Source organism: Pleurodeles waltl, chromosome 4_2, assembly GCF_031143425.1.
Source record: "Pleurodeles waltl isolate 20211129_DDA chromosome 4_2, aPleWal1.hap1.20221129, whole genome shotgun sequence".
Taxonomy (NCBI): domain Eukaryota; kingdom Metazoa; phylum Chordata; class Amphibia; order Caudata; family Salamandridae; genus Pleurodeles; species Pleurodeles waltl.
The window spans coordinates 339,711,333-339,783,421 of record NC_090443.1 but is presented as its reverse complement, the minus strand read 5'-3'; the positions used below and the strand labels follow the sequence as shown (position 1 = coordinate 339,783,421).

At 44.8% G+C, this 72,089-nt stretch overlaps 1 protein-coding gene across 1 annotated transcript; it reads right to left on the bottom strand.

Moving 5' to 3' along the window:
* Nucleotides 1-48,054: 48,054 nt before the first annotated feature.
* Nucleotides 48,055-70,833, bottom strand: NOL12 (nucleolar protein 12). Its single transcript, XM_069231381.1, has 6 exons — nt 70,687-70,833; nt 56,684-56,789; nt 56,382-56,430; nt 53,798-53,940; nt 53,021-53,127; nt 48,055-48,875 (listed from the first exon to the last, which is right to left on the bottom strand). The coding sequence occupies exons 1-6, from the start codon at nt 70,749-70,751 to the stop codon at nt 48,704-48,706; spliced, it is 642 nt and encodes a 213-aa protein (XP_069087482.1). The 5' UTR covers nt 70,752-70,833; the 3' UTR covers nt 48,055-48,703.
* Nucleotides 70,834-72,089: the final 1,256 nt, after the last annotated feature.

The window sequence follows — 72,089 nt, the reverse complement described above, 5'->3', positions numbered from 1 at the left end:
TCATTCTCACATATGATTGCACCTTCAAATATGTGAGCTCAGCATTTCTGCAGTCCAAAAAACTATTTTGTTTGATTAAGTAGACTAAAGTTTGCTACATGTATCACAAGAATCCATCCCACATTTAGAGAACACATGACCCATGACTTGCTTTTAGTTTTCTAACAGCATTGCCATTAGGGCAGGATTTTTTTTATCAGTTCATGTTTAAACACTCACTTTAAAAAAAATATATTACTAAACCATGACGTGGTAGCATATTGTCATCTAAACACAGTCAGTTTCCAAGAAATGTACAAAAATCTTTCCACTAACTTGCAGCTTTACTGATAAAACTATATATAGTGTATTAGCAATGTGTGAAAAGTGGGTTCCAGAAAACATATCCTTTGCACACCAACATCTAAATTATTCTGATTTGTTTTCATCCTATTAAAATATTTTTTATCACACAGAAATACAACAAAAATGGGCTTTCGCTACTACTGAAATATATTTTGAAATGTTTGTACAATTGACTTAGTCAATTAAATATCTATGTTGGGAAAAACTGGACACCCTACATGCTTTTATTTTACATTATAAACAGCAGGTCACACAGTTCACCTTACAAAGTCCTGGAACTCTGCATTCAGAAGGGAAATTAATTGTAAGACAAACTGACTTTTGACCTCTGTCTGTCAACACAAAGCAAATAGCTCGACCTGTAGTGGAGGGGTCCAGTAGATGTTTCGAGCCCTGACCATCTAATTTTTGCCCTCCTCCATGCAAAATGCCTATGGAAATCATTACTTTTGATTGAATAGTTCTTAAGGCACTGCACAAAGTTGAGCACATAAACAAATATACAAAATTTCACATCCCCAAACAAGAAAACTGGCTCTCCGATGCTTAAAATAAGACAATCAAAGCATAATTAAACCAGTAAATAAAAGAGGCGCTATTGCGATCCACAATAGATCCGAATATGAGGAAGAGATCAAGCGGTAACTAAATAATACTGAACACTATAGGAAGTTAGACCGTGACCCTATAAACGAAACTCAAGCTGAGATAAAGTCCTTGATTGAGTTAGGTAAAAAAGAAGGATGGTGACTAAAAAAGCAGCAACAATTTTGGATAGTGTAAATGCTAGAACACCTGTCCTATACACACTCCCTAAAATACATTAAGATCCTATAAAACCACCTGTGAGACCAATAATTTCTGGAGTAAACGCCATTCTATAATCAATAGTAAAGTACGTTGATGTTTTCCTCAAACCTTCCATCGCAGGGATTCCATCAAATGTAGGAGACACCATGGACGTGATTAATCACATAGAAGATACAAATTTGAACATCCAAGAGGAAATCTTGGTCACCATGGATGTTGAAAACCTCTACACATATATTCCGCAAGAGGCAGCACTAGAAGCAGCAGAATGGTATTTTGAGAGCCAACCACATTCACATCTGGTACCCACTGAATTCACAACACACGTTGCAAAAATATGTATACCCAAGAATTTCTTCAAGTTTAATTGTGAATGTTACATCCCGGTCAAAGGAACCGAAAGGGGATGTCCCTTTGCCCCAGAATTGGCAGTCCTGTACATGGCTAAATAAAAGGAAAGGTGGCTATAGGAGAAAAATTCCTTTAAGGAGCAGGTTGTACTATCACATCAATGATGTATTAATGTTATGGAGAGACAACGTCAATGAACTAATTACATTTCATGAGTGACTTAACTCTAGGTCACCAGATATTACCTTTACCTTAAGATACTATTTTTTTCAAATATTTCTTTATTGGCATTTTCATCGTAAAACACCAATGATCAAAACATCACCAGTTAGGATCTCTTACATTGACAGATAGTTGAGGAGCTGCAGCAAGAGCAATAGTACCTTCATAGTAGGACAGTATATCACAGAGAATAACGGAGCATCTCAATGGTCGAGTGCCACACAGATTGCTGTTTTCAAAGGGCAGTGTCCAACAGAGGGAAGTGGGTCAGGACAGCTTGGCCCTCCAGTGTACACTTCAAAAACTATACATAATTAACGACCTGTCCAACCATGAAAGCAGCACCACTGCAGATAGAAAGCAGGTCTGTGTGACTTTATTACATCGTCATACAAAGAGCAACAAGATGGAATAATTTCAGCAAAACTCGGTAACTGCGCCTTGAATTCGCCTACTAAGGTTTTTAAATGTGCTTTAATGTGTGTTTGGCTGCAGCAACCCACCAAGGCAGAAATGCTTGACTACTAAAGATGTAATATAAATGTGCAGGACTACCACTACCAGGATGCATTGTGTAACTCACCATAGCATTTAATCAAGTAATCAGGTGCCTGCAATCATTTGCTCAACCCAAGCATTTGGCCTTTGACCAATGACAAGATGTCTGAAACACGTAAGGCCTGGAAAATGTGTAAAGAATTCTTTGAATGTTACTGGCTTTGCTGCTTTCCAAAATAAACTGCAACCTGTTGAGAGTGCGCTTTTGTCCAGAGGACAACTTTGTTTTGCACTTCAAAAACTATGTCTACTGCAGGGGATGATCAGAGACGAAAAGCACAACTGAAACCATAAGAACAAACTCTGGGAAACTAGAGACCTGGGGCGGCCAACGAGGCCCGTTATCTTGAGCTAGACATTAGTAGCACTTTCATCAAAGAAAATGGAGGGTCAAATTTCCCAATGGCAAATTCCGGAGGATGTGATGTAACTGCAAAAGGAAAAATGACTATTTCTCAAAAAACTCCTAAAAAAACTATAACTTCATGGATATCAAAAGAAAATGCTACGATGATCCAACAAAATGGCTAGGTACACTCAGAGAGATTGTTTAGTACTACCATAAGAGAAACACCATAAGGATCAATTGGTATGTGTCACCACATTTAGGCCCATATTTATACTTTTTTAGCACTGCATTTGTGTCATTTTTTTACGTAAAAGCAGCGCAAACTTGCAAAATACAATTGTATTTTGTAAGTTTGTGCCTTTTTTGCGGCGAAAAGTGGCGCAAATGCGGCGCTAAAAAAGTATAAATATGGGCCTTAATACACACACTACCCAAAAAATGAATAACAGAAAGAACTGAGATATAGGCCCGAATTTAAGAAAAGTAGTGTTGCATCTAATGCATTACCACTTTTCTTGCACCCCTTTGCGTCCCCTCCCACCACCATGTGGGTGCCATATTTAATATACGGTACACCATGGCGCAGGGTAGGGGCAATAACATCAACCTTTTTTACACTATCAATATACTGTGCAGGATTAGTGCCAAAATGTTATTGCTAATACTGCAGAGTACATAGGGGCCATTGAAAACAATGGTATGTCCCCTTTTAACACCTGCTCTGTGCCGGTGTTAAAAATAGCTGCTAAAATGGTGCAGTGGAATCTTTTAGATTCCACTGCACCATTTTTGTGGTCCCCCTAACGGGGTAATGCCCCCTTTCCATACACTATGCCTGGCGCAGGCATAATGTGGCACAAGGGGTTACAAAGTAGCGCAATGGAGGCATTACGCCACTTTGTAAATATGGCGCTGTGAATTTGGCCTTGTTGGGCCACAATAGCGTCATAAAAAATTATGCTAATGTGGTGCAAGGAGGCACTAGGCCCTCTTAATTCTGGGCCATAGTCAATAAAATGAATCCATCACTTGAGACACCTATGTTTGCACTGAGGTGAAGTAGGAGCATAAAGGATAATCTTGTGAGCTCTAATAGCGAACAAACAAAACCAACTGCTTCCCGCAGATCAACGATTGGGCTTCCAGGGACACAATAAATGATGCAAGTGTTCGGTATGTGAAATGACCATTGAAGGCACTGAAATAACCTACAATAACACCATCATCAAGCACAATGAATTCAGTAACTGAAGCACAAAGAGGTGGTCTACATAATTCTATGTCCCTGCAACAAGGCTTATAAATGCAAATCTTCACACAAAATCAAGAAATGAAATGGCCAGCATAAATCATGAAAAATATGTAAATTCACGGATGCACCGCATCTACAACTCTATATTGAACATAAACACTCTGAATTCCAGGTGAGATGGAGTATTTTGAAGCATATTAAACCAAGGTGTGGCAATAGCGAAACAATGTTGTTACACTTTGAGGCTAAATTATTCTTGAAATTTCAGGCCGGCTGAAAATGGTTTGAATGAACTATTGTAAATAAACAATATCATTTAGAAAAAAAAGTCCTGTATACTAAAGTGTTTTGCCGCATTGCAGGAGACATACCAACAATAATGGACATCTATAATTATGGAATTCCGTTCAGGAAATCCAATGCACTTTCAATGGATACATTAGGTATAGATGCCATAACCTTCCACAGGGAAACTATAAGATACAATAATGGGTATAAAAGATTAAATCTCAAACTACTGATGACACCATGTGAAGCCTCAGCACTAGAGATCATAATGAGTATTCCATGGAAACATATGAGGAAGCTACTTTGAAATAATTTGTCTCTATTAACTCCCTGGAAATCTTGAAAATCATGAGTAATTTAGCTTTGAGCTGAATTTAACAACTGCATCACTTGTGGCCCCAGTTTCTGAGGTCTCCCATGCAACATATGAACTATCTGGACATGGTTATTGCAGTTTGTGCATAATTTGACCACCATTCAAGACTTCAATTTCCAAAAAGAATGTAGTCCAAAAGACGTAACATTGCGTTTTCACACTACAACGTACATTAGATTGTAGTGGTTCATATGATGAGCGACATTAACGCGGCAAAATACAGTGTGCAAGAAGAAAGAACTACACATCCCATCAGGATTGGAGTTTTATGCCGCATTGTCATCAGCCCCAGCTGCGTGGCATGCTGCATATTAACACAGGCGTCTGATTGGACACTTCATTGTCAGTTGCAGACAGCGGTACACCAGGATGGAACAGAGACGAGTACAGTCGGCCTCCCTGAAAAATTAACAGTGGAAGACTGATGAATGGCGTGCAGGCCCCCGGCATCCTTTTTGGAATCTAGGAATATGCCCACCTGGCCCTCCCACTAATAACAGGAGTAAGAGAGGAGAACTAGTAAGGATTATAAATGATTGTACTAGCAAACCTAAAGAAACTAGGATTTCAAGACTTTCTTATAACTAGAAATGTAAATAATGATGAGCCAAAGTGTTCTGTCTTAAACAGCACCCATGACAACAAAAGCCTTGATCCAATAAGGTGAGATCACAGTGGGAAATGACACGGGGTGCAGGTGAAGGCACCAGTGCTCAATCCTATATGGATCACCAATGTTGTACTCGTTTTCTCTTCACAGAAACGCGACAGACCAATAGGAAGGCCGCTATATAATCTGCTCATAAAGATAAAGGATGGAAAATTGAACCAGGCACATTCATTTATGTATGCATTTTTCTTCTTCAGCCAACCCGGGCTTATTTTTTGAAATATCCATTTGGCCCTCAGGAAGATCTCAATGAACTTTTCTGTCCCTCCAAAAGACTGAAACGCATAGGCCTGCCTTAGAAGTATTAATAAGTCCTCAGTTAAACTCTGTGTAAATCTTTACACTTGTGATGAGAATTGATATCCGCTTGCTGGTGATTAGAGCATTCTCTCAGATAGGACTACATAGATTAAGATGATGGACTCAATACCAAACAGTGATTGATTTAAAAATTGGTACAAAGGTCAGACATCTGCATTTTTTCTCTTTATGTTCAAATTTAGTGATTACCCGCTGTGCATTATTTGTGTTGTAACTCTATCTTTATTAACTTTTTTCATGTTTATTGTTATTAAGCTTTCCATTTACGAGTGTCTCAACTGATAAACAAGTCTAATTGGAATTATAATGAATGTTGTCTTTCTAAAAAAAATATAGTCAAAACGACATGATGAACACATTCTGCATATCGCATATTACGAGTGAATGCACAATCTATGGTTAGCAGGAGTACCTATGGTATAAGAAACACTATTGTGTGACAGCTGGCACATTCAGGGGCATATTTATACTTATTTTGCGCCGAATGTGTGTTATTTTTTTGACACAAATTCGTGCAAAACGAGCTCCATACTTATACTTTGGCGATAGACCCGTCTAGCACCAAATGTATGAAGTTAAGGTCATTTTTGGGACATGGAAACCTACTTTGCGTCAATGAGATGCAAAGTAGGCATTCCAGTGCAAAAAATGACTCTATGGCCTTAGCACCATATTTATCCCCCTGTGCTAAAATCAAGCATGGGGGGAGGAGGGGTCAAATAATGGTGCAAAGCTTGCTCTGCACCATTATTTAACACCTGGGTCAGGGCAGGCGTTAGGGAACCTGTGGGCCTAGTTCCATGGTGAAACACCATGGAATAAGCCAACAGGTGCCCTCCCCAGGCCTCAGGGACACCCCCACCCACACCAGAAGAACAGCGGAGGATGGCAGACCATATCCCAGGTAAGTATTTTTTTTAAGTGCTATTGCGGGCCCTGAAATGGGCCCCCCTACATGGCAGTTGGTACAATGGCCATGCCCTGGTCCCCTGTGCTGGCCATTGGGGTGGTGAGCATGACTCCTGTGTCTTCTAAGACAGGATCCATGTGGTATGGATGGTTTTGCATCAGAAAATGATGCTAGGCTGGTTAGAGCCATTTTTTTTACTCTAACCTGCCTAACGTCATTTTTTGGTGCAAAACCCCCTTCTTCCATACCGCCAGCCCCACCTGGCTAACGTCATTTTTTTATGCTAGCCTGCCCTTTGCACCAGCTTGCACCATTCCATAAATATGGTGCCTGGCTGGTGCTCAGAAATGGTGCAAGCCGGTGCTAAACTTTTTGGTGCAAAACTGCGTTAGTGCAGTTTTTCAACAAAAAGTATAAATCAGGACCTCAGAATCTATCACACAGGGGACCCTATGGTCTCTCATCCTGCTTCTCTGGCCATCTTCCAATCCTGCTAGTCCTGGCACACTAGTTTGTGTATATATTTTTTATTTCTTTACCCCTCCCCAACTTATGTTTTGAAATATCCATTTGGCAATGAGAAAGACCTCAAGTTCTGTCCCACCAAGGGTTCAAATCGTGTAGGCATACATAAGAAGTACTGTTGTGCCATTAGAGTTCAACTCTGTGGGGCATATTTATACTCTGTTTGCGCCGGAATTGCGTCGTTTTTTTTTACGCAATTCCGACGCAAAACGAACTCCATATTTATACTTTGGCGTTAGACGCGTCTAGCGCCAAAGTCCATGGAGTTTGTGTCATTTTTTAGTGTGGACACCTACTTTGCGTTAATGATATGCAAGGTAAGCGTTCCCTTCTAAAAAAGTGACTCCGAGGCATGTGCGCCGTATTTACACTCCCAGGCAAAAATGTCGCCCGGGAGTGGGCGGGTCCAAAAAAATGACGTCCAGCCGCTTTTGCGTCGTTTTTTAGCGCCTGGTCAGGGCAGGCATTAAGGGACCTGTGGGCTCGGAAGGAGCCCAGAGGTGCCCTCCCATGCCCCCAGGGACCCCCCCTGTCACCCTTGCCCACCCCAGGAGGACGCCTAAGGATGGAGGGACCCATCCCAGGGAACATAAGGTATGTTCAGGTAAGTGTTAATTTTTTTTTTTTTTTTGTGGCATAGGGGGGCCTGATTTGTGCCCCCCTACATGCCACTATGCCCAATGACCATGCCCAGGGGACAGAAGCCATTGGGCAAGGGGGCATGACTCCTGTCTTTGCTAAGACAGGAGTCATTTCAATGGGGGTTGGGAGTCGGAAAAAATGGCGCAAATCGGGTTGAGGCGATAATTTTGCCTCAGCCTGACTTGCCCTATTTTTTGGCGCCCAAGCTCCATATTCCCCTACGCCGGCGCTGCCTGGTGTACGTCATTTTTTTTGACGCACACCAGGCAGCGCCGCCGGCTAACGTCATTGAATAAATACGGCGCCCGCATGGCGCTTCAGAATGGCGTTAGCCGGCGTTAGATTTTTTGACGCACAACTGCGTTGGCGCAGTTGTGCGTCGAAAAGTATAAATATGGCCCTGTAAATCTTTGTGCCTGTAGCCCACACTTATATCCCGTAATTGTAAGCAATACTTCAGATTGGGGTCCATAGATTAAGATGATGATCTCGTATCCAAACAATGATTATTAATTTTTTAGCTCGAGTGCAAAAGTCAGGCATCTGTATTTTTCAATTCATATTAAATTCTAGTGAAAACAGACTGTGCATTATTTTTTTTATAACTGTATCAATATTAGTTTTCATGTTTACTGCTGTTAAATTTTCCATATACAAGTGTCAACCAGTAAATAAGTGTAAGTGAAATCATAATGAATGTTTTTTTTTTTTAAATACGGGCAAAATGCCATGATGAACAAAGTCCACATGTCGCAAATTTATGATTGAATGCATAATCTATAATTAGCAGAGGTACCTATGATTTGAAAAACACTATTGTATGACAGCTGGCACATTCAGGCCCATTTTTATACTTTTTGACACAAACCAGAGCCGGTGCTGATTTGCATCAAAACATTTACTGCTGGCTATCGCCATTCCTATGCGCCATGCGGGCGCCTTATTTAAGGATTGACATTAGCCGGTGCTGCGGGCTGGTCAGAGTAAAAAAAAGACTCAAACCAGGCAGCACCAACGTAAGGGAAAATAGGGGTTGTGCGCCAAAAAATGGTGCAAGTCAGGTTTGAGTCCAAAATCATGTCTCAAAGCGGACTTGCTCCATTTTTTGACGCACAACCCCCATTGAAATGACTGCTGTCTTAGCAAAGACAGGAGTCATGCCCCCTTGCCCAATGGCCATGCCCAGGGGACTCCTGTCCCCTGGGCATGGCCATTGGGCACAGTGGCATGTAGGGATGCCCAAATGAGGCCCCCCTATGCCACTTAAAAAAAAAAAAAAAAAAATACTTACCTCAACTTACCTGTACTTACCTGGGATGGGTCCCCCCATCAATGGGTGTCCTCCCGGGGTGGGCGAGGGTGGCAGGGGGTGTCCATTGGGGCAGGGAAGGGCACCTCTGGACTGCTTCCATGGTCTGAGACCATGGAAGTGAGCCCACAGGTCCCTTAACGCCTGCCCTCACTCAGGAGTTAAAAAACGGCGCACATCAGGCTGTGCGCCGTTTTTTAAGGCCCGCCCCCTTCTGTGCGTCAAAATGACGCAAGTGTATAAATAAGGCACACAGGCCTTACAGTCATTTTTGGGACTGGAACGCCTACGTTGCATGTCATTAACGCAAGGCAGTTTCCCGCATCCAAAAAATGACGCACAGAGAGGTTTTTTGACATCCACGGGGTCTGCCGTCATAGTTTAAATATGGGGCAAGGTTTGCGTCGAATGTGCGTCAACATTTTTTACGCACATTCGGCGCAAACAGAGTATAAATATGCCCCCCAGAGTCTACCACACTGAGGACCCCTTGGCCTCTCATCCTGCTTATCTGGCCATCTTCCAATCCTGCTAGACCTGACAATGACTCCCCTTCTACAAAGGGTTAAAACGCCACCGCCCTGTGCCCCATGAGCCAACTCTTCGCTAATTTAGAAACATATGAATAGAGGCATAGTAGGATTTTCCTTCACTAGTGTATTTTGTGGCCAATTTGGTCTTCTTTTTGTGCACTTTATGTAATGCACCACATTTAAGGACCGAACACTTTTTGCAACCAACGACATACTTGTGCCTTCATTTTGTAATTGCTTAATTATGGTCCTCTGTTGATTAAACAATATCAGCAATATCACAGCTTGTAGTTTACCTACCTCCTGATGGATTCCTCTTGATGTATTACTGTAAAAAGCTTTCAAAAATTAATTTTGGGAAGTATTTATCACAGGAACCATTGCTGTCTTTACATATATTGCTCGTCCCATGTTCCTGGTTATCCCTGAGTATGCCCTTATGGGTATAACAGGAACCAGTAATAAAGTACAATTAATTACAGAAAAGCTTTGTGAATTGGATCCAGAATAAGTACAAATATGCCATTTGTAGACATACAGATTTCTCACTTACATATTTTTTGTGACCCAAGGCTTTAAAATGGATAAATGAGAGGCAAAAAGCAAGTTGCCCACAAAACTTACCATAATAAAAGGTTTGCACCAACTGGATATTCACGGTTTTTTTAAAGAAAATTCTGCAGGAATTGCATATCAGCCCACAGAGCAAAAGGGAAGCACATCAAGATGGTCTCTCCATACTTCTGGAATTTTGAGTTCATCAATCACTTGGTAAATAAAACAAAAAATTAGAAGCAACTGATTATTATTGGTATTGGTAATGATTTACAACAAGGAAAATCGATCTTAAATCTGTCTGAAGTGAGGGGAAATTCGTCATAAGTGTCCCAGTGTTGAACATGTCTAAAGGTACAGCAAAACTTTTTAAACAGGATCACTTTTGCTGGGTTAAGATATTGATGAGAATGTCTTAAGCCAGGAACAATTCTTGCAAGTTTCCAACGACTTGTAAGGTATCAAGAAATTGAAATGTATGATCATTCTCTTTATTTAGGTCTTGCATACCAAACAGCTTTTAGCTGTCCATAGGTGAAAGGCTATTGTGGAACATATCTAACACTTAGAGTGGGCTTAGAGCCTGCCCACTGCTCACGTTTGATTGACTTTACTGTCCTTCTCATGTGCTTGCTTCTTATATGACAGCCTGCCTTCAGATTCTTGTGTTTGTCCTTCTCCTAGAGTAAAGCCTCTTTACCATCCTTTGGACTGTCTGACTTTTATTCTTCCACTACTCGCACTTAGGGAACTATTTTTTCTATAAAACACTCCAAGAGAGTACATGTGTTTCTTTCCCTTCTCTTTCGTGTGCTGCTTACCACCCCATTACCCACACGACTCCATTCCTTCCACTTTTAGACCCCTTCCATATTCCCCTATTGCTCCCCTACTCGTGGTCATTTGATTATTTATTTATTTTTTATTTTTTTGGAGGGCTTTGCAGCTGCCATTTGCTGCTCGGCCACTCTGCAATCCAAATAGCACATGTAGGCATCTCCTTTGTTCCCTCGCTCTGTCCACCCCTTCGTTGATCCCCCACCCATCGCAGTATTTATTTATTTTAATTTTCATTTTTGGAGGGGCTCAGCAGCAGCCACTGCCTGGCGGGCCGCTCAACTAGCCGGAACTTACTTTTTTATTTAACAATTTAAGTGGCATCTGTCAAATTGTTATTTAAGGGGAAAGAAAATGGTGCCACTTTATTCCGTAGGCGCAAGCATACACAGTGATGCACACGCGGCATATGTCATCACTCATGCAAGCCTACAGGGTGAAGCAGTTGACAGCAGTGGCTGCGCCTTCGCACTTCTTTTTCCTTTTTTTTTGCTGGTGCTGCACAATTCCTCATGCTTTGTCAATGCTTGTTTGTTTTGGATGCAAGAAGAAACAAAATCCCTTTTTTTTACTCATTAAGAATGTTTTGCATGAAGGGGTACCATGCAAGGGAACTTCATTGTAGTGGTCAGTCATCTCCTGTTTTCCATCTTAATTTTTACAACATATCTCCGTATCTGTCTTTTTACTGTAGAAATACATTCATACATACTTACAACTTCAGTTACTGGATAGGTACATGCTTAGGCACTGGTCAGGTGGAAGAATGTAGTAAAAATAATTGAAACCCCCGTCCTAATTGGGTAGGGGATGTGAGAATTACTCAAAAGAGAAGTACGCAGGGTGAAACCCAACATTCAGAGCGTTCTAATGCACTAGTGTGCAGACCGCAACAAGGATGGCTTCTGGCTCTCTGATTTCAGATTTACCACATCTCCAACCTACAAACCATTTACGGAAAGTCTGGTCAAAAGAGAGACCGGGATGTAGAAGGAGGGGAGTGTCGCTGGGTTACTCAAGAAGTAGGAATAGAGCACATCAAAAGAGAGAGAGAGCGTGCCTTCCCCACCACAGTGACCAGGGAAAGTTGTGCCATGTGTTGCACTATGATATTAGTGAGTCCAGGTGAGTCCAAGTGAAATACCATGATGATGTCTGCGAGGCCATGTAAGATATCTGCAGGAAGCCTGTGAGCTCAGGTGGTGCACCTGCAGGATGTCTGTGAGCACAGGTGGCATAACTGCATGATGTCTGTGAGTTCAGGTGGTACACCTGCAGGATGTCTGTGAGCACAGGTGGCACTCCTTCAGGATGTCTGTGAGCACAGGTGCTACACCTGCAGGATTTCTGTGAGCACTGCAAGATGTCTGTGAGCACAGGTGGCATACCTACAAGATGTCTACGAGCCCAGGTGGTACATCTACAGGATGTCTGTGAGCGCAGGTGGCACTCCTTCAGGATGTCTGTGAGCACAGGTGCTACATCTACAGGATGTCTGTGAGCACAGGTGCTACACCTGCAGGATGTCTGTGAGCACTGCAAGATGTCTGTGAGCACAGGTGGCATACCTACAGGATGTCTCGAGCCCAGGTGGTACACCTACAGGATTTCTACAAGCCCAGGTAGTACACCTGCAGGATGTCTGTGAGCACAGGTGGCGTACCTACAGGAAGCCTGTGAGCTCAGGTGGTGTACCTGCAGGATGTCTGTGAGCACAACCGGCATGACTGCATGATGTCTGTGAGTCCAGGTGGCACTCCTTCAGGATGTCTGTGAGCACAGGTGGTACATCTACAGAATGTCTGTGAGCACAGGTGCTACACCTGCAGGATGTCTGTGAGCACAGGTGGCACTCCTGCAGGATGTCTGTGAGCACAGGTGGTAGACCTACAGGATGTCTGTGAGCACAGGTGGTATACCTACAGGATGTCTATGAGTCCAGGTGATACACCTGCAGGATATCTGCGAGCACGGGTGGTATTAACTACAAAAGGACAATGTGACCAGACTTGAGATGGAAAGAGATACACTGTGTTCTATCCTTGCAAGTTAAATGATTACTCAAGGTGGCAACTCTTATTAAGAGCAAAAAAATTATTGGATCAGATGGTCCCGCCCACTTAATGTGGCATGCTTCATCGTCGGCCACCTCATCTCACCCTAGTAAGATAATACTACCAGGATGGACTCAACCTCAAGATCTTGATTGAGTGAGTTCCTGGAATATAATTCTTCTGGATAACATACCAATGATCCAGTTAAAAATGCCTTAAAGTAAACCACAAAGAATTACTTTGTTTAGTGGTACATTAGGCATAGATAAAAAAATCCTGAAATGTAAACTTAGGGGATGCTGTTGGGTATAATGACCCAGGTGTCCTCTTGTTTTGCCAACATGTTTCTGCCTCTTGGTAGCCTTACCTGGTCTTGGGCATTCATCAGCGCTCTATCGGCGTTCTAAATGGATCCCTGCACTATACTATTCTGAAGGTAATGGAGTAAGTAAATAAGAAGATAGGAGGGAGGACCTACCTCCTTTCTGGGCCCTGAAATGTATTCTTAAATATACGTCCCAATATGGGATGTCCCTGCGCTTCCTAGTCTGAGCAGGGGCAGCGCCTCCTGTAGTCATACATTGATCAAGGAAAATCAGAAGGTAACGAACTAACTATCCTCTGTCATCAGCCGAGCTGCACAGGTGATATGCCTGCATGATGCCAATGAGCCCAGGTGATATACCTGCAGGATGTCTGTGAGCACAGATGGTATACCTGCAGGACATCTGTAAACCCGGGTGATGCACCTGCGGGATGTCTGTGAGCACGAACGGTATACCTGCAGGACATCTGTGAGCCCAGGCGATGCACCTGGAGGATGTCTATGAGCCCAGATTAGATATCTGCAGTATATCTGTGAGCCCGGGTGACACACCTGCAGGATATCTGTGAGAACAGGTGGCATACCTGCAGGACATCTGTGAGCCCAGGTGATGCACATGCAGGATGTCTGTGAGCCCAGATTAGGTACCTGCAGAACGTCTGTGAGCCCGGGTGATACACCTGCAGGATGTCTGTGAGCACAGATGGTGTACCTGCAGGACATCTGTAAACCCGGGTGATGCACCTGCAGGATGTCTGTGAGCCCAGATATTTTACCTGCAGGACATCTGTGAGCCCGGGGGATGCACCTGCAGAATGTCTGTGAGCCCAGATTAGATACCTGCAGCCCGGGTGACACACCTGCGAGAGGTCTGTGAGCACAGGTGGTATACCTGCAGGACATCTGTGAGCCGGGGTGATACATCTGTGGGATGTCTGTGAGCCCAGGTGATATACCTGCAGGATGTCTGTGAGCGCAGATAGTATACCTGCAGGACATCTGTGAGCCCGGGTGATGCACCTGCGGGATGTCTGTGAGCACGAACGGTATACCTGCAGGACATCTGTGAGCCCAGGTGATGCACCTGCAGGATGTCTATGAGTCCAGATTAGATACCTGCAGTATATCTGTGAGCCCAGGTGACACACCTGCATGATATCTGTGAGAGCAGGTGGCATACCTTCAGAACATCTGTGAGCCCAGGTGATGCACCTGCAGGATGTCTATGAGCCCAGATTAGATATCTGCAGTATATCTGTGAGCCCGGGTGACACACCTGCAGGATATCTGTGAGAACAGGTGGCATACCTTCAGGGCATCTGTGAGGCCATTGATGCACATGCAGGATGTCTGTGAGCCCAGATTATATTCCTGTAGGATATCTGTGAGCCTGGGTGATACACCTGCAGGATATCTATGAGAACAAATGGTATACCTGCAGGACATCTGTGAGCCCGGGTGACACACCTGCGAGAGGTCTGTGGGCACAGGTGGTATACCTGCAGGACATCTGTGAGCCGGGGTGATACATCTGTGGGATGTCTGTGAGCCCAGATTAGATACCTGCAGTATATCTGTGAGCCCAGGTGACACACATGCAGGATATCTGTGAGAACAGGTGGCATACCTTCAGGACATCTGCAAGCCCAGGTGATGCACCTGCAGGATGTCTGTGAGCCCAGATTAGATATCTGCAGTATATCTGTGAGCCCGAGTGACACACCTGCAGGATATCTGTGAGAACAGGTGGCATACCTTCAGGACATCTGTGAGCCCATTGATGCACATGCAGGATGTCTGTGAACCCAGATTAGATTCCTGTAGGATATCTGTGAGCCTGGGTGATACACCTGCAGGATATCTATGAGAACAAATGGTATATCTGCAGGACATCTGTGAGCCCGGGTGACACACCTGCGAGAGGTCTGTGAGCACAGGTGGTATACCTGCAGGACATCTGTGAGCCGGGGTGATACATCTGTGGGATGTCTGTGAGCCCAGGTGATATACCTGTAGGATGTCTGTGAGCACAGGTGGTATATCTGCAGGACATCTGTAAACCTGGGTGATGCACCTGCAAGACGTCTGCGAGCCCAGATTAGATACCAGCATATCTGTGAGCCTGGGTGACGCACCTGCAGGATGTCTGTGAGCGCAGATAGTATACCTGCAGTATATCTGTGAGCCCGGGTGACACACCTGCATGATATCTGTGAGAGCAGGTGGCATACCTTCAGAACATCTGCGAGCCCAGGTGATGCACCTGCAGGATGTCTATGAGCCCAGATTAGATATCTGCAGTATATCTGTGAGCCCGAGTGACACACCTGCAGGATATCTGTGAGAACAGGTGGTATACCTTCAGGACATCTGTGAGCCCATTGATGCACATGCAGGATGTCTGTGAGCCCAGATTAGATTCCTGTAGGATATCTGTGAGCCTGGGTGATACACCTGCAGGATATCTATGAGAACAAATGGTATACCTGCAGGACATCTGTGAGCCCGGGTGACACACCTGCGAGAGGTCTGTGAGCACAGGTGGTATACCTGCAGGACATCTGTGAGCCGGGGTGATACATCTGTGGGATGTCTGTGAGCCCAGGTGATATACCTGTAGGATGTCTGTGAGCACAGGTGGTATATCTGCAGGACATCTGTAAACCTGGGTGATGCACCTGCAAGATGTCTGTGAGCCCAGATTAGATACCAGCATATCTGTGAGCCTGGGTGACGCACCTGCAGGATGTCTGTGAGCGCAGATAGTATACCTGCAGTATATCTGTGAGCCCGGGTGATACACCTATGGGATGTCTGTGAGCACGAACAGTATACCTGCAGGACATCTGTGAGCCCGGGTGATGCACCTGCGGAATGTCTATGAGTCCAGATTATATACCTGCAGTATATCTGTGAGCCCAGGTGACACACCTGCATGATATCTGTGAGAGCAGGTGGCATACCTTCAGAACATCTGTGAGCCCAGGTGATGCACCTGCAGGATGTCTATGAGCCCAGATTAGAAATCTGCAGTATATCTGTGAGCCCGGGTGACACACCTGCAGGATATCTGTGAGAACAGGTGGCATACCTGCAGGACATCTGTGAGCCCAGGTGATGCACATGCAGGATGTCTGTGAGCCCAGATTAGATTTCTGTAGGATATCTGTGAGCCTGGTGATACACCTGCAGGATATCTATGAGAACAAATGGTATACCTGCAGGACATCTGTGAGCCCGGGTGACACACCTGCGAGAGGTCTGTGAGTACAGGTGGTATACCTGCAGGACCTCTGTGAGAGGGGGTGATACATCTGTAGGAAGTCTGTGAGCCCAGGTTAGATACCTGCAGGACATCTGTGAGCACGGGTGACACACCTGCGAGAGGTCTGTGAGCACAGGTGGTATACCTGCAGGACATCTGTGAGTCAGGGTGATACACCTGCAGGATATCTATGAGAACAAATGGTATACCTGCAGGACATCTGTGAGCCCAGGCGACACACCTGCGAGAGGTCTGTGAGCACAGGTGGTATACCTGCAGGACATCTGTGAGCCGGGGGGATACATCTGTGGGATGTCTGTGAGCCCAGGTGATATACCTGTAGGATGTCTGTGAGCACATGTGGTATATCTGCAGGACATCTGTAAACCCGGGTGATGCACCTGCAGGATGTCTGTGAGCCCAGATTAAATACCAGCATATCTGTGAGCCTGGGTGACGCACCTGCGGGACGTCTGTCAGCAGAAATGGTATACCTGCAGGACATCTATCAGCCCGGGTGATGCACCTGCGGAATGTCTGTGAGCCCAGATTAAATACCAGCATATCTGTGAGTCTGGGTGATGCATCTGCAGGATGTCTGTGAGCCCAGATTAGATAGCAGCATATCTGTGAGCCTGGGTGATGCACCTGCAGGATGTCTGTGAGCGCAGATAGTATACCTGCAGGATATCTGTGAGCCCGGGTGACACACCTGCAGGATATCTGTGAGAGCAGGTGGCATACCTTCAGAACATCTGTGAGCCCAGGTGATGCACCTGCAGGATGTCTGTGAGCCCAGATTAGATACTTGCAGTATATCTGTGAGCCCGGGTGACACACCTGCATGATATCTGTGAGAGCAGATGGCATACCTTCAGAACATCTGTGAGCCCAGGTGATGCACCTGTAGGATGTCTATGAGCCCAGATTAGATATCTGCAGTATATCTGTGAGCCCGGGTGACACACCTGCAGGATATCTGTGAGAACAGGTGGCATACCTGCAGGACATCTGTGAGCCCAGGTGATGCACATGCAGGATGTCTGTGAGCCCAGATTAGATTCCTGTAGGATATCTGTGAGCCTGGTGATACACCTGCAGGATATCTATGAGAACAAATGGTAGACCTGCAGGACATCTGTGAGCCCGGGTGACACACCTGCGAGAGGTCTGTGAGTACAGGTGGTATACCTGCAGGACCTCTGTGAGAGGGGGTGATACATCTGTAGGAAGTCTGTGAGCCCAGGTTAGATACCTGCAGGACATCTGTGAGCACGGGTGACACACCTGCGAGAGGTCTGTGAGCACAGGTGGTATACCTGCAGGACATCTGTGAGTCGGGGTGATACACCTGCAGGATATCTATGAGAACAAATGGTATACCTTCAGGACATCTGTGAGCCCGGGCGACACACCTGCGAGAGGTCTGTGAGCACAGGTGGTATACCTGCAGGACATCTGTGAGCCGGGGGGATACATCTGTGGGAAGTCTGTGAGCCCAGGTGATATACCTGTAGGATGTCTGTGAGCACAGGTGGTATATCTGCAGGACATCTGTAAACCCGGGTGATGCACCTGCAGGATGTCTGTGAGCCCAGATTAAATACCAGCATATCTGTGAGCCTGGGTGACGCACCTGCGGGACGTCTGTCAGCAGAAATGGTATACCTGCGGGACATCTATCAGCCCGGGTGATGCACCTGCGGAATGTCTGTGAGCCCAGATTAAATACCAGCATATCTGTGAGTCTGGGTGATGCATCTGCAGGATGTCTGTGAGCCCAGATTAGATAGCAGCATATCTGTGAGCCTGGGTGATGCACCTGCAGGATGTCTGTGAGCGCAGATAGTATACCTGCAGGATATCTGTGAGCCCGGGTGACACACCTGCAGGATATCTGTGAGAGCAGGTGGCATACCTTCAGAACATCTGTGAGCCCAGGTGATGCACCTGCAGGATGTCTGTGAGCCCAGATTAGATACTTGCAGTATATCTGTGAGCCCGGGTGACACACCTGCATGATATCTGTGAGAGCAGGTGGCATACCTTCAGAACATCTGTGAGCCCAGGTGATGCACCTGTAGGATGTCTATGAGCCCAGATTAGATATCTGCAGTATATCTGTGAGCCCGGGTGACACACCTGCAGGATATCTGTGAGAACAGGTAGCATACCTGCAGGACATCTGTGAGCCCAGGTGATGCACATGCAGGATGTCTGTGAGCCCAGATTAGATTCCTGTAGGATATCTGTGAGCCTGGTGATACACCTGCAGGATATCTATGAGAACAAATGGTAGACCTGCAGGACATCTGTGAGCCCGGGTGACACACCTGCAAGAGGTCTGTGAGTACAGGTGGTATACCTGCAGGACCTCTGTGAGAGGGGGTGATACATCTGTAGGAAGTCTGTGAGCCCAGGTTAGATACCTGCAGGACATCTGTGAGCACGGGTGACACACCTGCGAGAGGTCTGTGAGCACAGGTGGTATACCTGCAGGACATCTGTGAGTCGGGGTGATACACCTGCAGGATATCTATGAGAACAAATGGTACACCTGCAGGACATCGGTGAGCCCGGGCGACACACCTGCGAGAGGTCTGTGAGCACAGGTGGTATACCTGCAGGACATCTGTGAGCCAGGGTGATACATCTGTGGGATGTCTGTGAGCCCAGGTGATATACCTGTAGGATGTCTGTGAGCACAGGTGGTATATCTGCAGGACATCTGTAAGCCCGGGTGATGCACCTGCAGGATGTCTGTGAGCCCAGAATTAATACCAGCATATCTGTGAGCCTGGGTGACGCACCTGCGGGACGTCTGTCAGCAGAAATGGTATACCTGCAGGACATCTGTGAGTCGGGGTGATACACCTGCAGGATATCTATGAGAACAAATGGTATACCTGCAGGACATCTGTGAGCCCGGGCGACACACCTGCGGAGGTTTGTGAGCACAGGTGGTATACCTGCAGGACATCTGTGAGCCAGGGTGATACATCTGTGGGATGTCTGTGAGCCCAGGTGATATACCTGTAGGATGTCTGTGAGCACAGGTGGTATATCTGCAGGACATCTATCAGCCCGGGTGATGCACCTGCGGAATGTCTGTGAGCCCAGATTAAATACCAGCATATCTGTGAGTCTGGGTGATGCACCTGCAGGATGTCTGTGAGAGCAGGTGGCATACCTTCAGAACATCTGTGAGCCCAGGTGATGCACCTGCAGGATGTCTGTGAGTACAGGTGGTATACCTGCAGGACCTCTGTGAGAGGGGGTGATACATCTGTAGGAAGTCTGTGAGCCCAGGTTAGATACCTGCAGGACATCTGTGAGCACGGGTGACACACCTGCGAGAGGTCTGTGAGCACAGGTGGTATACCTGCAGGACATCTGTGAGTCAGGGTGATACACCTGCAGGATATCTATGAGAACAAATGGTATACCTGCAGGACATCTGTGAGCCCAGGCGACACACCTGCGAGAGGTCTGTGAGCACAGGTGGTATACCTGCAGGACATCTGTGAGCCGGGGGGATACATCTGTGGGATGTCTGTGAGCCCAGGTGATATACCTGTAGGATGTCTGTGAGCACAGGTGGTATATCTGCAGGACATCTGTAAACCCGGGTGATGCACCTGCAGGATGTCTGTGAGCCCAGATTAAATACCAGCATATCTGTGAGCCTGGGTGACGCACCTGCGGGACGTCTGTCAGCAGAAATGGTATACCTGCGGGACATCTATCAGCCCGGGTGATGCACCTGCGGAATGTCTGTGAGCCCAGATTAAATACCAGCATATCTGTGAGTCTGGGTGATGCATCTGCAGGATGTCTGTGAGCCCAGATTAGATAGCAGCATATCTGTGAGCCTGGGTGATGCACCTGCAGGATGTCTGTGAGCGCAGATAGTATACCTGCAGGATATCTGTGAGCCCGGGTGACACACCTGCAGGATATCTGTGAGAGCAGGTGGCATACCTTCAGAACATCTGTGAGCCCAGGTGATGCACCTGCAGGATGTCTGTGAGCCCAGATTAGATACTTGCAGTATATCTGTGAGCCCGGGTGACACACCTGCATGATATCTGTGAGAGCAGGTGGCATACCTTCAGAACATCTGTGAGCCCAGGTGATGCACCTGTAGGATGTCTATGAGCCCAGATTAGATATCTGCAGTATATCTGTGAGCCCGGGTGACACACCTGCAGGATATCTGTGAGAACAGGTAGCATACCTGCAGGACATCTGTGAGCCCAGGTGATGCACATGCAGGATGTCTGTGAGCCCAGATTAGATTCCTGTAGGATATCTGTGAGCCTGGTGATACACCTGCAGGATATCTATGAGAACAAATGGTAGACCTGCAGGACATCTGTGAGCCCGGGTGACACACCTGCAAGAGGTCTGTGAGTACAGGTGGTATACCTGCAGGACCTCTGTGAGAGGGGGTGATACATCTGTAGGAAGTCTGTGAGCCCAGGTTAGATACCTGCAGGACATCTGTGAGCACGGGTGACACACCTGCGAGAGGTCTGTGAGCACAGGTGGTATACCTGCAGGACATCTGTGAGTCGGGGTGATACACCTGCAGGATATCTATGAGAACAAATGGTACACCTGCAGGACATCGGTGAGCCCGGGCGACACACCTGCGAGAGGTCTGTGAGCACAGGTGGTATACCTGCAGGACATCTGTGAGCCAGGGTGATACATCTGTGGGATGTCTGTGAGCCCAGGTGATATACCTGTAGGATGTCTGTGAGCACAGGTGGTATATCTGCAGGACATCTGTAAGCCCGGGTGATGCACCTGCAGGATGTCTGTGAGCCCAGAATTAATACCAGCATATCTGTGAGCCTGGGTGACGCACCTGCGGGACGTCTGTCAGCAGAAATGGTATACCTGCAGGACATCTGTGAGTCGGGGTGATACACCTGCAGGATATCTATGAGAACAAATGGTATACCTGCAGGATATCTGTGAGCCCGGGCGACACACCTGCGGAGGTTTGTGAGCACAGGTGGTATACCTGCAGGACATCTGTGAGCCAGGGTGATACATCTGTGGGATGTCTGTGAGCCCAGGTGATATACCTGTAGGATGTCTGTGAGCACAGGTGGTATATCTGCAGGACATCTATCAGCCCGGGTGATGCACCTGCGGAATGTCTGTGAGCCCAGATTAAATACCAGCATATCTGTGAGTCTGGGTGATGCACCTGCAGGATGTCTGTGAGTGCAGATAGTATACCTGCAGGATATCTGTGAGCCCGGGTGACACACCTGCAGGATATCTGTGAGAGCAGGTGGCATACCTTCAGAACATCTGTGAGCCCAGGTGATGCACCTGCAGGATGTCTGTGAGCCCAGATCAGATACTTGCAGTATATCTGTGAGCCCGGGTGACACACCTGCAAGATATCTGTGAGAACAGGTGGCATACCTTCAGGACATCAGGATGTCTGTGAGCCCAGATTAGATACCTGCAGTATATCTGTGAGCCTGGGTGATACACCTGCAGGATATCTATGAGAACAAATGGTATACCTGCAGGATATCTGTAAGCCCGGGTGACACACCTGCAGGATGTCTGTGAGCACAGGTGGTATACCTGCAGGACCTCTGTGAGACGGAGTGATACATCTGTGGGAAGTCTGTGAGCCCAGATTAGATACCTGCAGGCTGTCTGTGAGACCAGGTGATGCACCTGTGGGAGGTCTGTGAGCCCAGATTAGATACTTGGAGGATATGTGTAAGCCCGGGTGATACACCTGAGGATGTCAGTGAGCCCAGGTGATACACCTGCAGGACATTTGTGAGCACAGGTTGTATATCTGCAGGACATTTGTAAGTCTGCGTGATGCACCTGTGGGAGGTCTATGAGCCCAGATTAAATACCTGCAGGAGGTCTGTGAGCCCGGATGATACACCTGTGGGATGTCTGTGAGCACAGGTGATACACCTGCGGTACATCTTGAGCACAGATGATACACATGAGGGACGTCTGTGAGCACAGGTGGCATACCTGCATAACGTCTGCGAGCACAGGTGGTACACTAGCATGATGTCTGCGGGCCAGAGTGAGATACCTGAAGGATGTCTGCGAGTCTTAGAGCGATTCCTGCAGGATCTGTGAGTCCATGTGAGAGAACTACTGGATTTCTGTCAGTCCAAGTGAAATACTTGCAGGATCTATGTGAGTCTAGGAGACACATCTCCATGACGTTTGTGAGCTCAGGGGAGTTATATGCTGGATGTATGTGAGGCCAGGTGAACACCTGTAGGGTGTCTCATGAGTCCATGTGAGATATCTGCAGGATGTATGTGAACCCAGGTGATATACCTGCAGGGTCTATGAGTTCATGAGAGATACCTTCTGGGTGTCTGTGAGTCTAGGGGAGATGTCTGTCAGTCCAGGTGAAACAATTGCAGGATGTCTCGTGAGACCAGGTGAGATGCCTGCAGGATGTCTGCGTCCAGGTCAAATAACTATTGGATGTCTGTCTGTGAATCCAAGTAAGATACGAGCAGGATGTCTGTGAGCTGCCGTGACGTGCCTGCAGCATGTCTCTGAGCACAGGTGGGAAACCTGGAGGAAGCCTGTGAGGCAAGTAGCTATACCTGTAAGCCCAAGTGATTTACCCATGGGCAGTCTTGTGCGTACATGTGAGAAACCTCCAGGATGTCTCGAAAGCCAAGGCCAGACGCCTCCAGGATGTGTTGTGAGTCAAGGTGAGACGCCTCAAGGAGGTTTAATGAGTCCAGGTGGGACGCCTCCAGGATGTCTTGTGAGTCCAGGTGAGACGCATCCAGGATGTCTTGTGAGTCCAGGTGAGACACCTTCAGGCCGTCTCGTGAGTCAAAGTGAGACACCTCCAGGATGTCTGTGAGCCCATGTGAGACACCTGCAGAATGTCTCACGAGTCAAGGTGAAACACCTTCAGGATGTCTCACGAGTCAAGGTAATACGCCTCTATGACACCTGTCAACCCATGTGAGACACCTGCAGGATGTCTCGTAAGCCCATGGCATTACATTACTTGCAATGAACACGTTGAGCCCGATGGGTGCACTGAGAGTAGTCGCGCTGCTCAGGAGAGTTACCTGCAGGGAGGTCTGAGCCAGTAGCTTAAGTCGCTGCATAAGTGCCCGTGATCCCAGTGAAATCACCTGCATGGAGGTCTGCGATCCCATTCAGTGTAACTGCGGGATGTCTGTTGGCACAACGGGGCGAGCCTCGAGGTCTGCGAGCTGAAGTGAAATACCCGGATGATGGCCATCAGCCAAAACCACAGTCCAGTAAATTGTCTGTGCCCGAGGTGAGATGCTTGCAGGATTGTCTGTGGGGAACAGAACTTGCAGAAAGATCGGTCAGCCCAAGTGAGATGCCTGCCGGCAGTGTTTAAATGTAAATATAGAAGTGCAGGTACTCACTAAGTAGAGTACCTGTTTCGCTCCTGAGGCGCGTCGGTACTCTCCCATTAAATGTATTGCAGCAGCGCAGGTACTCTCCCTTTCAAATGAAAGAAGTGCAGGTACTAAGTACCGGGTAGTACCTGCCCATTTAAAGCACTGCGTGCAGGGCAGTGTGGTCTGTGTGCTCAGGCGAAATGCAGTACCTGCATGGAAGTCTCTGGTCCGATGTTTCATACATCCAGGGCTGGACAGCATCTCTTCTTCCCCTGTCCGCCTAAGGCCTCTCCTGCTTCCCTCATTAGTCTCCCCGTGCAGCCTGCTTTTTGCACCCTCCCCTCAGCCGTCAATCACCTCGCCCAGGCCACGCCTCCTAGGTACACCCCGCTGTCTCTGATCGGAAACAATCCCGATTCTGTACCGATGGCTAAAGCCGATGGCAACATCACGATTTAAGGCTTCATCTCACGATGGATCGAGTCCATCCTGCGGGGAGGAGGGGTTTATTCCCACTTATGCAAAGTCTGTTATAAAAAAAATCAATGGCCTTAAAAGTTATGATCTCCGCATTTTTTAGCAGTTTTAGCGCACACTCGACCCGAAGGTATTGGAGCGCTTTACATATGAGCACCGGTTACCTTACACAAAGACACGTTAATGTTTTATAGGGAGAGTAACTGATTTACCTAGAATCACAGAACATCGAGGAGACGCCAAGACTCAAACCAGATTCCCCAGTGCCAAAGTTCCGGCCGTCACGACACATCCTCTCCTTCAAGTAGTGTAGTACACAATGTAGAGTTTTTTTAGGCGCGGGGGAGTTCATCATTTGGTTTGATTTTGGAGAGCAGAAAAATACCATAAAGACGTTATTGTTATATGAAATTAGAAAGACACATACAGGCCAGTTGGAGTCACCAAATCTACCTCAATACACTCCAACTTCATGTCCCTCGACATTAGAATCTGACAGCTGTCAGAACTGGAGCAAGGATTTTAGTCACCTCCAGAAAAAACATACAATAAAATGTGGCAGTCTGACCTTTCCCACTCCTTTAGCAACATAATCTTTTTTGTAATTTGTTGAACTTTGGCGCCCTCTTGTGGTGCCTAGGAGGGACCTAGTATAACAGTCAATTTGAAGGCTAGCAGCATCCAGTTAACCATAATGCAGTGCAATTTTTTTTTGTGACTGCTGTTTTTGTTATCCAGATCCCTTGAATTTGCGTTTTGTGTTATAAACCATTGTTATATTTGTGAGCCATGAAATCGGAATGGCGAAACTGCCTAAATTGATGGAAATAATTGAGTGCCACTTACTAACTCTCAAAGGACTCAAGCGTTGGTTCTTTAACTGGGCCTCACAGCTTTTCTAATCTAGCACTGTTTTGCCGGCTTGTTTATTGGTAACAATGGAATTTCCAACCTCTGGGGCGGGTAGTCTTCCCGCCGAAGTTGAGGTGTTCATTTTACTTTTATTTTTTTATTTTATACAACAGATTTGGCCCAAAAACATTTAGAGCGCTTTACAAGAAAAAGTAAGTTCTTGTTGACAAACATGATAAAAACAACCTTTTAGCACTAGAAACAAACAGTCCATACCAGCAAGGACATTACAGGATCAGAAGTAGTTAGCTAATCATCATATAAAATCAGCAACTAGTAATCAAAAGAGTATAGAGAACAGAACTTTCGTAGCAGGAAAGACAACATAGGAGATTTGAACGGCGATCCCCAGTTTTATCAATGTGCTTCTCAAGAGGATTTTGAGTTCCCTTTTGTCTGTGAACCGGCAAAAGGTTGTAGGAAGCGCTGGTGGGAAGGAGTTTCAAAGCCTTGTATCACTACCGGCATGGCCGACTCTTGCAGTGCTCTTGCCTGAAGGTCAAAGGTTCAAGCAAGAGGGACGTTGTGGTTCCTGTTCCTCCTTGCTCCAGAGAATGTCAGTTATTTAACCAGGTAAGAGGGAGTAAAGTGGAGGAGGTCTTTATGACTAATGCATGCATCAATGGGGCGCCATCGCAGGATGTCAAGAATAGGAGAGATGTGGTTGAATGCTAAAACTCATAGCTTTCGTAAAGGAAAGTTTCAATTCTATGAAGGGGAGGACTATGCTGAAGTTTCTATCCTTTATTTATCTCCAGGAGACTTCAACATGTATACAAAACTACCTTTCCTAGCAAACCATGGGAAAGGAACTACAAAAACTTTGAGCCAATCACAGTCTCTCTAGTCCATTATAACGAGCCACTCTTCCTCTTTTGTTCCTGCGGCATGCAGCATTTCCTGTAAGTTTCTTATTCTCCTTTAGTGGTATGGCAACCTGAAATACAAAACACGTACTGAGATAGGTATCCTAAATACACGGAAAACCAGGTAAGATACATGAAAGATATGACAAGAATATAATTCTCCACATCATCATTTGAAAAGGAAAACCCAAGCATAGAAACACAGGCAAAACTCCAGCCTCCAGAATCAACAGAAAACACTGTATACTTATACCTTAAGATGAAAAAATAAATGTTTATGAACTGAAAGAATAGTGATTTGAGTATGTTTATAGAAGGGTGGGCAGTATCTCCAGAAACTATGGGTGGGAATAATCCTCGCCTCCATGTCCCTAATAGAATTGAAACTTTCCTTCACAGATGCTAGTAAATTTTTCATTATATGTCAGGGCAGAAACAAGGATTATGCTTGTTCAAAGCTTGTCAATCACCAAAGATGCCATATCCAAGACTGGTTTAAAGTAAAACTGTTTGGACATTAAGGCCCATATTTATACTTTTTGACACAAACCATCGCCTGCGCTGGTTTGCGTCAAAAATTTTACCGCCGGCTAACGCCATTCCTACGCGCCATGCGGGCACCTTATTTAAGGAATGACAGCCAGCGCTGCGGACTGGTCAGAGTAAAAAAAAAAAATGACACAAACCAGGCAGTGCCGGCGTAGGGGAAAATTGGGGTTGTGCGTCAAAAAATGGTGCAAGTCAGGTTTGAGGCAAAAATCATGCCTCAAACCGGACTTGCACCATTTTCTGTGACACACAACCGCCATTGAAATGACTCCTGTCTTAGCAAAGACAGGAGTCATGCCCCCGTGCCCAATGGCCAAGCCCTGGGGACTTCTGTCCCATGGGCATGGTCATTGGGCACAGTGGCATGTAGGGCGGCACAAATTAGGCCCCCCTATGCCACTTAAAAAAAAAAAAAAAATACTTACCTCAACTTACCTGGGATGGGTCCCCCATCCATGGGTGTCTTCCAGGGGTGGGCGAGGGGGCCAGGGGGTGTCCCTGGTGGCAAGGAAGGGCACCTCTGGACTCCTTCCATGGTCCGAGACCATGGAAGTGAGCACACAGGTCCCTTAACGCCTGCCCTCACCCAGGCATTAAAAAACGGCGCACAACAGGCTGTGTGCCGTTTTTTAAGGCCCGCCCCCTCCTGTGCGTCAAAATGCACAGGAGTATAAATAAGGCGCAAGCGCCTTAGAGCAGAGGTCTTCAAACTGGGGGGCGGGCCTCCCTTGGGGGGGCCTCAAGTGATCCCAGGGGGGGCGCCAAACTCTGGCCAAAAGAAATATTATACAGATAACATGCCTTTGTTTCAAGCAGAAGCATGTTACTGCAGTTTTAAAAAGGTAACGGTACCTAACTGCAATGTTTAAATAGGTTTAGACCTATTTAAACATTGCCATCTTTCTAAAATAATTGTGAAAAATTCTGAGGGGGGCCCAATGATTTTTATTTTTCAACTGGGGGGGTGCGGCATTAAAAAGTTTAAAGACCACTGCCTTAGAGTCATTTTTTACACGGGAACGCCTACCTTGTATGTCATTAGCGCAAGGTAAGTTTTCACATACAAAAAATGGCGCACACTCCATGACTTTGATGCTAGACGGGTCTAAAGGCATTTTGTTGGTGGGAACGCCTACCTTGCATGTCATTAACGCAAGGCTGTTTCCCGCATCCAAAAAATGACGCACACTGAGGAATTTTGACGTCCGGGGGCTCGGGCGTCAAAGTATAAATATGGTGCACAGTTTGCGACAAATGTGCGCCAACATTTTTGACGCACATTCAGCGCAAAAAGAGTATAACTATGCCCCTAAGTCTGAAGACCAAAAGCTGCATTAAGAACATCTTCCAAGCGGGCACCGAAATTGAATGCCTTGAAAGCAACGGCACCTCTCACAGAGTGAGCGCCAAATTGAGACACATTAATGCCAGCTCCTTGCATGAACCATCGGATCCATCTTACAATTGTTGGAAAAGACACCGCTTTGAAAGGTTTCTTGAGGGATATCAACAACTGTCTCTCTCCCAAAGGTCTAAACTCCTCCCTCATGCTGTCATAGGCTTTCAAACACCCTCCACCCACAACTAAGGTAACCCATCAAAAGCAGTGTAGGAGATCACCTGTGAATTGGGAGTTTGTCCATCAGGAAATATGAAATGTAACGCCTTCTGAGGTGAACACTCTTCCTGTCAAATCAAAAGTCCGTACATCTGAAACTCTGCGATAGGCAATAAGGCATAATAGCATAGCCATTTTACCAGAAATTTGCTTACGAGGAAGAAAATAATTTCATGGCTAGGATTTAAAGAGGTGTAAGACCTGTTTAACACCCTATAAAGTGAAATACCTTTGTTCTGGTGGCAAGGAAAGGTGGACAACCCTCACCAATTTACATACCAATTGATGCTTACCGACCGATAACCGTGAATCGAGATATGACCTAACAGGATAACTAACCAAAAGGTGTTCACCTTTCTATATATGCCGGGTCTTGCAAAGCCAGGGAGGCAAAAAATTCAAGATCTGGAGAATGTCGTACCCCAGACGATCACAACCTTTTTGTACACACCAACGAACCCCTATGACCATGATGACTTACATTGTTTGGTGGTACTGTCAGCCCATGCTGTGGCCAACATCCTTTCAGCCTCTCCTGAAAGTCCAGTGACTTTCCATCTTTCCCCGTAATCCTCCATTCCAGGAGTGGTAGCCAACATTGAAGGACTAACAGGTGAGGATTCCCTGGAAGATCCCGAAGAGTATCTGGAGTGTGGGGTAGACGGATTGTAAAGTCCCAAGAAACTTCTAGAAGAACTGGAAAGCATACTTGCAACCTCCAATATGGCTTGATGAGGACTGCTTGTGCCTGTTGATGCCGCACCTGAGTTGACAGTCTCATGATCATCGCAAAGGGGGGAGGGGGCTCCCCTGACCAATCCTGTAAGAAGGTGTCCGTCGTCAGAGGATCTGGCTTCCAAGTGAAGAATTAGTCCACATGGTGGCCTAGGTGTGATGCAAAATGGACCCCATCAATTGTTGATCTGGCTGAATGCTTGCGTATCCAGCCGCCACAGGCTCATATCTGACCATTCTCTCGAGCATTGGTCCGCTACGTCGTTGGAGACCTCCAGAAAGTTGTTGGATAGGCAAAACGTCCAGAACTCCCTGGCCAAGTCTGCCTGAAGCTTTGATCGGGGTCTCACAGATGATCGATATTTTACCACCAGTATATTGTCCATCTTCAGGAGAACACACCATTTTGGCCTTTCATTGGTCTAGCATCGGACTGTAAAGGAATCTGCCATTAATTCCAGGCAGTTGATGTGGAGATGCTGCTCTGCCATGGATAACTTTCCTCCAGTGAAGAAATTCCCCCTATCCAGCCCCATCTGGATTTGCTGGTGTCTGACTCTATAATGATTTTTGGATTGGAACCAAAAATGGCTCCACAATTCCACATTTCATGTGAGCTAGCCAGCAATGCATCTCTTCCTGGAATTCCTCCATCAGAGGAACTTGCTCTGAAAATTCATGCCCCCTGCATAGGTGAAAGGTCTTGCATCTCAGTAGGGCCCTGTAATGCAGTGGGCCTGGGAAGATCACTTGATTGGAAGATGAGAGGAGTCCTACCACCCGAACAACCTGGCACAGTGACATCAATAGATGAGACATGGTGCGTTTTAACTTTCTTACAATTTTTGCCATTTTGTGAGTGGGTAGACTGTGGGTTTTGTCTGTGGAACTGTTGTCTGCAGTTGGTCCTGCAGTCTGACCGGACATTGGTTCATTAGAAGAAGGTCTAAATAGGTAATCAAACAGAAACCCTGAGCTCAAAAGGACACCATTGCTAGCTTGAGCACCTTGCTTGAGCACCCTTGTGCCGACAAGAGGTTGAAAGGCAGAGTTTGGAACTCAAATACCTGACTGCACCAAAAGCATTGCAGAAGTCTGCAATGAGGTGTGAAAATGGGAACCATCATATACACATCTTGAGGTTGAGGCGAACAATCCAGTCTTCTGGTTGCAACAGGGTGTGCAGCAGATGGATGCCCTCCATCTTGAAATGACAGTAAACCAACTACCCAGAGAACTCCCGGAGATTGATCACCAGATGCTATCCTCTGTCCTGTTTTCCCTCCAAAAAGAGGTTGCTTAGAAAACCCCTTGGGTGGAAAGAAGACTGGCAATAGCTCCTTTGTGTAACAAGTTCCCAACTTCCCGGTCTACCAATGTGCACTGGGCCTCGGAAAAAAACTAGTGGATGTGGGCGGTTATGCTGCACATAGGAACTGTACAACTGGTCGTGGAATCCCTGAACAGTCTGTAGGACCCACGAGTCTGAGGTCATACTAATCCTAATTGGGGAGGAACGCTAACTGACCTCCCACCTTTTGTTGGGAAGAGGGACAAACACTCACCTGACTGATTGCCATGAGACTGACCTCTGCAGGAGCCTTGTCCGCGAACTCTCTGGCCTCTCCTGGATGGAAAGAATTCCCCTTGTTGGGACTGGCCTTGTCTTTGGTTCTTGCGGTAGCCTTGGCCTCGGGGGGGCTTTTGTGTAGAAGCGGTCAGTCGAGCACTCCCTACCACAACTGACCTTGACAAAGAATTGGGGGTGGAAAATCTTCATTGAGGCTTAGGCCTTATCAAGGGAGGTGAACATTGAAATAAATTTGCCTAATTCTTTTACAAAAGGATCCCCAAACAGTCCCCTGTGCGCCCCCGCCCCTGCTTCAATGGGATCTAGGTCTCCCAGTTTGGAATCAACCTTTATTGAGAGGGAACTCCGCCTCTCTGTAGACAATGCGCGGTTCGCATTCCCAAGAAGAATTATGGTGGGATGTATCCAGCTAGAAAGAGACTCCCGCAAGACAGGGTACCTGAAGCTTTTACCTCCTCCCCCAGATCGAGGAGTTTAGTTAGAGGCCCTGAAATATCCAAATGTTTGTCCTGGCAGGCCCTCAAGGGCCTATCTATACCCTTTTTTGGGTTGCAGATGTATCTGGTCAAAAAGGTAGCCATTCTAGGATCAATATCTGGTGTGAGAGCCACCTTGTCCACAAGGGAGAGGCGCTGGCATTCCACTCGCAAGCGAGAACACACCTCTTTCTCAAGGGGTTTGTGGGTGCGCTCCACCACATATGTAGAGACTTTGGCAAAAGGAGGCCGCTCCACTGACCTAAGGTGTATGAGGTGGTTGGGGTCCAGCAAGTCTGAAGGACCCTCAGGGTCATCATTTGAGGGGTCCAGTGTGGATTTAGGGGATGGCGCCATGGCCTGGAGGGGATTGCCTCATCATTAGAATCCCCAGTCGCCCGGGAAGGAATGGGTAATGGCTCGGTCTTTACAGCACGGGGTCCAGTAGCGCCCCAAGCCCTCATCAGGGCCAGAAGGATGTGGTCTGGAGAGAAATGCCTTTTGAGGCTTTCAAACATGCTCAGGTCCATCCCTGAGTCGGAAATTGGATAGTCTGGGTAGGTAAAAAAATGGAAACCCTGGTTTGGGGTGGGTCCACTGAGACGTTCAGAGGAACTGAGCAAGAGTAAGCGATCTGGAGCAAACACTGTATAATGGCGCGATCGCTGAGGCAACTGCTGATGTATTGAAGCATCTATGGCCTCACAAAATTCCTCGTCCAGAGGTAGAACTGAGAGGAATTCCTTCTCAATGTATTCAGCCTCCAATATAACTCAGTGCGAGACTGCTTGTGAATGAAAAGCAGCACCACCTTTCATGCTCAACTAAATGATAAGCCTTGCCTTTGAGTCACCCAACGAGTCTTCTCAATCGCAGTTTCTGTGTACCAATTTGTTTTATCATTAGGTCTAGCGCGCAATTGCTTTGACCTTTTATAAGTATTGTGGGCTTTTTACCATGCCCACCTCATGCTCATCACTTTCACTTGTGTGGGCTTGCCTTTCAGAAATCCCTTGATGTCATCAGTAAGTGCTTTATATTCATCCCACCTTGGGGCGGCTTTATTATGGCCTTGCAGACTGACCCTGTTACGTGGATAATTTCACGACTGCCAATGTACTTCAGCATGGGTGTACTATTTTTTTCTTTTGTCTCTCCCCTTCGTGCTCCATGGCAGCCATGGCCCTCACAGCGTGAACAGCGTGAACTCCATTGGCGGTATTGGGGCGCTGGTCACATTGTTCACACTGCTACCTAATCAGAGTCATTTCTTTTGGCTCTTCCCTTCACGCTCCATAGCTTTCCCAGAAACAATTATAATTGATAAATGCTTTACTAAAAAACACAGAAATCCACAACGTGGCTCTCCCAGAACAGCAAGAGAGACGATACTACAATATTCACTGCACTCGGGAAAAGTTGCCCCATAATGCTTTGCAAGCATTCTTTTTCAAACCATTTTTGCCCACAGCAGAGCCTTTGGTGGTCCTAGGACAATGGGACCACAACCAAAACATTCAGCATGACACACTCTTTCTGTTTAGGTCATCTCGGGGTCCCCATAAAAGGTTAGTGGGGACCCCAAAATAATAAACCCTCCCATCAGTCAGTCCCTTTTTAAGCTGTTATGGCTGGAACTTTTGTTTTGAATAGCTTGGAATAGTTTGTGTTCTACGGGCCTTAATATTGCAGTAGACCTACTAGGCCTGAAAATATGTAACACACTATGCCCTTTAAGGGCTAAACATATGGTTGCACTATTTTGTGCCATTCTATTTTCATGTGGTTGTGCCCTCTAGGGGCTAATTATATGCTTACATGACCATGTTTCTTACAAATTATATTTTTGTTGTGGTGTCCTCTAGGGGCTGTTCTGAGCATTACAGTCAACATACTACAACATTTGCTGCACTCGGTCATCCCATAATGCTTTGCAGGGCAATCTTTTACAAATCATTTTTGCTCATAGCTCAGCCTGTGGTGGTCCTAGGACAATGGGACCATATTTAATAGATTCACCAAAACCTGCTGTTTCTGTCTAGATCATATCTGGGTTCCCACACTAAGCTGGTGGGGATCTCAAAATGATAACCCCTCCCTCCATTCAGTATTCTTTTAACCTCTCTTATGGCTTGAACTTATGTTTTATAGTTGAGAGCAGTTTGTGTCTTAAGGGTATTCTTTGTAATATTGTTGTAGTTGGCCTGCTAGTCCTGAAAATGTGTAATGCACTACACTACTTTCACGTGGGTATGTCCTCTAGGGGCTCACTATATGCTAACATATCTGCATTTTCTTACAAATGCTATTTTCACTGTGGTGTTCTCTATGGACTGTTCTGACCACTACAGTCTAATGCCAAACTTTATTTGTGATAAAGGTGTTTATTGAGTTTAAATGATAATTGTATATGTTTTATTAATCTCTCCTTATTGCAGTTGTGACCATGTTTCAGGCCAACCTAACATCCTTATTACACCATGACTGTTTGAATACTCTTGATATGTTTGGGTGACCCTTCTAGTTTATTTCTCTTGTTACTCTTCTGTGGCTGTCTTGTTTTGGGAATTGTGTTAGTCAGCCAGCCAGCCAGCAACTCTGATGGTGGGGTGATTAAAGTGGTATTCTATTGGAATTAGCATGGCCAATTTAAATTAGGATGCCCAATTGCAACATTTTCATTTTTGGCTGCAGATATAGGAAGAAGGTAAAAGGAAGTGCTTCAGTTATATGCAGGGCCACTGGAATTATGTGGCAGGAGAAGACAAAATTATGAGGCAGGCTTGACCAATTTATGTGGCAAGAAAAGGCCAGTTATGAATTTACAAGGCCGATAGCTCTAACTCAAGCAAATGCGAGACCCATTGCATTGCAAATGCTTGTTTTATTTTTTATATGCTTTGGAAACAGCAAAAATATTTTTTCATTCCATATAGTAATTAAGATCTAACATTATTCAATGTGAAAAGAACAAGTACAACAAACTATGTATGGGGCCCTTCACCTTTTTTCTAAAGTGCAATATGTGCCTAGATTCAAAGCTATCTAAGAGATCGTATGCATTCTAGCCACATAACAGGTTTATTCTTTTTAAAGAGCAAGTACTATCGAAATAGAAAGTGCATAATCCATTCTGAATAGGGCTGTATAGTCTTACATTGTTTAATTTCAACCATTCACTCACAGTTATTATATGCATCGCTATTGAGCAACCTGTGCATACTGAATATTCAGTAAAGACAGGTAAAACAATTCAAAAGACTTAACCTTTCCCCTAAAGTGCAAAATGTATACTTATTGTAAGAACTAAGAGAACCTATATATTCTAATCACATAACAGTTGTATCTTCTCTAAAGTTCAGATGCGATAGAAAGTGCATAACCTGTTCTGAGCAGTTCCCCACAATCTTGTAAAATGTAATTACAGCCATTCATTCACAATTGTGGTTTAATATATTTCAGTAAACCAGCCAGTGCTTACAAATTCATCCAAAAAAAACCACACTTGGTCCTAATACTATTAAAGTGTATTATTGCCCGTCTATCAGCCAAGATCAGAAAGTGCTTATGCCTACTGCAACTTCAGTTCAAAAATTAATCCTACGTTCCTAAGGGGTTCCTTCTATTGCGAAAGTGCCCAATGTCTCCCAATAGTGCTATATTTGATTTAGCTGAGCATGGTACCAGTACTCTCTCATACTAACCTTCTTTATCTTATTAAGCCATTCCCCCAATGTGGGGGGTAAACAGATGATTTCCAATGCTGCATGATCATAGAACAGCCACCAAGCAGAGATATAAATTGTACATTCCTTTTCTACAATCATGGCGGAACAGCACAGACCGAACAGAGCTATAGAAGAGGGCTTAACCGTACACCCCACTCTTAGCGACATCTGCCCAAAGACCTGTGCCCAGTATCTGGTAAGTGTCCTACGTAAATGTTGCAGACACTTCATACTCATATTCTCAACTATCTGAGGGCTAACCCCAGGTAATTCTCTGTACCAATATCTTAACAAGCCATTTACTTTATCAGTCCTAAGCAGTTTCTGAGCTAATTCAGTTGCTTGATATATAGCTGATAGACACAGACTGTTAAGGACAGAGATCATTTGCCTATAATGGACGCTAAGGCACACCAAAGTGGGAATTTCTTGAACTTAACTTTATCTCAAATGTGATTCTCTTCTTATCCAAGAAATCCCCAATTTTATGATTCTTAATATGTTTCCATCTCTCCATGGCAGTGTAAGAAAGAAGAGATAGCTGCATACAGCCTTCCAAGCAAGTCTCAGTGTGAATGGTCGGTATTTCATATTTTAGAAAAAATTGTTGTCTATCAGTCCAAGCGGCCTGTAAGGTCTAGGATCACACTCTGGATATTTTTGGTTCCTTTATAGCCCTCAGCAGGCTTGCTATCCCATTGCAACAAAGAATATACAAAACGAAATTATCAAATGGGGAAATTCGCATTGAAAATCTACAAATCTGCTGTGCAAAAGACGGTAAGTAATAAGATCTAAAACACGAAAATGCGAATCTTCCGTCTAAATTTGGCAGTTGTAAAATGTTTAGGGAAGCTCTAGGGGATTTATTTTTCCATATAAGTGATGTAAAACAACTCTCCTTTGTATGAAAAAAGCCAACCTCCAGTTTACAAGGGACATTGTGGAAAAGGAAATATGAGGGGCAAGATGGACACTTACATTAGGGATACACTACCTAGCATGGAGAGAGTGATTTTTTTACATTATTGAGGTAAAATTCAAACGATAACTGCCAAGAACTGAATCAGAGTAAAAGTCTCCTAAATATATTTTGGGATGTTGATTAGAATTCACCCTTATTTCGGAGGGTAAAATGTCTGACATAGTATTGAACAAGAGCGAAATCCACATAAGCTATTGTTGTCCTGATGAGGCCCACTGAATGCTATGTAGGGAATGAAAGTTAACATCATAAGTGAAAATGGCTCTTTCTTTCCCACACTTAGAGATTTAGAGCAGCATTTACAGACACAAATCCGGCGTTCTGTGGACCGTTTTAAGCAAGTAGACAAAGTTTGGCCATCCTTTTACACTTAGGATTGCAGAAATTTGCTTCTTTGGATCAACAAATCCATATAAAGTCTATGACCTCACCCCACCTTAAAACAAAATAATTGTGAGGGCCAGTACTTAATTTGTAAATAAAATTGTGCTGGTGCTCAAAGCCCTCCTCTGAAACATGCAGCTGCTGCATTTAAAGGTGCGAGCACAGAATACTGAGGCAGCGTAATCCTGAAGCCATCTCGGGCCTCTTTAATCCATTTACAGCCACTCCCTGCCCCTTCAACTCAGGCTTGCAGCTTTCTTCCATTGTGACGCTTTTTTTTTTCTTACTCCGTCTTTCCTATGTCTTTAGCTCACCGTAAATGCTTAAGGCAGAAAAATACGTGCCGGCCCTCAAAAATAAGTGCCGGTGCCCTGCACCGGCTCACATTAGACACTGGGGAGGGCACTAGATTGGCAGCAGGCCGCGCCCGATGGACCCTAGGGCAGGGAGATAAATACTTTACACAGGGCATGCCTACAAAAAAGCTTGTATGCAGTCAGGCACTCAGAGGTATGAAATACTTATGCACGGACCATGACCGACATGCACTGTGTAACTTTTGACTTGTGGTACAATCTCAGGTTCAGCTCTTCTGGTCCCTGAATCTATGTCTGAGGGGGACTAAAACAGTAGCAGTAGATATGTTATGAGTTCCAGAAGGAAAATGCTATGAAAACACAGGGAATTGAGGGCTTTGTAATGTAGCCAGTTTTTGCTTTGTGCACTGGACTTTTCTCTATTACTGGACAGCTTTGCAAAAGAACTTAACCCTCACATACCTGCACAACTTCTATGGACTCACAGTGTATTTGTTTAGGCTGTCAGGTGCTTCTGTGATCATTTCGGTTCACCCTAGTCCGGTATGCATATTATTATACCCTGCATCACAGGAATTATGCACAAATGGACGTCCAAATTACAAGACAGGGTTGGTTAAACTGTGCAATAAGTGGCAATTTATGCCCTTTAATGGAGCTCATTTTTTGGCAGCATTGTCTATATAACGCATATTAATACTGTCTGGACAAAGGTTACCCATGATTACTACCAGTTTAATACCTGGAAACAGCAATCAGCACCTGACTTATTTCCAAATTAAACGTTTTAAGGATCTGCCGCTGCACAATACACTGAGTGGTACTTTTTAAAGCAAACTGTCTGTTCGAGCTACATTATTTTTGTGAAATCTGCAAAATATGCGGAAAATGATTTATTATGTGGCAACGCTTGGAGAGGAACACGTGCCAGTGCAAGGTTTTCCAGCTGACCTTGATCAAAAGGGTAGCAAGAGCATACACCTGTTTCGTATACTTCACTACATTGCCCCAAGTGTCCGGGCATGGGTCCCATGCTCACTGTGTCACTGAAACCAAGCTACACCCGACTGAGGAGCCCGAATCAGGGTGTAATCAGTGTTGGGTTGTTTGTGGTCCAGCCCAGGAAGGACGAAGCCTGGCAGCTCGGGGTGACTGGCTCCTGGGTCAAGACTGATTTATATATGTCTAGGTCCAAACTAAAGGGGCATGGTGTGCGTAATGACAAGGGACTAGAAATAAATACTAGTGGCTGAGATTAATCCAAGCATTCCAGCCATCACCAATGTGTATAACTTGGCAGAAGGGGGCAGTGCAATAAGGAGGGGCCTTCTGACCTCTTACATCATTGAGCTTTGAAGCACATTGCCTAAAGATGATTCCACAGCAGAAAAAAGTCTCCACTGGCAACATGGTGTTGTCCTGTGCTGGCTTTTAACACTTTAGGTCAGAGCTATTCAACCTACAGAGTCATGTTAGATTTAAAGAAACTAGCTTTCCCATACCGCCTTGCTTCAATAAGACTTAGCAGTTTATGGCATCGTGTGCAGGAAATGTTTTGCCTGGACTATTTCCAGACACCTACAATTTTCTACTTGTGGTTCACTAATACTTTTGGACTTAGCAGTCATGGCCATAAAATCCTTCCATACCACTCCTATTTAGGTGCCCTTCAGTGGCTGGGTATTCACTTTGGAAATCATAATCAAAGGACTCTGAGCCGCACAATTTGTTCTTATGTGGAGGTCCCATTGCACTATTAATTTCAAACCTCTTTTCATTATCCATCTACAAGAGATCAGTGGTATAATTTGTTTTTTGTTGTTGACATAAGCGTCTCCACCTTTGCGGACAAGTCTTTATTGTTCAGTACTTAACTCCCTTCAGGATTGGATGAATGGCAGGGTACGTCTTAATGTCTAGAATAAGGAATTACTCACTATCGGAACCCCTCTCTTCCTCCAAAGCTTTTTCAATAGATCCAGTCGTACTGTCTTCAATGCCATTTACTGAAGCAGAAAATTCAGAAGTCACTAGGACACCACCGACTCAAACGTATCACTCAAGCATCACACTAGCACCTTAACATTATTCAGCAAATTAGTTCTAAAATGTCTAAGTAGCACTTGTCATTTCCTATGCCAGTGTGATCTAAGATCTGTCACTCAACTCTTAATCTCTCTGACTTTGGACTACTGCAGATCGATTTGAGAAGGTGGTGCCAGAACATGTTTCACATTTTAAGAGACAAATCAACTATATTGTAATAAGGAATCTCCTTTATGTATATAGTTCATGCTGATGACCAACAGCTGAAAAAGGAGTTCTTCACTATCATTACAGATTACACAAGAGGCACAGGAAGCCCAACCATGAGAACCAAAAGACTTCCGCTCTACCTTCTATTTTCGATTTCAGCTGTCAATTACACAGATACATGAAACAATCACAAATTACAGACTCAGTAGAACAGGCAGGGAAAAACAGGATGGCAGGTCACAGTGCACATCAAGCCCATTCACAAAATCACTCAGACTGCTGTATATCAGGTGGGGACAGACCAGTGAGGTGGTCACAGACATTCATGGGTGGTAAGGTTGAAGAGCGCATGTTGCCATCATATCTGTAGGACCGTTTTCTTTGAAAACTGCTCCAACACAATTGGCCAATATTTTTAAACTGTTACATTTGTGCTTCGTTATCAAAAATGACCTTTTCAGCTTCTGGGCAGTTTACGCCCTTTTCCACACTTGCTACTTCTGTTGCCAGCTCCTTTGCTTGACTCTCAGAATTCTTTCTGACCCTAGGATGGAGCGTCCTTCCCTTTTTCAAACTACTCGGACAGTGGCTAGTTAATGGGCCTTTTGATTGTCACGCAACTCGCCTGTGCCTCCAATTACAAGTTGCCCTACTTAACTTCTTCTCCCAGGGTCTCAAGGTAAAGTGCATAGCGCTTAAGGGCATGTTTCTAGAAAGTCTTCCATGTTTGGACCCATCAAGAAGGGTCAGCGCCTACGGCCAAAACCATCACACTTTGATCCCATCATATCCTTTCCTTAACATCTGCCACTCTCTCGCCTTTTCCACCATCCAACTACTTTCCTTCTACAGGTTTAACTGCTTGACACTCACTCTTAGGTCCTGATTTCACCCACACATCTGTGTTGTGTTGTTACAGCTAGTAGGTTACTCCCTAAGAATCTTTACTGAAACATATGGTTTTTTTTTTTTCTTAGGTTGCACCTTCATTCTTTCCCAGGGAACACATTGACCCTTTACTCAGGTGCCTGTGGATTTACTTGGTTATTCCTTTCATTACTTCTAGTAAGACCCCATAAAACCATCTACTTAATGAGTTTGTGAATTCCCTTTGGTTGCACTTTCACTGCCTCTGGTTGGGATGCTGCACATAACAGAAGCAGTCTTCAATAGTGGGGAAGGAGAATTGACACCAGCTCCCAAACAGCTTTCTCAATACTCTTTAAAATTAAAGCTAGAGGGCATCTTTTCAACCGGTCCATAAAGAAAATTTCATTTTTAAGTATCAACATTTGTAAGCATTATTAGTCAATTATTTCAGCTCGCCAGTTCTACCATCAAACTACTTGTCACAAGCAATCTTTAGAAACAGATCAGTTATAAAAACAAGCATTGGTAAAGGCAATAGATTGCACCAATAAGACCTATAGTTTTTTAGCCATGCCATTACAGCGTTGCGGTTGCTGTGCGGCAGGCTTAATAAAAAAAATAAGTTGCAATGATGTGGCTGCTGCGTCATTTTTGTAGGTGTGCGCATGTATTCCTCACACATGTGCACACCTTTAAAAGGACACAGGTTAAAAAAAAAAAAAAAGCATTTATTGATTCAAGATGGAATAATTAATTGTTAATTTAAAAAAGTAGAGTGAAACAAAAAATGTAACTAGGTGATCAGGTTGGGGAAGAACAAAGGAACATAGTGGGTCAGGGGGTGAAGCAACAGGGCAGTTGGGGGAGAAACAAGAAGGTGGGCGGGAGGAGGACCAACATGAGAAAGAGAACAACGTGGAGCACGGGATGAGGGGAGAGGCATGCAGGGAATGGAGAGCAACACAGATGCGGGGGGGGGGGGGAATCACGTGGGCGCAAAAGAAAGAAACGTGGATAAGGGAAATACAAAAGTTAGACAACATCGAAAACAGATGCGCGCTCATGGAGTGATTATTCAAAATAATATTTTTTTAAAGTAGTATCCTAAAAGGGGGCAGAGGAAGCATAGACACCAGTCTATCAAAGAGATGGTAATGGGGTTGTGCTCCAGAGGAACAAACAAATATTCACAGTATGAAACAAGGAAACCAATCCAATACAAAGCAAGCAAATAAAGCGGACAGTGAAGCCAAACAATGGTAAGTAATGGGCGGGCTGCAAGTCCACAATATATCTTTCGGAGTCAGGCAGCTTGCACTGTCTGGTTTGCTCAAGTAATGAATGTCCATTGGTCCTCCTAGATGGCGTCCGTCCTGTTTATTTTCAACCATATACAGTTGTGTTCATTTAACTCACAGTGGTCACACCGCCATCTCATTCTTCTTGCTTATTACTATAAACATTTCCATGCTTACCTCCAACTTGAAGTTTGCCACAACACGATCAGACTACATGAGAGAACCACACCAGAATCTTCCAACACAGGTCATCCTACAACCACACACCTCTTCAACCATACAGGTCCCCCTGTAAGTACTTCATAGTTATGCCCTCATTATGAGCGGCTCATTAATTCTGATAGATCTGGTGACAGCAGGTGCCAGGCCCAGGGGAATTATAGGTTCAACGGGAACACAGATGCTCAGTGTTATTTACCCACATAATTCACTTGTTTCTACAGGTGCAGTCTCTAGGTGGAATTTCAGGGGAAAACAGGAGAACATGAGCATGGCAAGTCCAGTTTTTGTACGTTATTCCCCCCAAAAATCAACACCATATCCTCCACTGCATCTACCTGGACCACTAGTAACAGTAAATCTGGGGGAGGCAAATAACAGGGATTTGTTTTATTGGCAATTAGTAATGGTGGCCTTAGTGTGGTAGGATGTCACACTAGTTGTAGCTCTGCACTACACAAATGCAAGATAACATACCTTCAACTATCACTTAAGGAGCATTATCAATTTAGGTTAAAGGGCCCAATCCCTAAATAAATGTATGAAAATGACCTTCATTACTTCTCAGACAGTCTCAAAATTTTCTAGCAACCAAGATTTTGGCACTCTCTAAAAACTTTGTTGATACTTCATTTCAAACTCTCCCCTTTCGGAGAAAGATGGCCCTCGGTTCCCCACTAAGGAAACACTAAAAACTTGGCTGATTAGAAAAACTTTTATTAAATCTTTCTAAGCGCCTTCTAGCCCCTTGTTCGTCTCTACTTCTTTGGGTGACTTTGAGGATCAAGCAATATGAAAGAATGGCATTTTTCTTCTCGGTAAACTACCACATATGTACACAAATAGAAACTGGGTAGGAAAAAAGCACCTACAGCTGACAAATATTGGCATTTGTCATTTGTCCTGCCTTTCCTTTCGCTCACAACAGAGGGGACTTTAGTCACGAATCCACAGGAAAAGAAGAGATTGGTAAATGGGATCTTTATATCAAATTATAGATAAAAAGCCAGGAAAGGAGGGGAGGCATCTACAGCCAATCCGTCAACAGCAGACTCACAGGAAACTGACAATCCATGCAACACATCTAAAATATAGACCAGCCAGTAAAAGACTTTTGCTATTATCTTATAATGGACATGGGACGGATTTAGCGTTTTGCAGATGTTTTACTCAGTCACAATCATAATGGGTATCCCTTTTGCCTTGTTACAAATGCATTATATCCTATGAGATTTGTAACGATGCCGATGGGATACCAGTCATGTTTGTGACAGAGTAACTAGTCTGCCAAATTCTAAATTAGGCTCTTAATCTACATCTTAGTATAGATTTCAGAGCATTTTTTAAACATGTGATCCCTTTCTGAAAATACCATAGTGGGGACTTTCCTTACTGACCACGTGATGCACAAAGAGAATGTTGTCCCAGACAATTTTATTTTAATGGCTAAGAAATAAGATTATTCAGCTGGATATAATTTGCAGAAAAAGTAATTGGAATTTATTTCACACATTCCATCTACCCAATGGGCACTAATGAACTTGTTGCAGTATCAGTAGAGAAGAGGTGAAAAGACCTATAAATTTGCTATTTTTATTGAACAAGTTTGCTATAAGAATCCAACACCCATCAACACAAAGTGACATCACTGGTTCTCCCATAATCCACCTACACAGGAAGTGACATCACTGAATTTCCCATCATACATCTGGACATGAGGTGACATTGCTGTTTTTTTTCACCAAAACAGTCTTTAAAATAAGAGGCCAGGCATGAGGACTTCATTTCCCATCACCCATCAGCACAGGAAATTACATCACAGCACCCTGCACTCCTCCCTCCCAGGACCTACTTAATGGCAAGGTAGTGCAGCGGGCACGGCGAAGGCATGCCATCGGAAAGCCTGCCTGTGCCTGGATCGTGCCCAGCGCAAGGAGCCCTGGCCCGATCACCTCCCAGTGATTCTCTGCAGCACTCCTTTTGTCACTAGTCCCCAGATGTTGTTCCCTCAACTCCTGCCATGACACGCCTCACACCATGGTAGGAGCTTTCACCTGCATCCACTGTTATGTCTCCAGCAGCCACAAACCCCCACCCCCTCACACTATTACTAATAATGCCTTCAACACCCTGTCCCAATATACATGCCATACAAGCACCAATGCCTACACTCCCACCTTACAGCACAGCAAGCCTGCACATCCACTCCCTCTCACACCCATGCTTCTCAACACATGATCACTCAGCAAATACACAACCAAAATATGGGACCTGTTCAGCAGCGACCCACTTGACATTCTCTTTATCACAGAGACCTGGCTCAACCCCTCATTGACTCCCGACATTGCTATGGCAATCCCAGCAGGCTACCAAAAAAAAAAAAAAAAAAAAAACACTCGACAAGCTAGGAGAACTCGCTATCATCTAAAAGGAATCCTTCAAATGCATAACATCCATAACGAACGATGCCACATTCATGGAGCACCTGCCCTTCAAGCTGCAAATCTCAGAAAACATCCCCCTGAATTTATCCCTTGCCTACCAACCACGAGCCACCTTTACCAATTTTATTGCTCTGCTCACCATAGTCTCCAGAGCCTACATTTTCCTTGGTGACCCGTGCTCCACAGCACTCCTTGAAACCTTGAGCAATATTAGACTCATCCAGCTAATCCCTCGTACCAACACACACCACAGGACACACACTGGACCCCATCTTCACCACAAGCAACACCATCAAATATAACTCCACCATACCGCTCATGTGGACCAACCACTCCATCATCCACTTTCAAATCAATACTCCTCAAGTCAACACCCCTAGCAGGTTCAGCATTCAAAGCCACAGTTGGGGCAAAATCACAGAAGCAGACTGGCTCAGCGCCCTCAGCACAGATTAACCGAGCCCCACAGACATCCTTGACAGAAACGTCAACAACTAGATCAAGAACTGCACAAACTCCCTCACACCCATCAAACACATCAAGCATAGTAGATCATACAATCAGGATAGCTGGTACACATAAGATCTCATCGACCCCAAACAACACTGTAAACAGCTCGAAAGGAAATGGAGAGCCAGTCATGACGCCACCAACAGAACTACCTGTAAGGCTGCACTCAGGTGCTATTACCAGCAAATAAGAGACACCAAGGAACAAGGGCTGGTGGACAGCATCAATGGAAGTTCCAACAACTGCAAGGAGATCTTCTCGATCATTAGGGATTTCACCTCGCCCTCAGCCACTGTCACCAACATCGCTGCCTCCCTGCAACTCTGTGACAACCTATCCAACTTCTTCCACAGCAAAATAGCAAACATTTACAGCAACTTCGCATATCAAACTAACTCCAGAGAACTAGTTGCTAACCTACCCACCACCAACCAAGACAGCCACCTGAAAGAATGGACAACACTCACTAGAAATGACGCAGTGGCAATTTTGCGGACCATCCATTCAGGGGCCCCAATGGACCCATGCCCCCACCACATTACCAATAAGCACCACTCTGACCCAGATCATCAACACCTCAATCACGTCCACCATGTTCCCGTATGACTGGAAACTTGCAGAAATAATCGCCCTCCCCAAGAAGCCCGCAGCCGACCCAAATCAACTGAGCTACTTCCGAACCATCTCCCTGCTTCCCTATCCAGCCAAAGTGATTGAGAAGGCCATTAACAACCAACTCGAAATCCACCTCGAACTTCACCATCTTCTAGATAACAATCAGGATTCAGAAAGAACCATAGCACAGACAGCACTCATCGTGGCCACCAATTACATTCAAATCACCCTGAACTGAGAAGAAACAGCAGCCCTCATCCTGCTTGACCTCTCTGCTGCCTTCATCAGTGTTTGCCATAACACCCTCATTAGAAGACTCCACACCAGCGGCATAATAGAATCCGCTCTCAAATGGATCTGTTCCTTCCTCAGAGGAAGAACCCAAAGGGTCAGGCTGGCACCCTACACATCAGAGAACAAAAAAATTAATATGCAGAGTCCCAGAGGGATCATCCCTCAGGCCCTGCTTTTCAACACATATATATCACCACTCACCAACGTCATACAATCACAAGACATCACAGTCATCTCCTACGACACCCAACCCATCCTCTCCCTGACAGACAAAACAACCACTGTGAAACTGGATACAAACCAACTTCCTGCAGCTCAACTCCGATAAGACAGAAGAATTGGTCTTCAGCAAAAAGACCTCCTCATTGGACTCTACCTGGGGGCCGTCAGAGCTAAGGCTAACACCCACATCGACAGTCCACGCAAGATATCTAGGGATCATCCTAGACGATATCTAGGGATCATCCTAGACGACAAGCTCACCATGACCACTCAAATCAACACAGTGTGCACTTCCTACTTCCACATCCCACACATGCTGTAAACAATCTTTAAATGGTTGCCTCAGAACGCTAGATGGATCGTCTCACAAGCACTCATCACACTGTTCTTTACGATGGAATCGCCAAACAATGCCTACACAGACCGTCCAGAACACCGCTGCAAGACTCATACTCGACCCCCCCATACCACATCCACATCACCTCAGGAAGCTTTATTGGCTCCCCATTCGTAAGCACAGCCAATTCAAACTTATCACGCACACATACAAAGCCTTACACAACAAAGGACCAGAATACCTGAACAGCCACATTAACTTTCAACAACCCATCTGACACCTATGTTCTGCCTCACTCTCACACATTCGCCACACCCACAAAAGCAAAACCAGAGGTCGTCGATTCTCATACATTGCACCCAACACATGGAACGACCTCCATCAACACATCAGAGCCTCCTCCTCGAGTTCCACAAAAAGCTGAAGACTTGGCTCTCTGTATAAGCACCATGGGGACCACAAACCTCCACATCTGCCCAAGCACCTGGATACCCGCCAGGGTGATTTGTGTGCTATACAAATCGATATGACATAACAAACTTGAATTATGGGTAGTTTATAAAGCTCAGTCAACACAGAAGAGGCAATATACAGAATGCCCAATGTTTCACACTAGCTACAATGTCTTACTTCCACAGCGGTCTGGAGAAGAAATCTAGGCAGAGCATGTTTTAATCTAAGTGGCTGAAAATCAGCATACTGCCCCAAAATATAAAGTCACTCAAAAGACTACCAGCCAACGTCAGCAGAGGTCCCACCAAACCAATGGTGATGATTTTGTGCTGCAAGGATCAGGTTTGGTATGTCAAGTCAGTGGAGCTACGGGAGATCCGATTGTCGGAGGTTTGGAGCACAGTTCAGGGTGAGACTCCTACCTGGTTTTCAGAGTTTTTAGCCAATGACTATTGGCGATTGTGAGCAATGGCAGTCAATCCAGGTCCCTAAGGTGTACAGATCGCCAAACTGGTCTGGTGTAATTGGCATTCAGTTGGTGTAAGCACCCAAGGCACCAGTGACCTCTTGTTCACCGGTTGGCATAGGGAAACATCAGGCTAACATCTGCTGGTTTTGTCTCTAATTGGACCTCCAGCACAGCGGTTGCTTCTTCTGGGCACTCTTAGTTATATTCTGGCGAGGCCATAACTAACATCTTCTCCAGTTTGAGGCTACTCAAGGCTCTGTTCTTAACCCTCTCTTAGTCTCCATTTATAACCTTCCCCCCCTGCTCCCATCATTTCCTCTTCTGGTTAATTCTGTCACTAGTATGCTGATGAGACATTCCATGAGGCCTCTCTGAATGAAATCATGTGTCTTTTTTCTGTTCAAACCCAGCTATTTTCTGGCTCTCTTCCCATCTTAACAAAACTAAGATTTTATCCCCGCTTCCTCTTGCACGCCTATACATCAGATTTCTATTTCAATAACTCCAGATTTCTATTCTCTGCCCACTTTTGCTCACATTCGAGGTGTGATCTCTGACCCCTTGCTCTACTTAACTCATGCCTCGCTCGTGCCTGGTTCTGGCCTTATGTGGATAGAGTCACAAGCAGAGTCCTGTGTCAGGCAAACTGGTATTTGAGCTTGAAAAAACACTTTTTCTCAGTCCAGACGAACTATGAAGATATCGGTTACGGAGGCCGACATTTATTAGACCTTGTGCAACCCGCAGAAAGTCCGAGATTACACATTAGCTAATTAATATTAAATTTTAAATACCCATCCCGTCTGGAGGGAATGTCTCACCGCTGGCTTTTCTCCACCTTTCTAGACTTTTGCAGAGCAAGTGGAAGGGTCAGGCACCAAAAGGTAACATGACACACCTACTTTTTATTTTGTTTTGTAAACCTTTTATTTCCTGGGGGTTTTAATACTGTGCTAAATAGGTTTTGTAGGCTTTTATCCCAAAGACACTAGACCGCTGATCATCTTGTGTGAGTTTTTCGAGTATGTTTCATCACCACCTTCTCTTGGAGTAGAGTTTGCCTAGGTTTGGGAAAAGAGTTCCGTTTGACATCCGATTAAGTGCCTGCATGTTCAATTTCATACAGGGTAACATGTTGTAACTTGCTAAAAGGCAATACTCTCTTTGGCACTGGAGAAAAGGATTATCATCCACGAACTAGTAACCAATAACAGAACTACCTTGTATAAAAAAAAAATGAAATAACTACGAAAGGGAGACTGGCAGATGAAATGCCTTCATAGGCACCTGCTCCACAACTATCGGTCAGCGGCCATGTTGACCGGCAACATATCACATCATGGGGGGGGAAGAGAAGTTAAAGGCTTTCGCTTGTGCTTCCCTTCCCAATGTTTCATATACCATGAATGTTTTCGAGACACCAAAGTGGACGCAGCTCAATAGGTGACCCACGCCGCTTCTTTCAGTACCTAAACATGCCAGACCCTGGACTACACAAAAAATACGAACCTATAGCAAAATGAGGCATCAACAGAAAAAAAACTTTATTTAAAAAACGTTCAAATATACAAAAATTGTTCAACGAACTGCAAGCAGCAGAACTTGGAAAGCATGTGTGGTCAGATCACGAAGAAGGTAAGCATATGTTCTGGGAAGGGTGAGGAGCTGAAATGAGTGGGTCCACGATGCCAACAAAAACACACTGATCGATTCTTGCAGCTCTCCATCAGATCCCAATTTAACGACCATGCCAAGAAGATGTTCTGTCCTAAACAAATGTATTTGAAAACTGCACCATGAGAACAAACATTTTTAACACCACTTCCTGGCAACCTCTAGGAGGAACCCTAGAGGACTGACCCTTTTGCTGCGCTTAAGGAACGGGAAAGATTCTGTGGCACTCTGCCCTAATCAGAACAACAGAAGTGACCATGAGGACAAGACCCCTAAATACAACTGGAGACTGGCACTGCTCCAGGCTCCTTATGTCCGAGAAACGGGGCTGTCCTGCCACACATGTCCACAATGTTCGAACTTGGACTCAGGAGACAAGAGTGCGAGCCAGCAGCACTCGACCTCCAGTACGACTAACACAGTCCCAAGCTCCACACTCATCCAATTATAGGGCTTCCTTCTCAACGACAGCACTGTTGTTCCACTCGTCCGCCATCACTCTCTGTTCTGTCCTCGTTTTCCAGTCAGACGACGGCGCTGGGCTTTGCTGGTCCGGCCTGCCCTGGGCTTTTTGGCTGCTGTGTCTTGTTGCCTGCCAGGTCGCTTTCCTTTGGTCTTTGCCTTCGACTGGCTGCGAGCATGCAAGGAGGCTGTCAGAGAGCAGATTCTGGGGGTAGAAAAAAAGAGATACATTTAAAAAAAGCAAAGCAAAAAGGGCCAACCAGTCATTCATGCAACTCGTTAGTAAAAAGGGCATCAATACATCCGTAAACTTAGTCAAACGATATGGAGCCAACTGGACAAAAGAGTTTTCAATGTTGGGTAAATGATGCATAGAAAATGAGAGATAAAACAGGAGCTGCGCAGTTGTCCGAACCTTTGACAGTCCAAGTTCAACCACAAGTCTGACCAGGCATCAGTAGCAGAGCATCATCGACCTACTCTTTCCTTCTGTGAAAGGTGCTGGAAGGGAATTCATGCCTTTACTCAATGTGCATGCTAACAATATGAAACCGCTCACCTGAATAATGTAATGTAAACATTGTTCACAAAACATTCAGTACCTATGATTACATGCTGGTGAGGCATTAAATGCCAATTTATATTTCCAGAGCAGGAGCATAATGCTAAACGATGGGGAGCAATGCTGCATGTTCTAAACGGAGAAGAGTTTGCATTCCCGTGCATACAATGCCACGGAGGAATGAGAATGTACAGGGTGTGACAGGAGAGGTGAGCGGTGACAGGACCTCGCAGTGATCGGAGAGGGGCATTGAGAGGTCCAAATGGACAGGGCAACGTGGGAGTTGATAGGAGGCATTGATGAAGTGAAAATGATAGTGAATGAGTGATAAAGAGGAAGTGAAACAAACTACAAGATGACTGAAAATAGAAAGGATGTGACAGCAGAGATGAGCAGTGATGGAAAGCTTGCAGTGACAGGAAGAGGGGACACTGATTGTAGAGGTGGGCAGTCACAGAAGAGGTTGATTTGATGGAGGGTTTGGGTAGTGACAGGAGGAGTTGGGTATGACATGAGGAGTTGGCAGTGACGGAGACTTGGACACTGGTAGGAAATACTAACAGGCACAAGATTTGAGGGGGCGGGGCGCTGATTGAAAGGGCAGTGACGATGGAGAGGTGGTTTGTTAAAGGGAAGTGGTCAATGACATGAGGTGGATTCAGACTGCAGAGGGTGAGTGAACGGCTGGTTATTATAGAGAGGGTAGATACTGACGGAAGAAGAGGATACTGGCTGGAGAGGGGTTAGTGAGGGGAGAAGTGAACAACGATGGGAGATATAGGCAGTAATGGCAGAGGACACTGACAGGGAGGCGGACTCTGATGAGGAGAAAGAACAGTGATGGGACATATGGCAAAAGATGATGCCACAAGTGCAAGTGACATAAGAGTGAGGAAGAAACAACACAATTACATAGAAAGAGTTTAGACAAGGTGGACAGTCTTTACTGGGCCAGCAATTTAATGAACTTCAGGCACCTCAAAAAAGGCTATGGGGGTGGTGGTTGTGGAGGTTTGGAGGTGGAAGGTGGTATTACAAAGATTGAAAGTCACTGTACTAGGCAGAATAGCTCACATTCTCACGCAACACAGCTCAGATACAATATATATATATTTGGTTTTGGCTACCCCTAAGTAACTGCTCTGTCAGATTATATAGAAAAAGGGGTAAATAACTCTAGTGGGATAAATGTATCTTGTATTTTTTTAAACAACAATAACACACGAGTTACTACTGAAAATAAAGATAATTTTTACAATGCACTAGTGCGATACAGTTAGCTAGACACCTCCCTTTGCCATTTCCAAAATATCTGAATTATCTCATATGTACAGAAGCAGTTCTATAAATATATACATCAAAAACGTCCAAAATGTTTGAAGCATAAATCATACTATCATTGTCTGAAATACATAGTTATATCCGGAAGAGGTCAAATATACATTATAAAAAAAAAAAAAAGGTCCTTTAGAGAGATTCCACTTAATCTTGGGTTGTCAAATGAATTTGTGGGCAGAACATCCAGCAAGGTTTGGATGGCAATCTGTACATAAGATGTCTTTTTGAATCTTCAGCGTGGACTTTTTAGTGTATGGTGGAATTGTCAAATCACAATGTACAAAAGCTACCTTGCAAGTAGAAAATACCTTTCTAACTTTCAAAGTATCTTTGGGACTCACTGCAATTAGGAAGGTGTGGATGATGTGAACATTGCTTCCCCCTCGTCATTCTGAATGGCAATAGCATATATCAATGGTGTGCAACTGCAAAGGTGGTTGTGAACCATTAATCAGATACCAACCTGTCAAAGCAGGCCCAATGGTTTAGCAAAGTAGAAGCTGTCTGAGACAGCTTCCACTTTGAGAATAACAGTAGTGGGCATCAGGGGATTGGGGGAAGGAGAGCAGGCAGTGGTCCAGAGGACCATTGTAAGCTCCCATTAATGTCCACACACAGAATGCCATTTCCCATTTTTGATGCAGCCCCTGTACTTTTTAAGGAGCATTTTGCAGATGTGAATGCTGGAATGGAGGTCTGCTATTCCCCGCAGATCTCTATCCCTGCAGTTACAACCATTAGGTAACATTCTGTGAAGTATAACAATGGCCATTCTGTGCTCTGCCGGGTTTGTACATGCAAAAAGAACAAGTGATTGATGGAACACTGAACAATGTCCAACATTAACCCCCAGTACTGAGATCTAGGACTAAATTCATTGTTTTTTTGCTACCCATACCATTTCAGTTTGGACTCTGCCATATGCAAATCAGTTTTGACCCTGTTCCCCATGGGAACAGTCGAGCCCTAACTGCCAGGCCTTCTCTGAACCAGAATCAAGCATCCTGGGACAGGTTTCAGGATATCACCCCTCATCAACCAGGCTAGCTTGACTTCAGTGGCATGGGGAGCACAGGACCCATGTCTGGGCATACCCGCCCCACTGAGGGCAACAATTGCAAAAGAACAAGTGATGGACAGAATGCTGAACAATGTCAAACATTAACCCCCAGTACATAGGTCTGGGACTAAACCCATTGTTTTTTTTTATTACCCATGCCATTCCAGTTTGGACCCAGCCATATGCAAATCAGTCTTGACCCTGTTCAGCATTCCATCCATCATCTATTCTTTTTGCTTTTGTCACCCTAAGTGAGAAGGGTAATCCCAGACTTGGGACCCATGCTCACTGTGCCACTGGACTCAAGCCAGCCTGGTGATTCTCTGAAACTGGTCCCAGGCTGCTTGTTTACGGTCCAGGTAGGACTTGGCTTGGAAGTTCGGCCTGGACTGTTCACCTGGGGAACCAGGATCAAGACTGATTTGCATATAGCTGGGTCTAAACTGGGGTGGCATGGTGGTCAAAAAAGTGATGGATTAAATCCAGATCTTTGTGACTGGGGGTGAATGTTTGCATTGGTCAGTGTTCCGTCCATCATCTGTTCTTTTTGCTTTTGGGTTTGTACAATGCATCACAGCAAAAAATGAAGGGTGCGTTGCAAAGCAGACTGCTTTTTGACCCAAATATTAAATATACAGAAAGTGCATTGCAGACCATGACAGAGAAAAAATACGTGTTTCTTTGAATTAGGCCAATTATCTCTTAATCAGGAGAGACCGAAGTACTGTATGTCATTATTATCCCGCTTCAGACCAAAGTCCTGCCTCTAAACACAAGCTGATGATATTTAAAACCCAGGCAGGCTGAACTTATCTCCTTATCAAAAGTTGGTATTCCTCTAACAACGACACCAACTAAAGCCCAGACTCTGACCAAGAGAAATGTGGGTTCTAATAATGACACCGAATCCAGTCTTAATAAGGCCTTGACATGTTAAACTCTTGCCTCAGAATAAAAGGAGGCTTTACTCCAACCCTGGGACGAGCTCAAGTGTGATCGGTCTCTGAAAACAGGCCAGTCTTGTCCAAAGTTATATCTCTGAACAGGAGCTAGTCTGGGACTAATCCTGAAAGGCTGAAATCCAATCTGTCAAAAAGAAAAAGCCTTGTTCTTACCACAACAAAGCCTGCAGTCCTGTCTTAATGCATGATGCCAAAGAGGTCTAATTAGCTTCAATCATTACTTGCTGCACTGCTCCATTTAAACTGCTGCTTCTAAAGAAAGCTCCATTCACAATATTTTAACTCCACTCAAGCTCTGCTTTGAGCTAAACCCCTTGAAGTAATACTCTTCCCCCTGCACTAAAGTCACAGCCCCACCATTTTGAGTACCAGATTCATTAAACTTCTTACGTCATAGCGCACCACTCTCATAACCCCAAAATTCTCACTTTTTAGACAGGAGTGGGTCCCCAGCCTTTTTGGGAAGTGGTTTCGGAACATTTTTTTCATCCTTTTTCAGGTCCGCCTCTCCCTCCTCCTCGTCTTCAGCCTGCAACTGGAAACAGAAGGCTGTGAGCACAGGACAGCAAAGGCTGTATATGACAATGTCACAATCATTCAGACTGGAGAGGGTGGTCAGGATCAAAGGACAAATGCAGGAGAGTATAGGAGATGCAACAGACACAGAGAGGAGACAACTCTGCCAAAAGGGTGCGGAGGCCAAAAGAAGGCACAACAAAGAGATGACCCTGCCGGCAGCCAAGGAAAAGAAGGACATACCAGAGAGGTCACAGGAAGAAGAGAGACATTAAGGGCCATATGTACGAACACATTTTCCCCATAGACACAGAATGGGTAAAACCCTTTGATACATCTGGCTCTAAATCACAGAGAATATAAAGTATAAACACGTGGCTGAAGCGTAATTTCCGATATGTAAATGTGGTTTCTATGGATTTAGCATTTTCTTTTTGTTAAAGATAATTAAATTGTGGGGAGGGAAAGATGCTCATTCCAACGCTGAACACCCTTCATGTGGCACCCCACTTTCGCTGAGATAGTACTTCCATTATTATACTTCTGTGAGGGGAGGAAATGGAAAGCCCTCTGGAGACCACCACAAAATTGAAAAAAAGCTGCTACAAAAATGACCTGTGCCCATGTCTCCCACCACTTAGCGACCCAAGTCGACTGGTAAAACTTCCATTAACAGTGCAGAAACGTACCCCCCAGCTATCCAGACCCAGCAGGCCGACTCCAGAAAGATCCAGATCGCTGACCGTTGTCACAGTCACCGTGTGGTTGGGATGGTCGTACTGTACAGACTCTTTCTTTGACGTCACCAGGTGCTCGAGCTCATCTGCCTCTTCTATGGGGGTTACAAAGGTAGATAATTCATTAGAGAAAACAGATTAGAGTAATGCTTAGCTTCACCAAAAACCTTAAACCTCATGCATGTTCTCTCCCTGAGACCGCCCTGCCTAGCTCTCTGAATTTACAGTAATAAAACTGGGAGGAGCAGAGAAAGTGGCCACATTCTGGTGTGTAATAGTCTGGTTGATTTGTACAAGGGTTGATTCCAAACGCACTTCGTTGCCCAAGGATGAAGAGTCATGTTTTCGCGGGTCCTGGATTAACTCTGGTTCAAGAGAACTGGGTCCCCTCTAGGTAATACAGTGCATATACCTCGCTGTGCACCATTTCAGATGTGATCTATGGACAATGGGTTGGTGTTTACCCTGTCTCACACTGGGAAAAAGTAGTTACCTTTCCTGTGGAAATGCAGTGATTAGGACTGGGAGTAGACAATAGAGCACTCCCCACTTCTCCACCGGACCTTACACAACTGGAAAAGAGAAGTATAATGAAAGAAGGGAGCTTATCCACAGCTTTCCCTCCTATTTGTCACTAACAATAATTGTAAATGGCCAGTGTAGGCACTCTGCCCCTCATTAAAACTAGATGAAACAAAAGTGAAGAGGGGTCAAAAGAAAAAAGTAAATCATAAATAAGGTTTCACAGGCTAGTAAGCCATTAGTCTTATCAGTTCCGTGCCCACAGCAGAAGCAGACACCTGCAACACACATGCTTGCAAAACCTGCTGCACATCAAGATTGAGAAGTAATGCCACAGTAGGAAGATACTGGCTGTTTTCCTGGAGTGCCATTAAAACAGCTACAGCAATGGCGTTTTCTGGAACTCCCATTTCAAATCAACCCCCCAACTAGCTCTGGCTTATTTACTCTTCTGCAGGAGTTTTACAGGTTATCAACTGAGGGCTAAGTAAGGAAATATTCGTACACTACCAAGATCTCCCAAAAGGTAAGGACTATTGTGCCAAGGCGGTAGATGCTACTTACCAGGCAAGAGGCTGTGCAAAGAAATAGAAGATTTGGGGGGCATAAAAGAAGTATTCTCCTACAATTTAAGGCAGAGTCCTTTTTATCTTTATTGCTGGAAGTAGATTTACCAAAATGCGATGTGTCACATTGATGAGCCATCAATGCCTGTTACTGTTTTTCTACAAAGTAGTAAAGATGACACCGTTGAAAATGTGGACAATTATAAACAGATTTATATTTTTTTTAAAACATACCAAGACCTTTAAAATGACAACATGTATGGTCATGGAACGGTTAAGTATTGCTGGGCCTAGTTCACCATACATCTTCCAGGAGCACAGGAACAGCTCCTAGAACCAGGAGCAAATAGGAATGTCTCGACAGAAGAGCGAAAGTGCATTAGCTAGTCCATACCACAACACAATGAAGTCTAGGAGGTTAATTTTAGAAAAGCTAATATAATAAAAGGGTTTAACTGTACAATTACTTTTCTTTTAGCATTAATTACGTTAGCAAGCTTTCCTACGTTAATCAAATAAAAACGGGGAGGTGTTAGCTGTTCCTATGTGTAAGGTGAGTACAATGTTCACCTCCCCCTAGATAACACTCTAAAACAATCAACCAAGTCCAGGGAATCATAGGAAGAGTTGCATAAAGGTCACTATCTTTTCAAATCTGGAAAGCAACTTCTATCAGACCCAATTTGCGGGGGGGGGGGGGGAATAACTGGTGTTTCGGCACCAACCTCCGTTAAATTTGGCCTTTTTCAGTACAACACAAAACTTGGCTGTGAAACAGTTAAATTACCAATCGATGATGCAAAATTGCAGTATAATTTTTTTAGGCCCTTGTAAATTTGAGGCATAGTAATACCGCAGATTTCAGAAATTTTGCAATGATATATATGAGCAGCATCTTTGATACTCTAAAGCCAGGAACCACCTGGCAGTGGAGTGGGACTGGCCTTTACCTTCCCATGAGTAGTCAGGCAGGACAGAACATCAACTCTGTGCATGAGTAAAAGGCCATGGCCCGTCTCTGTGCAATGACACACCAGGACACATCCCTTGCGCAATGGCGCATAATGGACATCACTCACTTTCTGGAGTGGCCCAGACTATTTAGTCCCCGTGATAGTGCAGTGATTAAGGTTGGGCCCTATCCTCCGTTTAATGACTTCAGCAAGGACATCTGCTTGTGTAGTACATGTCAGATGCCTCTCTCTTTATAACGGTAATGGCCAGGACCTTACTGCTATTCAAGATTAGCCCACCTGCCTATCCATCTACAGGGGCTGGGTTCCTCCCTGGCATGTTCCGAAGCACATGAAAGCAGGACATCAGAGGATTTTCAAAAGTGGGTGCTCATATTTTGCTTCAGAAAACGTGCAGACAGGGGCATGATGCTACCACTTTATCCAAAATGCTCAGGGTACACATTAAATATAGAGAGGCTGAGCAGTACTTACCAAGTGCTTCTTCACGTTCCTTCAGCATTCGCACATACTCTTTGTGTCTCTGAGAAATTAAACAGAACATTAATTGTATCGCTTAAAGAAGAGTCACACATTCCTGTGATAGGAGGTGATGGATGATGCACTAGGGTCAGGCGATACTGCTCTTAAACCAATAGATAATGGTAAGGAGTGAGAGTGCAGAACAAGTAACCTCCAAAGAGCGAGAGACTGGTACCGTTATCAACTGGACTCTTGTTGGCTAAGCCGCGAAAGGATTCTAAGTATATTTGGAAAGATTCCCTGGAAGTATGTACCTCTTCCCTCATCTTTTTCTGTTCATCTTTGATTTTTTTCTTGATTTCTTCCACGGCAGCTTTTCTTCTCTCCACTTTACGTTTGTGGAACCCAGTAAGGTACTCTCTGAAATATAACGCACAGCAGACTCAGTAATGAGTAGAAAGACAGTGGAAATAAGGCACAGTAACTGGGGGCTTTAAACAGAGTGAAATGGAATTCGGGGGTGGGGTTTAAAAAAAAAAAAAAAAAAAAAAAAAAAACCACATTGTGTGACAAATAATTTTCCTCATTTGTGCCTACGTTCTACAACCAGAAGGAGAAACAGGAGTCTTTCCCCAACCAGCCCAAATGTATAGATGTTCCACATTCACACTGTGAACGGAATTACTCAAAGCTTAACCACGTTTTCAGTAACACTGTGTCACTGATGGGTTTAGGCAGTCAATAAGTCATCACACATGCACTCTGTTATTCATCTTTGCATTCAAGCAGCCATTCATCAACTGACTTATTCTTGAATTTACCCTCTGATACAAAAACACAAAGCCCACACAAGTAGAAAAAGGAAACAGGCAGCCTCGAAAATAAAAAATAAAATCGTCTATCATTATTTTCAAGTTCCGGCATGGCTGTCACATTCAGAACCACTGTGCTGGACACCATGGATTGGTAAAACAATGACACACGAATGACAAGAGCATTCCGTAATGTCACAATGGTTTAGAGTGTGTAACCACAAAGGATGAGGTGCACTGCAGATTAAATGAGCGGCAGACAAGCGACTAGTAGCACTGGTTGACGAGCTGTAGTGTCCTTTTTATGAAATATTAAAATAAAAACAGGGAAGAAGCAAAGAAATGTAAAGGGAACTTTAAATGGTGAACACTGAAAAAAACAAAAAAGACCGATCACCCAGCCCTGACAATGAAGGGCACTCATTTTCAGGTGGATGTCCACATATGGTCAGAAAATGCTGTCATTCACAGGGTAAGAGGACCAATTATTGATATAGACTCAACCAATATACTGTACAGTACACCGTTATGGATGTAAGCAGAGAGTAAACAAGAATCTGACAGACCAATAGCAGAACAGAGCTCACCCAGAGGCCCTGTAAGCAGGGCCACTGGAATTATGTGGCAGGAGAGGCCCAAATTATGCGGCAGAGTAGAGTAAATTCTATGTCAGGACCAGAGGCTCTGATTAAGCTTCTCTTTCCATGCTTTATTTTTTCTCAGCAGCCAATCAAACAAAAGATTTAAAACACCACATTTCTCATAAAGTAAATATAGTCACATGACCAACAACACAGCTACTCCTCTATGAAACCCTATGACATCATAGCACTTCCTCTTTCTTTGCTGCTCAGCAGCCAGTTAAGTGCTTGTCTATTTTACCATTATATTTCAAGGTGTTCAGTGTATTGCGCATTATTTTTATGCGTTCTTGTTCTAGTCATTGTTTCTGCCCTCTAGGGTAGCGCTTTGGCCTCTGGGATGTGAGGGCTCCTTTTAGTTCCAGAAATTAGTAGAGGAGGAGCGGAGTTGCGGCCGCCTTCTTGGATTGGTCGCGTCTCCTCGTTTTAGCAATAGAACAGGTGTGCATACGCGTGCAATGCAGCACGTCTGTAATCGCAGCATAGGAGACTTGGGGACAGCTTCGGATGGCACGGTTCACCGGTCTCTTTATAGTTTATCTCCCCAAAGTACCAACAATCCTTTCTCCTTGTGCTCTCTACGCCCTGTGGCATCAGAGTGTGTCCAGGGTCGAAAAATTCAGCATAGGCTCTGCCTAGAGTGCTTCAGGCGCCTCCCTCCACTCTCTAAACAATTTCAGTGCCTGCTTGGGTTGGCACTCCCCCGACTGTAACTGGACAATTATATTTGTCATTTTCCTGCGCTATCATTGACCATTATTATCCCTATGAAGAGGACAGAGGGGATTACCAGGAATTTTCCCCCTCTTTTGAAGAAAACCCGGTGGAAGCATTAGATAATAATGTGCAATTATCAGTTAATAAGGCATTAGCCATGGCCCTGGGCCCCCTGACCTTCCACCTCAAGGGTTTTGCTCGTTAGCAGGGCTGGCTCTCCTCTCTTCCCACCTCTGGTGACCCAGCACCTAAACCATCTAAGCAAACAGAGAGAACAACTAAGTATAAAGCCAAAGCAAAACGATGGCACTCCCAGGTCTACGACAGTCCTAAAGTACATTGATATAGCCATCCTCAACCCTCCTCTTCTGATGACCCCTTTAAGCTGTTAGACCTTATTGGTTCAGATTCATCCATGGGCTCTTCGGACAGTGATCAGGGCGACGTCCCGGGGCCCAGCAGGAAAAGGCATCATGAGCACGGTTCGGATCTGGGCCCTAGTCCCCTCAAGGGATTTACCTTTGATCCAGCAGAGATTGTCCATCCCCAGTCAACCAACTGGACTCCTCTGCCCGAAGTAGCCAACTATATTCAGTCACACCTTAGACAAGGTTATGAAAAGGAGGTCAAAGTGCGGCTGAAATCTGAATGTCCCAGATCGGATCTGGATGGTAAGGTGGAGGATACGCCTGAAGTGGACCCAACCATGGTAAACTTGATGAAAAAATGGTCCAGAGACCCCAAGAAAGAACTGGACAGAGCCTGACGGTCTTGCCAGGATAAACTGCTGAATACTGCAGAGCCCATTACTAAAATCCTGGAATTGGGGTTCCATTCTAAGGAGTCTGGCATTCCGGTTGACCCAGACATTTTGATGGGATGGGCGCAGTTTGCCAACTGGGTAATGCCAACGTGACCATGTCCACAGAAAGGATGAGGTTGATCCTCATGCGGATTGACCCTAAGCTGAATTACCTGACAGCCTCTGAGGCCGGTCCGACTGCACAGGGCTTACTTTTTGGGGGCCCTTTTGTCAAGGATCTGGCAAAGTTTGCAGCAACATTTAATACAGTGGACAAGACACACCTTTCTTTAAAGAAAGTCTTACGTAACTCCCTTTTTGGAAGGGCTGGACGATATAGAGCCCGCTCAACAGGCCATGGATTTTACTAGGGCTCCCAGTGTGAAACCTTCAACATGTCTCGTGGAGGTTGGCAAGACCAATTTCCTGACCAGACCTTCTACCCCTCCAGACCTGAGGGGGTCGTCAAAGTTTCCATAGGGGCAGAGGTTACCACAGAGGCTCCCAAGACACAGGACATTCAGGTGAGAATTCTACTGTATACAGAGGTGATTTTGGGGGGAAGAAATCAGTTATTCTTACACAATTGGATACATGGGTCCTAGAGTCAGTTCAGGGGTACAAGCTGGAAGTTTACAGCTTGCCAGTTAAAAAATGTGCCCTCTCTGCAGACGTCTTTATCCCTATGAGATCAAGAGCTTGAGGCAGAGGAAATTCTTTCCTTGCTTCACAAAGACACTATGGGGGTCATTCTGACACTGGCGGCCGGTGGCCGCTAGGGCCACCGACCACGGGAGCACCGCCAACAGGCTGGCGGTGCTCCCACGAGCATTCTGACCGCGGCGGTTCAGCCGCGGTCAGAAGCGGAAAGTCGGCGGTCTCCCGATGACTTTCCGCTGCTCGGGGGAATCCTCCATGGCTGCGGAGCGCGCTCCGCAGCCATGGGGATTCTGACACCCCCTACCGCCATCCTGTTCCTGGCGGGTCTCCCGCCAGGAACAGGATGGCGGTAGGGGGTGCCGCGGGGCCCCTGGGGGCCCCTGCAGTGCCCATGCCTATGGCATGGGCACTGCAGGGGCCCCCGTAAGAGGGCCCCGCAAAGTATTTCAGTGTCTGCCATGCAGACACTGAAATACGCGACGGGTGCAACTGCACCCGTCGCACCCCTGCAACTACGCCGGCTCAATTCTGAGCCGGCGTCCTCGTTGCAGGGGCATTTCCTCTGGGCTGGCTGGCTCTTTTGGAGAGCGCCCGCCGGCCCAGAGGAAATGTTAGAATGGCCGCCGCGGTCTTGTGACCGCGGTGCGGTCATTTGGCGGCGGAACCTTGGCGGACGGCCTCCGCCGTCCGCCAAGGTTAGAATCAGGCCCTATATGCCTTTCATCTCCTCATCCCGGAGTTTTCATCAACAATGTTTTCTTGGTCATCAAAAGAGGCGAGGATTCCTGCTTTGTACTCAACCTAAAAATAAAAAAAATAAAAACTTACATTCGTGGATAATATACAGGCATTTTCAGATGGAGGGTTTTCATCTCCTTGGTTATATGTCAGAACCACGAGTGCTTCAAACACCCATGGCCCAACGACGAGGTCGGAACAACGACCTCGTTCTTATCACTAATGCCTTTACCACAAATGCGTTTACAACGATTTTCCGTTGTAAACGCATTCCTGGTAAAGGCATTAGTGATCAGCATGCATGGTTCCAGCATGCTTCCCCTCTACCCCTCCCACCCCCAAAAATTATTGCGACCCTCCCATCCCCACAACTACCCCCCACCCCCAAAATTACCACAACCCCCCTCCCCTAAAACCTAAACACCCCAACCCACCCCTTAAACCCTCACCCCCCCCTTCAATTCTTTTGGCAGGGGCAATGTTAAGAGTACACAGTTCTGCCATTCAGTCTCTCGTTAGCTCTATGGTGTTTCACCAAGCTGATGAGACCGGTGTCAGAAGCTCTCTGCGCCAGGAATATCAGACTCATTGTGTACCACAACGATTTACTCCTGATGGCCCAAGATCCTCAGACAGTAATTCTACACCTTTCCTGGACGACCCAGGTGTTACAGGAGCTAGGATATGTCATCAACCAGCAAAAATCTTGTCTGCTCCCTTCTTAACAGATGGAATGTTTTGGGATTTCAGATACAATCTGTGTTATCCCATTTAATTCTCCCCTCTCAGACAATTCAGAACATCAAGAAGGAATTGAGGTCTACCTTGCAGGACCAGATAATATCGCTGAGGTCTGTAGCACGGATTGTGGGTCTCCTAGCATCGGTCTATTCAGGCGATGTTCTCTGGACCTTTACATTACAGGTCTCTCAAATGTCTCAAGATTCACCGCCTGCAGAAGGGGTTGTCGTATTCAGGTCAGATTCAGCTTTCGGCGGAGGCCAAGCTGGAGTTGAATTGGTGGCTGACCCACATGGAAGCCTGGAATGGCAAGGCGATTTTTGTCAAAGCTCTGGATGTCATTTTGGAACCGGATGGCAGCAGGTGGGGGTCCCTCTCTATAGGGAGTCGTTGGACAGAGAACGAGCTTCATCGCCACATAAACTGTCTGGAGCTGTTGGCGGGATCTTTTCCGATTAAGAACCTTTCCCCTTCCAAGTCAGACTGTTGCGTTCTGCTGAGGATGGACAACGTTTCAGCACTTCACTGTGTCAACAGACTGGGGGGCACGAGGTCTCGGATGTTAGCAGAGATTGCCAAGGATCTTTGGCATTATTGTCTGCAGTGCCGGATTTCGGTTATTGCGGAGTATCTTCCAAGCGCGAAGAACTCAGTGACAGACTGGTATTCCCGTCGCCTCCAAGCTTTCAGCGATTGGAGGTTACACCTGAAGATCTTCGTACAACTCAATCGCATTTGGGGTCCTTGTTCAGTGGACATGTTTGCCTCCCGGATCAATCGACAAACTCCTCCCTTCTTCAGTTGGCGCCTAGATCCAGAGGCTCTGGCGACAGATGCGCTTTTGGAGGATTGGTCCGTCCAAAAGGGTTACACTTTCCCTCCATTCAGTATGATCCCCAGAGTTCTTTAACTGGTAAATGGTCAGAAGGCCGAGATGGTCCTGGTAACACCGTTGTGGAGAGCACAATTGTGGTTCCCCTTGGTTCTGGCAATGCCGTGCAACATTCCTCTTCCGATTCCCTCATCTCCGGAATCTGCTACTGGATCCGGCAGACCTTCCACATCCGCTGATATCATTAAACAAGCTCAAATTAGTGTCCTGGGGGGTTTCAATAATAGATGGAAATTGCCAGGCTTTTTGGTTCAGGCTTCCGCCTGCATTGTTCAGTCCTGGTCCAGTAATACCCATAAACGATATGCTTCGGCATGGCGGAGATGGGTTTGCTTGTGTAGTGAAAGGAGTTTGGATCCCTCTCAGGCAGATGTGTGCTCCGTAGTTAATTTTCTGTCTTCATTGGCTGAATCAGGACTGACTTATAGGTCGGTGAACAACTACAGATCCACTATCTCAGCGGGCCATCTTCCAGTCAATGGTAAACCAATTGGGGAGGAACCGTTGGCATGTAAGGTATTGAGGGGTATTAGTTTTTCCAATCCCCCTCAACCGAAATACTCTGATTTGTGGGACGTGAACAAAGTGCTATAAATCTTGGCTGGATAACAGGTATTTGTCGTGAAAGCTGTTGGCAGAATTAAATATGGTGCTGTGTGTGATTTCTTGGAATAGGAGTTTCAGATGTCCGAGCTTTGGACCTCAAGGGTCGTCAATTTTTTCCAGAAGGTGTATCCTTCTCAGTCACTAGACGGACCAGGACTAACACTAAGTTAGTTTCTTACTCAGCTTTTCCTAATGGTTATAACCTATGTGTGGTACATTTCTCAGAGCTTATGAAGACGCGACTAGCGAATTTCGCATGGATCCACAAAGGCAACTGCTCATTGCATTGCAGAAGCCCTTTAGATCAGTCTCTTCCGCCACATTGGCTAGATGGATGAGTTTGCTTCTTTCAGAAGCAGGTATTGATGTTTTCTGAGCTCATTCTGCCAGAGGATCTATGACCTCAAAATCTTTTGCTCTAGGGTCTTGTTTAGCGGATATCAAGAAAGTGGCAGATTGGTTTTCTGAATCCACTTTTAAATCATTCTATCATAAACCTGTTTTAGATGCAGCACCAGTATTGGTGGCTCAGCTTTGAACAAGCATAATCAGAGCCTCTGGTCCTGACATAGAATGAAAAATGTTCTATCTAGCGCATTAAGAATTTTCAATTCTATTAAGGACACGGAGGCGAGGATTATCCCACTCTGAAGATATATGGTGACCTACGTACAGTGTAAGTATGGCATTTAAAATATTTCTGATTTTGAAGTTATTATTATTGCCCACCCGTTTAGTTCTTGCATAAGGGTTAGAGAATAGTTTTACGGATCTGTATTTTATCATTAGGTACAGAGCAAAAACAAGCCTAAGGGGTGTGCTCCGCAAGATTAATCTATCAGGAGAGCCTTTCTTCATCTGCTGTGGATCGCTGAGTTTTGACGGATCTGCAGGGACTTCAAGTTTCTAATCAAGAGCAGAGAAATATCGATCAAGATTGCAGGCAAGAAGGATGTTCTCGTGTGCCGTCTGTTACAGATATTTGAAGTTGGCTTTTGGAGAACTGAGTTATACGTTTAAACGTTAAACTCACACGTATTGTAATGAGTTCATTATACTTATCTCTGCACCGAAAGAGGTAGTGGTATGATGCCATAGGGTTTTATAGAGGAGTATCTCAATGTTGGTCATGTGACTATATGTACTTTATGGGAAATGTAGTGTTTTAAATCTTTTTGTTTGATTGGCTGATTGGAAAAATAAAGCATGGAAAGAGTAGCTTCATAGAATTGAAAATTCTTAACGCAATAGCTAGAAATGTTTTCATTTTGCAGCCAGAACAGGCAAATTAAACAGCGTAATGTGGCACATTTTATGGTAGTATTATTCCCTCATTTTCACACTTGTTAACACTGTCTGGGCATCATTGCACTTAATTTGTTCCAGCTTAACACTCAAATATAGCAATAAGCAAGAGAAAGGTGACCCGTCAAGCTTTGGAAAGGGCCTCCCACAGCACACCAACACATCGCTGTGCTTTTAGTAACCTTGAACCATTTGAGCTATAAACGTTTTTTTGTTAAACTCTACACATTATGCAGCAGATGGTAGATTATGTGGCAATTTCTCAAATCTATAAATATGTGAACCCTAGCAGCACAATCACATAATTCCAGTGGCCCTGCCTATAATATATATATATATATATTATTACTATTCAAAGAAAATTATTACAGTTACCTGGTTACCAACATGAAAATCCTTCACTTACAACGTTAATCTGTGACATTCCATGTAACAAAACTGGGATAAATGCCTATTGACAAACGTATGTTTTTCACAATCAATGTCATGTCTATTGTGTTTATTATGAATTTTTAATAGTAAGCAGGAAAAAGTACCTTCTGCAGTATATTATAAAGATATTGCAAGATAACAAGAAGCCCATAACCATATAGAGGAATGAGGCCAAAGGCAGAGTTACTTCATAAGGTTATAGAACTCAGAGGTGACTTGCAATATCCCTATAATGTACTGCAGAGGGTATATTATCCCATATTATACATGGCCACACCATCACTTTTCCCACAAACCACTTAAAACCTTGGTGTGTAGCTCTTTCATAAGAAAGAGCAAGCATGTTTGAAAACATGAAGAATGAAAATAATACCTTTAGTGAAAATGTAAACACACCAAAAATCTGGTAGATATTTTTCTGCAAACATTTATTAGAAACAGTGCAATACAAATCAGTTAAAAAAAAAAGCTGCAGTAGCTCGGAATGCAAAAGGAACTGATAAACCCAAGATCAATGGGATTCCTACTGACCTTAGTTTGATCCATTCTTGCTGCGGGCACTAGGCCCAACCACAAAAGTGGAGCAATGTTGTATCTGCAGATGTGGGGTGATGCTGAAAGGTTGGGATTTTGTGGGTTCCTGAGGTTTTCATCAGAGAAATGTAAGGAAAATGCACGATTTAAGGCAACTGAGGTTTGAAGGACAGCGATTCACCAAAACACCAGAAGTAGCGGAAGTGACATCCTACCCCAGTGACCTTACTACCATCACAGAAAGTGGCATCATCATGACCCTTGACCATGGATCTTTACAGGAAGTGAGGCCACAATCTTTAGGGTACTTCATATTGGATACCTGGGGAACTCTATTCCTTTCTCTTTTTATTATATAAAATTGATGTGGTATATCTTCAAGAGAATATAGTGCTGAAGAACACTGAACTGTACTGGGAGTCTAAATAATTTATACCACAAAGAGCCATGGCTTAATGTTACCCCCATAAAATTAATAGATCATAATGAGTATGTAAGCTCACATGTATAAATTGGTACACACCTTATATTGAATAGAACTATATTATTCCCCATTGCCAATGCATTTTGATTCCTGGTCATTTGTAAGACACCATCACTTGTGCAACTCACAGAAGTGAAGGTTTTTCACACACATTTGTTCATGTAATAATAATAATGAAACAAAGCAGTAGTTTGTATAAAACGGGCTTGTTAGTGTTTATCTAATCAGAAGAATAAGCACTTCACTGCTGAAATGATTTTACAAAACCTAACTGTAATGCCCTGGTCCCAGAGAAAGCTATAGAAAGTAAACAGTGCTCACTAAGATGCCCCCCGTAAGGCATGGGTGCCCTCTTAGGCCAAAAACACCAAACAATCTGCCAGTGCCACAACTTTTCCATTAGTGAGGTCCATATACCATAGGTGACGCTTATGTCAAAAAACTACCTCTTGTATGTCAGGACCAGAATTTGGTCATGGTTGTCCTTCCCACACAATGCCATGGTTGTCCTCTATTAAGCTAGGAATTACCATTAGTCAGTACAAGCATTTTACAATGTGTACCCCTATGCCAAGAATTTACTCCAGCAACAGCATTTTTCCATGGCTGTCCCCATACGCCAAGCATAACTCTACCATGTTAGCCCCAGTATCATGTGAAGAATTGTCTCTAGTACAAGCATTTGGCCAGAGGCCTCCACGAACTAAGAATTATCTTCAGAATGACAGGGCCAACGCCATATTCTATTTCAAACTCATGGTCGCCGACTCATTCACTCTCATTCTAGTACACTCAAATTATCACACTCAGTCCCACATATTTGCACACTATCTCACTGATTATTTTGCACTTATCCTAACTCAAATTCAGCCTTACTCATTTTTCTCATTCTTTCAAACACTTACAAGCAGGCTTACTCATTCATTTATTCACACTCATTCTCACTCGCTATAAAGCGTTCATTCTTAATTACAGTTACATTCATTCACTTTTAATTCCATTAACACTGCATCTTACTCTGTCTAAACACTCATTCTTGTTCATTCTCACTAACTTATGCTCACCCACTAACTTATTTGATGACTCCTCACTCACTACCAGTCACTCCCTCTCTTTCACACAAACTAACTATCTCACACAAATGCACTCTCACCACGCACTACAATTAAAGACATCAACCATACCTCAGCTATCAGTGAATGTCTTGTTCCAGCTCTTTGTGCTACATGTTTTACTACATTAACAGTGAATAAAAGACTATAAATTATTAGTGAACAAAAAATGTGCAGAAAACAAGGAGGTGGGCCCTCAATACCCCTGAGGGTGATTACAGATTAGCGCTCTGTTCTTGGCACTGATCCTGCCACTTCAGCAACACAGGTGGTCGCATAAGCAGCCCCAGGGGTTGAAATGAAACCTCTATTCTATAGTTATTCCTTTGTTCCCCAAATCTCTCATCTTCTTTCTATCCCATTTGCCTCATTACACTCCTTTTCTCACATGTCCCTCTCGCCCCCTTTATGTCGCTTTATGAGTTCTCTCATGACAGTCTCTCATTAATAGTATTTTTACCATTACCTCCTTAATTCCCACTCTTTGAACTTTCAGTCTCACCTCTCTCTTTCACTTATCACCCCTTCTCTTGGGTGTCTATTTCACGTGTCTACCCCCCCTCTGCTCTCCTTCCAGTCTCTCTTTTTGTCACACCTGTCTCTTCCTCTAATTTTTCCTTTCTTAGCTGCGCCTCTCTCATTTCTCCTGTCACTTCTTTCACTCTTGTTTCCCTCTATGCCTCTGTAGTCTCTTTTTTGTCTTTTGCAATTTCTCACCTGTCTGTGGGGTGTTTCAGCTTCATTTCCTAACCTTTCTACTGCCCCCCTGTCATCTATTAACTCTTCCCTTTCGCTCCCTCTCACCTGGCAACGCATGAGACAGACATTTAGATGTCTTTCTTGCCAGCCCTCTCAACTGGCAAAAAAAAAAAATGTTGCAAATGTTATTTTCGATTCCACCCCTTCACAACACGCTGCAAAGGCAGCTCATAATAAGGCCCCCGGTTCAGGAAAAGTGGTAACATTTTGTTTAATTGCAGTGTCAGTTTCGATCCTAGGGGGAGATCCAGGGGTCACAGTTGCAGCCCCTGGTGACCTCTAAATGACGTTCATGCTTGCCACACTGGGAACTGCCTCAGCATACTGACTGTGGTCAGTCTAGAACACTAGTATGCCTTCAAGCTGGAGGGAGCAAAAGGTGGCTTGGATGCTAATGCAGATGTGGTCTGTACAGATCAATAAGATGTTTTCGCTTGTTTGGCAATGAACCTGGTGCCATACACCAACAGGAAGAGGGCACCAAATCTATCATACTGAAATGTGCTCGTACGTCCGTTGTTGGCATTCGTAGTTCCACCTGCAGCATCTCGTCTCCCAGGTTTGAAGAATGTGCAAGCCAATGCCTGGATTCCGGTGTTTTTATCCTAGGTGAACGTTTGCCACCAGCTAGTACTATGCTGCTGGCATTTTGTGCAAGTATAATGAACGGAAGCTTGTGGCACTACAGTGGATGCTCCATCATTTCAATATTATTTGCCTTTCTTTTTTAAGCTTTCCTGTCCAAGGTTGTCCAAAAAACAAAAAAAAACACAAGGGGCAGAGTCCTTTGACATTCTGGGGACTCCATTCGGACTTCTCAGTGCTTGCTTCCTCCAAGTAATAGCAGGCCTGAATGGCTGCGTCTCTGTCTTCTTTGTAGCTCTAATGGCTGTCCCAGTTGCTGACTCAGTTGTCCGGTTAATACAGAAGGGCTGAAAACTAAAATTGTCTGTGTCCAGTCAAGTGGTCGGACCCTTCGAGCTTGCTCTGTACCAACTGTGATTCTGGCATTTGTTGAGCATTTTAGAATTTCCTTCTCTTGGCGTGAGGCTTGCAATTTTTCTCCTCTTGTTTGTGACCCTGTACACACTTTTACACATGATGGGTTTATGTTAGGGTTTCCCCATTTTTGTCTAGCATGCTTAGCCAGCAGCCATTAAGGTTCTTAGAGAATGTTGTGAGGAGTCTGTCATCTACAGAGGGTTACACCTATCATCTGATAAGGGTTTTTGAATTGGTTTGCCTGAGCGCTTGATTTGTCTTGCCTTTATGGAATCTTCCCCCTGTGCTTCAGGTTTGTTAAGTGCCTCATTTTAGTCTGTGGAAGAGATTCCACTACTGTGCCTGATGTTCCAGGTGCCTGACAGGGCCACTGGAATTAGGTGGCAGATAAGGACCAAATTATACTGAAGGGTTGACCAAATTATATGTCAAGAAAAGGCAAATTATGTGGTGTAATTAAGCACATTCTGTGATAATCAATTTGTAGAGTGCTACTTGTCACCTGTGAGGGTATCCAGGCACTGCTGGTTATAACTTTCTCGTTTTCACACATGCTTTTACTGTCTGGGTAAACGTATTACCTCATCAGTACCCGTTTAACACCACAGTACAGCAAAGCAATAAGCAACAGAAAGTGACCAGTTGACCACCGCCAACATCTTCCACTTGGAGGCAATACGTATAGCCATGTTGTTAGTAACTTTTGAACCATTTGATCTACAATCTTTTTTTCTTAAAATCTGCAGAGTATGCAACACATGATGGGTTATGTAGCAAATGCAGCACATCCATAATTATGCTGCACACGCAGCTGTTGCAATATTTGCATTTTCCTCCAGAGGGGGTGGTGTTAGGTGTGCCAAGTTATTTCAGATCTGATACTAATAAATGTAATTATTAATTTTGAGTAACTTTTAATGGGGCAACAAGTTCGGCAACTTGTTTTTCCTCTTTTTAGAAGAAATAAAGCTTTTAAATGTTCGTTTTAATTAGATATTGTTTTTGATTTGTTTCCACTTGTAGCTGGAAGTGTTTTTTTTTATTACTTTACTTAGTTATTTCCTTACACACGCATATATATATATATATATATATATATAATTATACTTATCTCTCTGTACCACCAGTTTTATACTCCATAGTTTACGCACGAACCATTATGTTTTTGACCCAATTTTAATGCTCTATAAGATTCAAATGCCATTAATGTTGAGGGCTTCCCCAACTTTACATCAGGTTTTCTAATTTCACAAAATATAGTGTTGCCCACAACAGTCAGCGGAGGTTCTGGTCCAGACTTTCATGCCACAAATGATGGCCAAATCAAAACACTCTTTGAAACAGACGCTCCTTTCATTTTCTATGGCCTAGGACATATGGAGAAAAAGCTTTCTGTCTACAACCAGTGGCAGGATTTGGGCAGCGGTTCTGGTTTATGTCAGTTCTGGAACTCCTCTTTCCTTTTCTTTCTAGGTTGTTCTTTCCGTGCTGAATGTAAAGGGGGGCCTGTGCCTGTCGTATACACGGCTACTACTTGGGCACCTCTGCATAACTTTTTCACATTATAAGCTGGATTGGTCTATGCCTCCCCTTGATCCACTGGGGTTTCACTGGCTTCCATTTCGTCTGCTTAGAATGTCCGAAACTGTGATATTGGTATCTAAACGGGGAGGGTCATATAAGAGTACTTTCCCCAATTCCCCACTACCCACCGATGGGACTGATCCTGCTCCAGCACCCAGCCAACATGCGTACTGCTCTTCAACGCTAACCAATTCGAAAACCAATGGTCTTCCTAGTTGTCTACTACCTCAAAGCAAGAAAGACAGTCATTTTCTAAATACACATCCCGAGTTCCCTTTAACACTGCCAGAGTTTGCTTTCTTTACTGCTAAACGCCAACAATTTTGCATCTTCCAGTAACTAACAGCCAGAGTTCCAAGCCTCGCTCTGGCCAACTACTTCCGATGTGTAACAAGCTGTTTCCGGTTAAAACAAACGATTTTAGTCGGTCGGGGATTTAGCGTACCCAACGCGAACCGTCTCATACATGTACATCCAGTCTTCTCTGTCCACTCACCGTCGTTTCTCCTCGTCGAACGTGAGCTCCCTGCGGGCCGCAACCTTCACCTTACGTTTCCCCATGCTTAGCCCGCGAGGAACAGGAAGCGGAAAGGAAGACAGGGGACCCGCGAGCAGTGCTAAACACAGAAGACAGACTATGGGGAAGACGACGAAAGACGGGCTGAAAAAATGAAAAAGAAGACAGACTACGTAACAAGAAAAATAGAAGTAAAGATACTACACTGAAAGCTAAGATGTAGCAACAGGATACACTATTAATTAGGGAATTATACTTAATAGCCAGAGCTGGCGACTATGGAACCAGGAAGCCAGGTTTGAACCACCCTTGTCTCAGCACCCAGCGAGCCTGAGCACCGAATCCGTAAATCTCATATCATAAATGTAGGGTGACCAGACGTCACGGATTTCCCCGGACAGTCCCGGTTTTTAGAGGACTGTCCCGGTATCCCGACGCTTCTCTTAATTTTAAATAAATGTCCCGGTTTTTGGGACAAAGGTCAGATCTTTAAATAAATGTCCCAGTTTTTGGGACAAAGGTCAGATCACCTAGGGAAGCATAAATTAAAAACGCCCACAAAGTATGAAATAATGAAAGTAATTTATCTGTTGCTGTCAGGCAACACAGTCCCTTGTCTGCTCCCAGCAGAGAGACGGAGTGGGGAGCAAAGAGAGGTGGGTGGGGGCGGTTTGGGGGGTTGCAGGGTGGGAGGTCAAGCCATAGCTAATTGTATATATGTAGTATTAAAACGGGACAGGCCAGATATAAAAGTGAGAGTAGTCCTTCTTTTATGTCTGACCTGTCCCGGTTTTTGCTCCTCAAGATCTGGTCACCCTACATATATGCAAACAGCCCGATTCAATTGGGAGAGTCCCGATTTCTGAAGCAAAAACATAGCTGCCAAGTTTCAGATTGCTTATTTGTGACATTCCATGCTTTATGCATGACATTATGTGCAAAACTTAATTGCAATTAAAAAATGCAAATAATATCCCTTTAAAGATAAATATCAGAAATTGTCGCACTGGTATGAAGCTTTAGAAGTGCTACTTTTTGTTCAAATATACTTGCCCTGAGGTAGTGCTGCTCACTGGTGGCATAATGCCATTGAATTTAAAGTTACCTGACTCTGCAGACAGCAGGGACCGTCCACCATCATTCTAGTAAAACAGTGTACTCTGTCCCACGGATAAGTGTGCTATATGTTTTGTTGTGCAGCATACCATCTGCTGCAGAGTGTCTTTTAATAAAGTGTGCATAGGTACCAAGGTTTCAGATTGCCATGTGTGACATTTTCATAATTTCAGTGTAATTATGAGTGACATTTCAATGACTATGAGTAATACTTTCTTGCAAGCAAAATCAAGCGATGAAGTCGAGGGAACCATATAAATACCGCA

Excerpts from the sequence above, each read along its gene's own strand:
- NOL12 (XM_069231381.1), bottom strand. The coding sequence starts at position 70,751 with ATGGGGAAACGTAAGGTGAAGGTTGCGGCCCGCAGGGAGCTCACGTTC. Across the intron at positions 53,128-53,797 it reads TGGGTCTGGATAGCTGGGGG|TTGCAGGCTGAAGACGAGGA; the intron begins GTACGTTTCTGC and ends TTCTGTTTCCAG. Across the intron at positions 48,876-53,020 it reads GACCCACTCCTGTCTAAAAA|AATCTGCTCTCTGACAGCCT; the intron begins GTGAGAATTTTG and ends TTCTACCCCCAG.